The sequence below is a fragment of the Pongo abelii genome, chromosome 18 (genome assembly GCF_028885655.2).
Source record: "Pongo abelii isolate AG06213 chromosome 18, NHGRI_mPonAbe1-v2.0_pri, whole genome shotgun sequence".
Taxonomy (NCBI): Eukaryota; Metazoa; Chordata; class Mammalia; order Primates; family Hominidae; genus Pongo; species Pongo abelii.
The window spans coordinates 19,841,664-19,913,752 of NC_072003.2; positions in this window are offsets into that span (position 1 = coordinate 19,841,664).

Consider the following 72,089-nt stretch of genomic DNA (forward strand, 5'->3'; position numbering starts at 1 on the left):
GTATGATGATACTTAAGCTATAGTTGTCTAATATGAAGATTACTAAGTAGAAGTTATATAATATGCTTACCAGCAGATTTGTAATTGTAAACATATTTACCTACAGGTTGAGATGAAGGTCTGACACCAAGAAAATCTCAGTTTAAATAAAATAAGGGCATGCAATAATACTTTAAAAAATAAGTAAGTTATATTGAGAACAAGTTATGTTATTCAGTTTGAGTTGAATAGAAGATCAATGTCAGTAGACATATTTAGGTTTGTTGCCCAGAAAGCTAATGTAATCATAATGTAATCATCCATTAATAAACATATCTCCTCAAAAAAAAAAAAAAAAAAAGGATATTGTTCTCAGAAGGAGGTCATAGACACTGCCAGATGCCAAAAGGGTACATGGTACCAAAAAAAGGTTACGATCCAGCGTGGGGTTAATTCAGTGGGTAACGGACTGGGTCTAAGAAGAAACAGACTGAACCAAGGACAAGCTCACTGTTACCACTTTTTAGGAGGGAAATACTAACTTACCATCGGAAAGAATGGTGAATTCACTGGCTAACATTTGTGTGCAGAAATCCCCTGACAACCGCAGGATTCAATGTTCCTAAAAACGTATGCTCATTGGCAAGATCAAGGTCTCAGAGGAAATTTAGTGTTGAGCACTAAGTGATCTCACATCTGCTGGGTTCACAGCATGGACTCTGGAGCCAGACTCTCTCTGTTTGTATCCAAGCTCCACCAGTTAGGACCTGTGTGAATTTGGGTGAGTTATTTCCCCTCGATGCATCTCAGTTTCCTTGTCTGTAAAACAGGAACCAAAGAGCCTAGTTGTGGCCAGCAGAATAATGTCCCTTCAGAGATGTCTGTGTCCTAATTCCTGGAACCTATGAATATGTTAGATTCTACAGCAAAAGGGAATCAAGGCTGCAGATGGAATCAATGTTAACCTTAAAACCAGGAGGTTATGCAGGTAGAATCAACGTAATCAAAAGGGTCCTTAAGTGTGGAAGAGGGAGGAAGAAGAGAATCAGAGAGAGATTTAAAGATGTTATGCTAGTAGCTCTGAATATGGAGAAAGAGGCCACAAGCCAAGGAAGGCAGGTGGTCTCTAGAATTTGAAAGAGGCTAAGGTTCTCTCCAGAGCCTCCAGAAATAATGCAGCCCTGTCAACACCTTGATATTAACCAAGTGAGACCTCTTTGGGACTTCTGACCTCCAACACTGTGAGATAATAATTTGAATTGTTCCAAGCCACTAAGTTTGTGGCAATTTGTTACAGCAACAATAGGAAATGAATACACAGTTTTAAAGATTTTTGTGAGGATCAATAAATGCATTCATTTATGTAAAGCCCTTAGAACAGTTCCCGGCACATAATTGGTGTAATATACCATTAATTTTATAGAAACGGTGAATAATAATTAGAGAATTAATCACTTCCAAAATAAACTGGATCCACTCAAGTCAAAGCCTTGCTCTGTTTTGCAACCCTTAATGAATTCATGGATCTAGGCATTATCATACAGCAGATAGATAACATCACAAAGCAGGCTGGGCACAGTAGCTCATGCCTGTAGTCCCAGCAAATTAGGAGGCCAAGGCGGGAGGATCACTTGAGCCCAGGAGTTCCAGACCAGCCTAGGCAACACAGCGAGACCCCATCACTACAAATTAGTTTTAGTGCATGCCTGTGGTGCCAGCTACTCAGGAGGCTGAGGTAGGATGATTGCTTGAGCCTGCAAGGTCAAAGCTGCAGTGAGCCATGATCATGCCACCGCACTCCAGACTGGGAAACTGAGCAAGACCCCATCTCAAAAATTAAATAAATAAATAATAAAAATAATTTTAAAAAATACAAACAAAATGGGAGATATCCAGACGTCAGTTACCTCCTCATGGACAAACATAACAATCTACGAAGTGGTCTTGCTAAAAAAAAAAAAAAAGAAAAAATCAGACCTAAATCTGATAAAAATGTATAGATCCAACTTATCAACTTACAGAAATGTGGACGATGGGCCAGGCACGGTGGCTCACACTGTAATCCCAGCACTTTGGGAGGCTGAGGTGGGTGGATCGCGAGGTCAGAAGTTCAAAACCAGCCTGGATAAGAGACCAGCCTAGCCAATAAGGTGAAACCCTGTCTCTACTAAAAATACAAAAATTAGCGGGGCGTGGTGGTGGGTGCCTGTAATCCCAGCTACTTGGGAGGCTGAGGCAGCAGAATTGCTTGAACCCAGGAGGCAGCAGTTGCAGTGAGCCGAAGATCACACCATTGCACTCCAGCACGGGTGACAGAGCGAGACTCCAACTCAAACAAAAAAGAAAGAAAGAGAGAGGAAGGAAGGAAGGAAGGAGGGAGGGAGGGAGGGAAAGAAGGAAGGAAGGAAAGAAAGAAAGAAAGAAGAAGAACAGAAGGAAGGATGGAAAAGAAAGAAAGAAAGAAAGAAAAGTGGAAGATGAAGGAATGCACTAAAGGACACCACAGAGATGCAACTGGTAATGTCTAGACTGCGGGGGACTCCACAGCAGTGCTTCTCAAACTTAATTGTGCATACAAAACACCCAGGGACCTTGTGAAAATGTAGTTTCTAACCCAGAAGTTCTGGGATGGGGCCTGAGATGCTGCATTTCTACCGAGTTCCCAGGTGATGCTGATGATCCTGGTTCGCTGACCACATTTTGAATTACACAAGATGAATAACCTATTTTTCCAGCAATAAAAGAACTGAAGGGGAAACCTATAGATTAAAAGACACATGAGCCAATCACTATGTGTAGGACTTTAGTTGGATTCTGATTCAAAGAAATTATTTTAAAAATGTATTAGGCAGAGCTGGGAGTGGTGGCTTATGCCTGTAATCCCAGCACTTTGGGATGCCAAGGCAGGCGGCAGATCACTTGAGGCCAAGAGTTCGAGACCATCCTGACCATATGGCAAAACCTTGTCTTTACTAAAAATACAAAAACTAGACTAGCGAGGTGTGGTGACATGCACCTGTAATCCCAGCTACTGGGGAGGCTGAGGCACGAGAATGACTTGAACCCAGGGGACAGAGGTTGCAGTGAGCCGAGATTGTGCCACTGCACTTCAGCCTGGGTGACAGAGCTTACTGCAGCACTATTTACAATAGCAAAGACTTGGAACCAACCCAAATGCCCATCAATGATAGACTAGCTAAAGAAAATGTTGGCACATATACACTATGAAATACTATGCAGACATAAAAAAGAATGAGTTTGTGTGCTTTGCAGGGACACGGATGAAGCTGAAAACTGTCATTCTCAGCAAACTAACACAGGAACAGAAAACCAAACACACACCACATATTCTCACTCATAAGTGGGAGGTGAACAATGAAAACACATGGACACAGGGAGGGGAACATCACATACCGGGGCCTGTTGGGGGGTGGGGGGAAAGGGGAGGGAGAGCATTAGGACAAATATCTAACGCATGCTGGGCTTAAAACCTAGATGACGGGTTGATAGGTGCAGCAAACCACCATGGCACATGTATACCTACGTAACAAACCTGCACATTCTGCACATGTACCCGAGAACTTAAAGTAAAATAAAAATAAAAATAAAAAAGAAAGAAAAAATTGTATTAGGCAGTAAGTAATCTGAACAGTGACTAGATAGTTGATGTTCTAAGGAATTATTGTTAATGTTTTGGGTGCACTGATTGTGCCTATGTTTTTAAGAGTTTATCTTTTCAAGATACACATTGTAATATTTACAGATGAAATGTAAGTGACTGGAATTGGCTTCAAAATAATGCATGTGGGGAAAACAGGTAGAGGTATAAGCAAAACTGGGCATAGTTGGCCATTGTTGAAGCCAGGTAGTGAGTCCTGAGAATTCATTGTGCTATTCTTCTACTTTCATATACCTTTGGAATTTCCCATCATAAAATTATTTTTAAGAGATATTTTTTAAAATCTTCTCTGCTAGCTAATCCTTCTCTTGAACCACATTCTTCAAATGTTCTCCTGCGGCCCATAAGTTACAAAAAGCTCATAAGTTACAAAGAGTCTGTGACTTTTAACAGTCACAGACTTGAAATTTCATGTTTTTCATGCTGGCATTCCCTCTGGTTTCATTTTTGCAAGTCTCAGCAAAATACTTTGTGTACCCACCTAATTATCACAGTCCTTAAGGCACGTACCCCTTGACCCAATCTTCTGTCTGTTACCGGGATGTTTCCAGCACCTGAAATGCTTTTCTGCAGAACTGCTCATGGCTGATACTCCCTCCCCTTCTGTTAAATTGGCCCTGCTCAGAGGGGCCTCCTCTGACCACTCAATATAAGCAGACATCCCAGTGTCTCTCTCTGGCAATGCCTCAGGGCACTGTCAGCATCTGAGATGATCTTGTTCATTTATTCATCTGCTTTATTTTCTCCTTCTTCACACAACACTCCCTCATTCTCCCCTTTATAATGTATTCACCAGGAAGACAGGACCTTGCCTGTTCATTGCTGCAGACTCAGAATGTAACACGCTAGCAGGCACAACACAGAATGAGTGAGTAAATGAATGCTATAGCTGTGTGCATAGCTCCATAGACCTAGAAAACCAACTGCATTCTTGCTAAGAGGCATATACACATCCATATATCTGGATCACATGTTTGCAGTCTTTCTCATCAAATCATGGACCAATGGAGCTGCACATCCCAGGCCAATAGAGCTCTATAGCCCATTTCTTTCAAGAGAAGAGTAGCTCCCTATGAACTTTCATTGGACACCTGAGCTCTTGACTCACAATAATTGGTCACAAGAAGGTCTCTGTGCAAATCAGAAATGGTGAGACTCAAAATGTCTGTGGTCACAGATCCAAATGCACTACTCCATTATTTAGAAGGCCCTCAATACCCACCTAACTAACCCTATGCCAGGGTCTAATCAAAGAACTGGGTACTCCATTGAAAGTTGGGAGTTGGACTAGTCTATTGGAAAACAAGGGTTTTCAGATAGAGGCTTCACTCTGTATTTCAGCTTCATCAGCTATGGGCTGGAAAATGGTTATAGTGTCCTGGAGACTAATGAATCTGGGTTTGAATCTCTGCTTCTCCGTTATTAGCTGTGTGACCTTAGCTAAGTGATATCACTTCTATGATCCTCAGTGGCATTTATATAATGGGAATAGCAATAATGATATCTACCTTGTAGATTTGTTGTGAAAATTAAATGAGATGATAGAAACAAATATTTCATCTAGTGCCTGGCATAAAGCAAATGTAATAAAATTTATCTATTACTACGACTGCTGCTGCTACTGCTACCACTGTCTTCTGATCTTGGAAGAGTCACTTAATTCCTCCAATTTTCAGTAGACTCTTCTCTAAGAAGAAATAACAATGTCGTAGATCCACAGAAAGTCTGGTGCTTCTCTCCCTTATTTTCTTTAGTTCTCTGCTCAGATACCACTTTTGCAAGGAGACCTTCCCTGACCAGTGTCCCCCTCCCACATAAAATAGTCCACACTCTCTCCATCTCATTACTCCGCTTGGTTTTTCCTCCTAGGACATATCCGCCTGATTTGTACTTACCTGTTTAATTAATGTCTGTCTTGTCTTCCTTGTCAGAAAGTCAGCTGCAAGAGAGAAGAGGCTTTGTCCATTGTGTTCAATGCTTATTCCTGGGGCCCAGAACAATGTCCGGCATATAAAGACACTCAAAGAATATTTCTTGTAGAACAAATGAATGAATGAATGAATGAAATTAGGTAACTTGGGACCATAACTATCCAGTCCCTGAATTGCTGTTCAATAGATATTAGCTTCCTTCCTTCCCTCCTTCCTTCCTTCCTTCCATCCTTCCAAGGCCAGAAAAAAGAACAATAAGTGAGAGAGAAATGCCTATCAGCCTCTTTTTTCCCTGCTTCTCCTCCAAGCATCATGCAAACAATCAAAACAAAAATGCAGCAGCAGGTGCCAAGAAGTCAGGTGCATCCTTCATCCCCAGTCAGTCTTTCCTGGCTCTGAAATGTTTGCAGGAGCAACGTGCCCCTGAGGCTCACTGCTTTAAACGAGTCCAGGCAGGATTTAGACAGCTGCTCTGTAACCCTAATAAACGATGCCTGGCTAACTTTATGTAGGGGCACTGAGGGGTTAGGGTTGTACGGCTTTTGGGGTCTCTGAAGTAGAAAGTCAATGGGCTTGATGTATGGCCCCATTTATGGCACCTGAAACAGAGCATCCATTAACAGGTCGGCTACCATCAAACCTCTCCTAATATAACAATACAAGCCATCTCTGAGCCTTGAAAACCTCTTTACAAAGCCAATGGTCAAAGAGTAGAACCGTCTTTTTCAACAGCAATCAGTGAAGATGATCATGTCACTCTCCTGCAGACAACCCTCCCCTGGCTTCTGATCGCACTGGGAATGAAGTCCAAACTCCTCTCCCAGGATCTCACCAGGTCAGCACAGCCTGGCCTCACGTGTCTCTTCACCATCTCAGACCATTCTCCTGTCTTGCTCCACTCCAACTGCAGTCATCTCTGTGTTCCCAGGCACGTGGCACTACACCTGGCCAATTTTTTTTTTTCTTGGTGGAGACAGATTCTCACCATGCTGCTCAGGCTGATCTCAAATTCCTGGTCTCAAGCGATCCTCCTGCCTCAGCCTCCCAAAGTGCAAGGATTAAAGGCGTGAGCCACTGTGCCCAGCTGCGTTTCATTATTATTATTATTATTATTATTATTATTATTATTATTTGAGATGGAGTTTCACTCTTGTGGCCCATGCTGTGGTACAATCTCGGCTCACCACAACCTCCACCTCCCGAGTTCAAGTGATTCTCCTGCCTCAGCCTCCTGAGTAGCTGGGATTACAGGTATGCACCACCACGCCTGGCTATTTTTTTATTTTTAGTAGAGACAGGGTTTCTCCATGTTCGTCAGGCTGGTCTCGAACTTCCAACCTCAGGTGATCTGCCCACCTCTGCCTCCCAAATTGCTGAGATTATAGGCATGAGACGCCATGCCCAGCCTGCGTTTCATTTTTCTAAGACAAAAATATTCTGGAGATGGATAGTGGTGATGGTTGCCCAGCAATATGAATACACTTAATACCACTGAACTGTACACTTAAAAGCAGTTACAATGGTAAATATTATATTATTTGTGTTTTACCACAATAAAAATGTGTTTTAAAAAAGGAAGAAATTCTGAAACATGTTACAACATGGATGAAACTTAAAGATATTGTGCTGAGTGAAATAAGCCAGTCACAAAAAGACAAATATCATATGATTCCACTTATTTGAGGTATCTAGAGCAGCTGAATTCATAGAGAAAGAGAATAGAACAGTGGTTGCCCAGGGATGGGGAAATGGAGGGATGGGGAATTGGTGTTTAATAAGGACAGAGTTTCAGTTTGAGATGATGAGAAGGTTCTGAAGATGGATGGTGGTGATGGTTGCACAACAATGTGAATGTACTTAATGCCACTTAATTGTACACTTAAAATTGTACACTTAAAAATGGTTAAAATGGGCCTGGCGCGGTGGCTCACGCCTGTAATGCCAGCACTTTGGGAGGCTGAGGTGGACAGATCATGAGGTCAGGAGATTGTGACCATCCTGGCCAACATGCTGAAACCCCGTGTCTACTAAAAATACAAAAATTAGCCAGGCGTGGTGGCGCATGCCTGTAATCCAAGCTACTCAGGAGGCTGAGGCAGGAGAATCGCTTGAAACCAGGAGGCAGAGTTTGCAGTGAGTCAAGATGGCACCACTGCACTCCAGCCTGGCAACAGAGTGAGACTCCGTCTCAAAAAAAAAAAAAAAGGTTAAAATAGTAAGTTTTATATTACCCTATATTTTTATCATGATAAAAAAAAAAATCACACTATCCCAGGCTGGACACAGTGGCTCACGCCTGTAATCCCAGCACTTTGGGAGGTTTCGGAGGTCAAGGCAGGTGGGTCATTTAAGGCCAGGAGTTCAAGACCAGCCTGACCAACATAACAAAACCCCATCTCTACTAAAAATATTTTAAAAAGCTAGTCAGATGTGATGGTGCACACCTGTAGTCCTAGCTACTCAGGAGGATGAAGCACGAGAATTGCTTGAACCCTGGAGGCAGAGGTTACAGTGAGCTGAGATTGTACCACTGCACTCCAACCTGAACAACACAGCGAGAGACTCTGTCTCAAAAAAATTTTTTTAATCATGCTACCCAGCCCGGGCAACATAATGAGATCTGTCTCTACAGAAAAATAAAACAATTAGCTAAACGTATGCTACTCTCAGCTACTCAGGAGTTTGAAATGGGAGGATGGCTGGAGCATGGGAGGCAGAGGTGGCAGTGAGCCAAGTACCTCAGCACTCCAGCCTGGGTGACAGAGTGAGATCCTGCCTCAAAAATAAAAATCGCACTACAAAAACAATTTTAAGAGGAGGGGTGTAGAGTATTTTATCCTAAGGCATGAGATAAACTAGCTCATTGATCCATTTTCTTTCTTTGTCCTGGGCGATCTCTGAGCCTCACCTAGTAAGAGTCAATATTTATACCAGGCACCATTACAAACACCTTGCCAGTATTTCCTTCATTTAATCCCCTCTACCATCCTACAAGATGGGTAGCCTAATCATCTCCATTTAAAGGATGAGAAAACAGAGGCCCAGAGAGGTTTCGTGACTTAACCTACAAAGTCTGACTCCAGAGTCTACGCAATTTTCCAGACCACTTTTCCCACAAGACTTGACCTCATCCTTTGATATTCAAAACAGGCTCCTCAGATCTACATAAAATATTCTAAATTATCAGGAATGTAAAAGTCAGGTTAAGGAGAATAAACTTTTTTTTCTGTACTCACCCCATCTTTGTTGAAAAAGTGCTGTTACTGGCTTCAAGTCCTGCAGGCTACATTGCTTAATACAGGTGTACTAAGTTAAAGTTCAGCAAACTTCTGTAAAACTCCATAAAAATTAATATTTGAGGCTTTAGGGGCAGATGGTATATGTTGCAACTACTTGACTCTGCCGTTGTAGCACAGAAGCAGTCATAGACAAGAAGTAAATGAATGGCCTTGACTGTGTGCCAATAAAACTTTATTTACAACAACAGGCATTGGGTTTGGTGGCTCCTAAAAAGGTTAAACATAGAATTGCCATATGACCCAGCAACTCCACTCTTAGGCATGGGCTGAAAATAATTACAAATAGGAGTTCAAACAAAAACTTGTACACAAATGTTCACAGCAGCCCTATTTATAGTAGCTAAAAGGTGGAGACAATCCAAAGATCTATCAACTGAAAAATGGATGCACAAAATGTGGCATATGCATCCAATGGAATAGTATTCCACCATGAATAGGAAGTATGGACGCATACTGCCAGGTGGATAAACCTGGAGAACAATATGCTAAATGAAAGAAGCAGACACAAAAGGCAATGTAGGCCGGGCATGGTGGCTCACTCCTGTGATCCCAGCACTTTGGGAGGTTGAGTCGGGTGGATCACCTGAGGTCAGGAGTTCAAGACCAGCCTGACCAACATGGCAAAACCCCGCCTCTACTAAAAATACAAAAATTAGCTAGGTGTGGTGGCGCATGCCTGTAATCCCAGCTACTAGGGAGGCTAAGGCAGGAGAATCACTTAACCCAGGAGGCAGAGGTTGCAGTGAGCCAAGATCGCACCACTGCACTCCAGCCTGGGTGACGGAGCGAGACTCTGTCTCAAAAAATAAATAAATAAATAAACAAAAGACCACGCAATGCATGACTCCATTGATGTAAAATGTCCAGAATAGGCAAATCCACAGACACAAAAGGTAGCTTGGTGGTTGCCAAGGACTGAGGAGAAGAAAATTGAGAACAACTGCTCAACAGTTATGGGCTTTCTTTTTGGAGTGATGAAAATGTTCTGGAACTAAGTAGATGTGATGGGTACAGAATATTGGAAATGTGGCCAGGCATGGTGGTGCACACCTACAATCCCAGCATTTTGGGAGGCCGAAGCAGGTGGATTGCTTGAGCCCAGGAGTTCAAGACCAGCCTGGGCCACATGGTAAAACAGTGACTCTACAAAATACTCTACTAAAAGGTGGAAACAATCCACCTTTGTTCAAAATAAAATAAAATAAAATATAAATAAATAATACAAAAATTAGTTGGGAGTGGCGTCACATGCCTATAGTCCCAGCTACTCAGGAGGCTAAGGTGGGAGGATCACTTGAGCCCAGGATATCGAGGCTGTAGTGAGCCGAGATCACATTACTGCATTCCAATCTGGGTGACAGAGTGAAATTGTATCCAAAAAAAAAAAAAGTGAATGTCCTAAATGCCACTGAATTGTATGTTTTTAAATGGTTAACTTTATGTTGTGTGAATTTTCTCTCAATTTTAAAAAATGTTTTTAAAAAACAGGTGGCTGATTGTTTTTGGCACACAGGCCAAAGTTTGTTGCCCCCTATTGTAAGCCAAACAGCCAAGAAGGGGAGAAACAGAAGCATACTATGACCTATATGTAAAATATTCAAAGCCATTCATTTACCAGTGCTTGGGGAAGAAGCCCATATCGTATGCAGTCTTATACCTCCCTGAAATTAACATTAGGCACCACCCTTGGACCTGAGAAGACAGGAATGCTCCTAGGACTTGGTGCCCACACTGAAGCCTGAATCAGGGAGGAGAGGGCACTTCATTTACAGCACATGCTATAGCTTGAGGTGAGGTGGCACAGTCTCTCTGCAAAACCAAAACTAGTTTAATACGATCAGACTGCAGAAGGAGATGGAGTGAGGAGACATAAAGCCAGATGAGCAAATAAGGGTCATGGCATTAAGACATGATAAGAAATCTGGATTTTATCCTGAGCGCAATGGGAAGCCTATCAAGGTTTTTCAGCAAAGGAGTTGGAAAGCCAGACTTGCTTTTTAGAAACATGATTCTCAGTGTATCCAGATAATGGATTGGGAGAGAGAGATGCTAGAAACCAGGAGAGGTTTTGCGAAAAATCTTGAGTGGCTTACGGTGCACAAATAAAGCTTCAAGACAACTCAGGAAAGTTGGCCTAAGGCAAGAGGCTTGCTTGAACCCAGGAGTCTGAGGCAGCAGTGAGCCATGATTGTACCAATGCACTCCAGCCTGGATGTCAGAGCAAGACGCTGCCCCTAAAAAAAACTTTAAAAATTAAAAATTAAAAAAGTTGGCCTATTGAAGGTTTTCCACCTCTGACAGACTCCTCTTTCAAACAGGAGAATAAAGAAACTTATTTATTTTTCCAAAAAAAAAAAAATCCAATAAGGACCTCATAAGGGGTCCAGCTGCCCAGCTTAGGAGTTGAGCAGAGCAAAAATGACAGGGAAATAAAACATAAAATGAGAATCTATTTTGCACTTTTAACTGAGGCCAATAGAAAGAAAAGAGCTTGCAGTTTTCCATGAATAACAAGTGACGCAGGCAATAATGCTAATTATCATTATTACGTATGTTAATAATGATATTCAATTGAACTGCTTAAACAGAGGATGCCTTGGAGGGCAAAGATAGTCTAAGGAATTCCATTATCAAAATTTCATTTGCAGCCCATAGCCTCCTTAATATCACTAATTAATATTCTTTCGCTAAACAAATGCGGGTGGAGGAGGTTGGCAAAGTACAGAAGTACCACTTATCACAGGAAACGGTAGAGAATAAACAGGATAAAAGGACTGAGTTCACATTTGTGATTATTATCATAATAAAATGCTTCTGAGGAACGACTTGGCAAAACTTACCTGCACCATATGCCTGGCAGATTAGCAGCTTCAAAGCAATTGCAAAATTAAAACAAGTCTTAGGTTCAGTTGCTGAATTTAAACATTAGGAAAACACTTATTTTCCTCCAGTAACCAGCACATGGCAGGTTTTTGTATTCTGGGTTTTGGGGATTTGGTTTTGGTTTTGTTTTTTCATTAGCTTGGTTTTGATTGTATGTTTGCTTTACATGCTGGCATTTAACTCTGTAACCAGGTTTCCTCTGCCTCTTTCACAATCTGTTTTCAAATATACACCTGAGGGCAGTGGATTCCTGGTGCCGCTGAGGCAGTGACTCACAGGAGTTAAAAGCGTGAGCTCTAGAGTCTGTGGAATGTGTTCAACTTCTGATTCTGCTCTTTAACCAGCTATGGCCTTAATCGCTCCATGCTTCCATTTCCTCATCTATAAAATGGGTATGACAGGACCGTCTAACCTTGCAGAATTTTAAAGGATAATTGTGCTGAGACAGTTTAGCCTGGCACTTGACATACCTTTCAGTAAGTGGTAGTTATTATGGAATTATTATGCTGCATCCCTTCCCCTGCCCACAGGAGACATTGACAAATAACCCACACTAAATCAGATCCTACACCTAGACCACTGGCTTTCAATAAATGTGTTTTTTGTATATGAATGAATACATGATCCTGGCAACTATTCTGGTCACTTCAAATCCTCGCCGAGCTTTTGGAACCATCTTACTTTCACTAGTGTAAATGATAAGTGGGTGGTCCTGTGTGTCAATCATATAAGTTCCATGTCACAGAGAGAGAGAGAGAGAGAGAGAGAGTGGGAGAGAGAGAGAGATTAAATCTCTAGAAAGGGACAAAGATGGAACAGAGCCTCAGACCATTAACCTGGAGAGCAGGGGTCAGAGGGAAGGGAAAATGTCAATCATTTCTTAAGTGTGCTCTGGGAAGAAAGTTTAAAATATAGATAGTAAAGGACTCTTTGGGGCCTTAGGGCAACAGTAAATGTTGCCAATCATTACTAATAATAACCATTATAATAACCACCACCCATCATGTGTTTACTATGTGCCAGGTATTTCTTTGGCTTAGTGCTTTAAATACACTATCTCATTTAATCCTCATGACAGTACTATCAGGTCTAGATTTATGATATTCTCTATCTTATTTTAAGGAAATTGGAAGCCTAGAGATGATGAGTAATTTTCCCAGATTATCCGCCTGGGTGTCTGGTTCTAAAAACCCAAGTATTTAACCACTGTGCTATATCACCTCTCAAGTAAATAGAGACCTTTAGACAAACATCGTGAGCATATCACCTATATTAGTTTCCTAGGACTTCTATAAAAACAAAGACCACAAATTAGGTAACTTAAACAACAGAAATGTATTGTTTCACAGTTCTAGAGGCTAGGAGTCCGAGATCAAAGTGCTGGCAGGGTAGGTTCCTTGATTTTCTTTTATTTATTTTATTTTATTTTTTTTTTTTTGAGATGGAGACTCACTCTGCCACCCAGGCTGGAGTGCAATGGTGTGATCTCAGCTCACTGCAACCTCCACCTCCCAGGTTCAAGTGATTCTCCTGCCTCAGCCTCCCAAGTAGCTGGGATTACAGGTGCGCGCCACCATGCCAGGCTAATTTTGTATTTTTAGTAGAGACAGGGTTTCACCATGTTGGCCAGGCTGGTCTTGAGCTGACCTCAGGTGATCCGCCCGCCTTGGCCTCCCAAAGTGCTGAGATTACAGGCGCAAGCCACAGCACCCAGCCGGATAGGTTCCTTCTGTGGGCTGTGATAAAGAATCTGTCCCATGCCTCTCTCATAGCTTTGGTGGTTTGTTGGCAATTTGGGGCATTTCTTGGATTCTAGACCTCTGCCTTAATCTCCATGTGGAGTTCTTTTGTGTGAGTCTGTCTCCAAATTCCCTCTTTTAATGAAGACACCAATCATATTGAATTAGGGCCCCAGCCTACTCCAGTACAACCTCATCTTGACTAATTATATCCCCAAGAAACCTATTTTCAAATAAGGTCACATTCTGAGGTACTGGGGGATAGAATTTCAACATACAAATTTGGGGCAGATATAATTCAACCCATAACCTCACTCATAACCATTTGTCTCTGCTGATTATTCCTCCATCTTCCAACCCAGGGGCACAGGAGAGGGGGCAGGGAGGAGCCCAGGGTCTCCACACATGCACTTGCTGCAAGACGTAACTCTTCATTTCAAACCCCACAGTGCCACTTGTCCTACATGAGAAAGGAGAATTGAAAAGGGATACAGTGCAAAAGATGTCAAATCCAAGATAAATGTTTCCTCAGAGGCAATGACTTTCAGAGCTTTGGAGTCGTAAGTTTTTGAAAAATGGACACATGAGGAACAAAGGTTGAGCTTTGTGAAATCATTGATAACCCCGAAGACAACACCCAGCTTTCTCCCATGATTATAAATGGGGGTATTTGAAATGGAACTTCTATTGTGTGGCTTTCAAAGCCCACGATGGCCCAGGGGTAGTGAATCATTTCTAAGGTAAAGCACTTCCTCTGAACTCAGGGGAAGCAGAAGTAGGCAGATAAGAAATGGTAATGCAGGCGGCAGATTTATGAACAACCTGAAATGTGAACATTGCTTTTTTATATTCCATAAGATGGACCAGTCCTGTGGCCCATGTGGGAGTATAAGATTAAACACCAAAAATAAAATGTCTTAGCATTTCCCAAATTCATATAGGCAATGTCACATAGGCCCTTCCCCAGTAAACAATAGACATGATGTAAAATGCAGATTCCTTTGTCTGGCAATGAACATAAGCAAATGAACATTTGTTCATTCTTTCAACAATTGCTTCCTGAGTGACTGTCATATGCTGGGCTCTGTCCCAGGTGCTGAAAATAAATATCTCGAGTAGGGTTTACAGATTAGGTGGATGCCAAACTCTGAATAATTAAATCATAGCTCTACAAGGGAATTCAGGGCAGTCATTTATGCAGACAGAAGAATGGAAAGGGAGATAGAGGAAAGTGCATCTTGTGTATTTCTATCAGGTGTCATCTATTGAATTCCTCACAGCATCCTTTCAAGATGGTGTCTTTCCTGCAAACCAGTATTATTAATCTCATTGTTACCATTTTGTAGCAACGCGCAGTGACTGAATTTCTCCTCTTTTGGTCTAGCATATATACCACTAGGAACTATCATTTTGCTTTTGAGCTCCTCCTGTCTAGCTGAAGACAAAGTTATTCAAGGAAGAAGCTAGCTCCCTGCCTTGGAGAAACAGTCTTGAAGAAACCATAGATGTATGAAAAGACTATTTCCATTAACAAAGGGAATAAGATCAGGAAATATTTTTGATCTTATTATATGACCTAAGCATATATCCCAGAGAAATTTTTTTAAAACTACTCAAACAAATACTTGTACATGAATGATCCTGGTAGCTCTATTCCCAATAGCCAAAAGATGGAAAGAACTCAAATGTCCATAAATGGAAGACTGGATAAATACATTGTGGTATATAATACATACATATAATTAACTATTACTTAGCCATAAGAAACTAATATATGCTACAATGGGGATGAACCTCAAAAGTATTATAAGTGTAAGAAGACATAAAAGGTGTATAATTCCATGTATATGAAATATCCAGAATAGGTATATCCACAAATGAAGAAAGCAGGTTGGTAGTTGCCAGGGACTGGGGAAAGAGAAAAATGAAGAGTAACTGTTTAAGGGGTACAGGTTTTTATATGGGGGTGATGAAGGTATTTTGGAAAATGGCAGAGGTGGTCATACAACATTGTGAATGTACTAAATGCCACTAATTTGTTCACCTTAAAATGCTCAATTTTGTCAAGTGAGTTTAACCTCTATAACACGGGGTACTTCAAAAAATAGACCTTCAATAAATATTTGTAGAATGAATGAACAATAAACAAAGGAATGTATGTGGTCTTGGCAAACGGCTCATACTAAAAGGTGGTCTACGAAAAGAGACTTTGTAAGTGGAGATGGTGTTGACCAGCAGAGTCTAAAATGATTCTTAGTGGCCTTGGCTCAATTTTACTATTCTGTTCATGGAGAACAGGAATCAAACCCTAGGGTTCTATCCGGGAGGAAAAAAATCTTCCTGTCTTGGAATTTTCAGAACCTAGTGTCTTCCTACATAGCAAAAGACATTTCTGACTGCCAGGAGGGAGTAAAGCCAGTGGGAGTTAGTCCCATCTGCCTGCAGAGGCAGGAACATTATCTGTCTAAATTCTTCTTCATCAGAAAGTCTTATGGCCGGGGGCCCTTCCCAGCTCTCACTGTGACCTAGCCTTAGGACCACATTAAAGAGCATTACCATGCCACAGAGAGGGGGTTGGAGGGAGGAGACTGGCTGCCAGACTGAAACTAAATTAAAAATAAAGCTCCCCTTATTAAATTCATAATTATTGTGAAGCTGTGAAATCTTATTTTAAACCTCTGGCTCCTTTCTTTGTCCAGAGTACAGGCTGCCTGCTTCTGAATCCCTATTTTGCTTTATGGACAATTTCTTTTTAGTATTCTGAGCATTTAACCTTGAAAAATAGTGTTGTTTTGCTGCTGTATTTTCTGATTGTTAGTCTCCGGGCATCTCCATGGCATCTTTATAAATCTGCAGGAGCTGGTAAATATTTCTTGCCGACCAGCAGCTGAAATCTGAAAATACCAGCTCACTTTTTAGCTGTCAGGCAATTAATGTAATTCAAAGGAAATGAAAGGTGTGGGCAACTGGGACTGCTTTTAATAACAGGAGGGTTCCTGGCTCAGGCTTAGAAATGCAAGAAAGAAGAATCAATAAAAGACTAACAGAAAGGGTAGAAGAGGGCACAGAGTTCTCTAGAAACATTTTGTCAGCATCCTGGCAATGCTGCAAATCTGTGCCAAGAGAAACTGATAAATGCAGCTACTGATGATCGACTTGGAGATGAGTCAAACTTCGAGGCCTGGGTCAGGGCATCCATTGGCCTAAAGGGTGCCTTTGTGTAAAATGGGAAACAATACCCCATCTGGGTAGGTGAATTAGGAGAAAGTGCTCCCTGAGTATAGATGCAGCCCCACGCCAAAGCACACAGCTTGGTGTGCAGAATGCTACTGGATTTCAGCCTTCTTCCTCCAAATTTATTCTTATGGCCAGCAGCCTTCGTGCAGCGCACAAACTGAACAGCTGTTTGTAACATCCCTATCCAGATCAATTCCCTCTTCCCTGTTTCTTGGATAATATTGGTTTTCCATTCTTCCCTGCTAAGTCAGGAATCAACTACATTGGCTTTGGACCCCAAAGGTGATTTAAGTGTAATTGGATTCATAGGAGGAGTTAGACTATGGAGAAGGAGGAGGAGGAGCTCTCACATATGGCAATGCTATTTTGTTTCTCAAAGACAACAGGCTAGAAGAGGAAAAAGTATTTCCTTCTAGTGAGGTATAGACTGGTCATTAAAGAAATACAATTTTCCAAGCATGGGAATGATAATTCTATCAATATCTGCCACCTTTCATATACTTCTTTTTTTTAATATACATGGAGTCTCGCTGTTTCCCAGGCTGGAGTGCAGTGGCACAATCTTGGCTCACTGCAACCTCTGCCTCCTGAGTTCAAGTGATTCTCCTGCCTCAGCCTCCCAAGTAGCTGGGATTACAGGCGTGTGCCACCATACCTGGCTAATTTTTGTATTTTTAGTAGAGACGGGGTTTCGCCATGTTAGCCAGGTTGGTCTCAAACTTCTGACCTCGGGTGATCAACCTGCCTCAGCCTCCCAAAGTCCTGGGACTGAAGGCATGAGCCACCATGCCCAGCTCATATACTTCTTACATGGCATTCAAGGTTACACAATACATAGAGCACCAATCATATTCTACTTTATATAAATAATGTCTCTTCTGACTACATGAATTACAATGTCATTGCTGCCCCCAGAGTTGTGCAATATGGCAACCTTGAGTCCCATGGGCAGTGCACCGGGGAGGCCTACAGAGTATATTAGGGTACATGGACGAACCTACCTCCCAAGAAAAAGCAAGATTTCAAAACCCAGTTGATCAAAATACATACAAAATCATCAAATGTATTTTGATATATCAACAAATATTTAGCAAACAAAAAGTCCATCTATAATAATATTTTTAAATCAAATATCCAGGAGTAAATCTAGCAAAATACGTGCAAGACTGCTTCATGGAAAACTCTAAGATATTATTGATAAAAATGTTTAAACACCTAAGTAAATGAAGGGATAAACCAAGGTCCTGGATTGGGGGACTCTGACTCCATGCTGTAGTAGCACTGTAGTAATATTAATTGTCTGCAAACTGATCTACAGATTTAACACAATTCCAATCAAATTCCCAGCCTGTGCTGTTTGTTTGTTTTGGAAATTAAGAAGCCGATTTTTAAATTTATATGTACAGGCAGAGTCAAGACTAGCCAAGACACTCTTAGAGAATGACAAAGTAGAAGGAAACGCTCTACTAGGTATTAAGACTTATTACAATGATAGACATTAAGAAAGTGGTACTGGTGGCTGGGCATGGTGGCTCACGCCTGTAATCCCAGCACTTTGGGAAGCCGAGGCAGGCAGATCACCTGAGGCCAGGAGTTCGAGACCAGCCTGGCCAACATGGTGAGACCCTGTCTCTACTAAAAATGCAAAAACTAGCTGGCCGTGGTGGCGTGTGCCTGTAATCCCAGCTACTTGGGAGGCTGAAGCAGGGGAATCACTTGAACTCAAAAGGCAGAGATTGCAGTGAGCGGAGATCATGCCACTGAACTCTAACCTGGGCAACAGGGCGAGATTCTGACTCAAAAAAAAAAAGAAAGACAGGAAAGAAAAAGAAAGTGGTGTTGGCTTGAAAACAGACAAACAATGGAAGATAATTGAGTCCAGAAATAGACCTTTGCTTCTATGAACAAGTGATTTATGATAAAATGGCAGAACAGTGAAGAAATAAGTCTTTTCAATAAAATGGTGCTGGGTCAACTGGATAAAACATGGTAAGAAAACAAAACTTGAGCCCTTCTTCACATCATACCTAAAAACAAATCCCAAATGGTGTGTAGGTTTAGATGTAGAAGGTAAAATAAGCTTCCAGATGATAACATCAGAGTGTATCTATCTTCATTATTTTAAGGAGGAAAAGATTTCTTGGACAAGCCACAGAGAGTACTAATCATAAAGCAAACAACTGATAAACTTTTAATTTTAAAATTAAACTTTTAAAATTAAGAACATTTGCGTATTTTAAAAAAAAAACACTATTAGAAAAGTGAAAAGGGCCGGGCATGGTGACTCAATGCCTGTAATCCCAGCTACTTGGGAGGCTGAAGCAGGAGGATTGCCTGAGCCCAGGAGTTCAAGGTTGCAGTAAGCTGTAATCACACCACTGCGTTCTGGCCTAGACAACAAAGCAAGACCCCCTTCTCTTATTTAAAAAAAAAAAAGAAGTGAAAAGGTAAGCCTTATAGTGGGAAGAGATAATTGCAACATGTAAATGAAAAGGGACTCATACCAGAGTAGAAAATAATTTCTAAATCAAAACAAAAAACTATAGAAAAATGAAAAAAAGACTTGAACAGACAACAGATACTTCACAAAACAAGGATATCTAAATTGCCAATAGGCAGATAAAAAGGTCTTCAACCTCATTAGTCTTCGGCAAATGCAAAATAAAATCATTATCAGATGCCACTACATACCCACTAGAATGGCTAAAATTTTAAAAAGACTAACACTATCAAGCACTGAGAGCAATGTAGAGGAACTAGAACTCCCATTATGCTTCTAGTGGGAGTTTAAATTAACACAAGCACTTTAGAAAACTGTTTAGCAGCATCTACTACATTTGAACATATGCTAATTCTATGACTCAGAAATTTATACTCCAGATGTATATCCAACTATATTTACATATAGCCAAAAATTAAATATAAAATTTTTCATAGCAACACTTTAAGTAACAGTCAAAAAACTGGAAATAACATAAATATACAACAATAAAATGAATAAATAAATGGTAGTATAGCCATATGATGGAATACTACACAGCAATGAAAACTGACTATGGCTACATGCAAATACCAGGATGAATCTCATAACCATGTAAAAAATAAGCAAAGGCAAGTTGATTCATATTTCTTGATTCCATTTATATTGTTTTTAAAGTGGTAAAAACTAATATCTGTGTTAAAACTCAGCATAGAAGTTACTTTTTGAGAAAAGAGGACACTATGGCATTTTTGAGATGCTGGTTATGTAAGCATGTTCATATTGTGATAATATATTGAGCCATATCCTTACAGCTTGGGCACTTTTCTTTAAATAGATTATATTTTACTTAAGTGTTTTTTAAAAACATTTTTAAACCCATTTCAAAGGCCATATCTGGGAAGCCTTCCCAGAACATGCAGATAGATTTAATTACTCCCTCATTGATATCTTGGACTTATTTAGATTGTTATACTTCAAACAGTCTGTTATAATTTGTTTCCTTCCATGCAGTTCTTCCCTGTTACACATGAAATTCTTGAGTTAAGAGCAATATGGATATTTATTGGGATGTTTGGTTGCCATTGTTTGTTTGCATTGTTTTTTGCCCACAGCATCGTATGTTTTCCCATTCTAACAGAGCCCTAGTTTTTCTTTGAGAATTCATTCTTCTACATATAAGGTCTGTGTGATTTGAGTGAGGCTCCATTCCTAGTCACACAGGTAGAGGAGGTGACCCAGGTCCAAGACAATCATTGTGTATAACATGATATATTCATCTATTCTCACACTGCTACAAATGAATACCTGAGACTAGCTAATTTATAAAGAAAAGAAGTTTAATTGGCTCACAGTTCTGCAGGCTGTACAGGAAGCATAGCAGCTTCTGCTTCTTGGGAAGCCTCAGGAAACATTCAATCATGGCGGAAGGGGAAGGGGAAGCTGACATGTCTTATGTGGCTAGATATAGAGAAAAGATGGGAAGGTGCCACACAATTTTAAATGACCAGATCTCATAATAACTCACACACTCACTCTCATGAGAGAAGCACCAAGGAGATGGTGCTAAATCATTTATGAAAGACCATCCCCATGATTCAATCCCCTTCCACTTGGCCCCACCTCCAACATTGGGATTACAATTGAACATGAGATTTGGGTGGAGCACAGATCCAAACCATATCACATGACCTAAACTGATCTAATCAGACTGAAATTCATTCTGGATTAGAATCAATTTCAGGATTTTTATGGAAAATACCAAGCCACAGATGCTCATCTTTTACTGAGCATGAAACTGAAAAATGAGGTTTCAGGAGCTACAGTCAGACACCTTGAAACCATGAGAAAGAGTCTTCCTCAAAATGAAGCCAACACTGAGGAAAAGTCAGGATAGAAAGCCCCTGAAGAAACCCATGCTTGTTTGGTCAACTGTGTTTTACAAATGTGTGACGTGACCAGATGCAGTAGTTCACACCTGTAATCCCAGCACTTTGGGAGGCCAAGGCAGGCAGATCACTTGAGGCCAGGAGTTCAAGACCAGCCTGGCCAACATGGCAAAACTCCATCTCTACTAAAAATACAAAAATTAGCCAGATGTGGTGGTATGCACCTGTAGTCCCAGCTATTTGAGAGGCTGAGGTGGGAGGATTGCTTGAACCTGGGAGGTGGAGGTTGCAGTGAACTGAAACAATGCCACTGTACTCCAGCCTGGGTGACAGAGCAAGACTCTGTCTCAAAACAAAAACAAATGTGTGAGGCAACTTAGTAGAGAAAGGATTGTCTTTTCAAAAATGGTGCTGAATTGTGTAACTATTTGCAAAAAACAATAAAGAACTAAACCTCAACAAACACCTTATGTAAAAATTAAACTCTAAGTGGATTAAAGAGCTAAATGTAAAACCTAAATCTATAAAATTTCTAGAAGAAAACATAGAATAAAATCTTTATGACAATGATTTAGGCAAAGATTTATTAGTTAGAACATGAAAAGCATCATCCATAAAAGAGAGAATGGATAAGTTGGACTTCATCAACATTTTACACAACTTCTGCTCCTCAGAAGACACTGTTAACATATTAAAAGGCAAGCCACGTTTTAAAAATGCAAGCCACTGGGATAAAAGTATTGGCAAAATACATATCTGATAAAGGATTTACATCTGGAATATATTTTTAAAACTCTCAAAGCCCAATAATAAAACAATAATACAATTTTTATCTAATGTTATGTTACTTTATGTCTCTGGAGCTCTATGTTCATTTACATGTTTTAGATTTTTTTAACAAGTTCAACTTTTATTTTAGATTCAGGGGGTATATGTGCAAGTTTGTTACATGGGTATCTTGTTTAATGCTGAGGTTTAGGGTACAACGGATCCCATCACCAAGGTAGTAAGCATAGTACCCAACAGTTTTTCAACACTCACCTTCCTCCCTCCCCTACCCAGTAGTCCCCAGTGTTTATCGTTGCCATCTTTATGTCCATGACTACCCAATGTTTAGTTCTTACATATGAGTGAGAACATGTGGTATTTGGTCTTCTGTTCCTGCATTAATTTGCTTAGAGTAATGGCCTTCAGCCACATCCATGTTGTTGCAAAGGACATGATTTCATTCTTTTTTATGGCTCTGTAGGTTTTTTAAAAATAGGCCTCAGTTTCTAGTTATTGTTGTTTCTACTTGCTCAAACAACTTATGAGGGTTCTATCTAAGAATAACATTTTTGCCCTGTTAGATTTTTCCTGCTTTCTCTTGCGGGCATTTAGTGGTATAAATTTCCCTCTACACACTGCTTTAAATGTGTCCCAGAGATTCTGGCACATTGTGTCTTTGTTCTCATCGGTTTCAAAGAACATCTTTATTTCTGCCTTCATTTAGTTATTTACCCAGTAGTCATTCAGAGCAGGTTGTTCAGTTACCATGTAGTTGTGCGGTTCTGAGTGAGTTTCTTAATCCTAAGTTCTAATTTGATTGCACTGTGTCTGAGAGACAGTTTGTTGTGATTTCTGTTCTTTTACATTTGCTGAGGAGTGCTTTACTTCCAATTATGTGGTCAATTTTAGAATAAGTGGGATGTGATACTGAGAAGAATGTATATTCTGTTGATTTGGAGTGGAGAGTTCTGTAGATGTCTATTAGGTCTGCTTGGTGCAGAGCTGAGTTAAAGTCCTGGATATCCTTGTCAACCTTCTGTCTCGTTGATGTGTCTAATATTGACAGTGGGGTGTTAAAGTCTCCCATGACACCCTAATATAACAACTAAAAGAACTAGAGAAGCAAGAGCAAACAAATTCAAAAGCTAGCAGAAGGCAAGAAATAACTAAGATCAGAGCAGAACTGAAAGAGATAGAGACACAAAAAAACCCTTCAAAAAAAATCAATGATTCCAGGAGCTGGTTTTTTGAAAAGATCAACAAAATTGATAGACCACTAGCAAGACTAATAAAGAAGAAAAGAGAGAAGAATCAAATAGACACAATAAAAAATGATAAAGGGGATATCACCACTGATCCCACAGAAATACAAACTACCATTAGAGAATACTATAAACACCCCTAAGCAAATAAACTAGAAAATCTAGAAGAAATGGATAAATTCCTGGACACATACACCCTTCCAAGGCTAAACCAGGAAGAAGCTGAATATCTGAATAGACCAATAACAGGTTCTGAAATTGAGGCAATAATTAATAGCTTACCAACCAAAAAAAGTCCAGGACCAGACAGATTCACAGCCAATTTCTACCAGAGGTACAAAGAGGAACTGGTACCATTCCTTCTGAAACTATTCCACTCAATAGAAAAAGAGGGAATCCTCCCTAACTCATTTTATGAAGCCAGCATCATCCTGATACCAAAGCCTGGCAGAGACACAACAAAAAAAAAAAAAGAGAATTTTAGACCAATATCCCTGGTGAATATTGATGCGAAAATCCTCAATAAAATACTGGCAAACCAAATCCAGCAGCACATCAAAAAGCTTATCCACCATGATCAACTCAGCTTCATCCCTGGGATGCAAGACTGGTTCAACATACACGAATCAATAAACGTAATCCATCACATAAACAGAACCAACGACAAAAAACACATGATTATCTCAATAGATGCAGAAAAGGCCTTTGACAAAATTCAACAGCCCTTCATGCTAAAACCTCTCAATAAACTAGGTGTTGATGGGACATATCTCAAAATAATAAGAGCTATTTATGACAAACCCACAGCCAATATCATAATGAATGGGAAAAAACTGGAAGCATTCCCTTTGAAACCCAGCACAAGACAAGGATGTCCTCTCTCACCACTCCTATTCAACACAGTATTGGAAGTTCTGGCCAGGGCAATCAGGCAAGAGAAAGAAATAAAGGGTATTCAATTAGGAAAAGAGGAAGTCAAATTGACCCTGTTTGCAGATGACATGATTGTATATTTAAAAAACGCCATCGTCTCAGCCCAAAATCTCCTTAAGCTGATAAGCAACTTCAGCAAAATCTCAGGACACAAAATCAGTGTGCAAAAATCACAAGCATTCCTATACACCAAGAACAGAAAGAGAGCCAAATCATGAATGAACTCCCATTCACAATTGCTACAAAGAGAATAAAATACCTAGGAATCCAACTTACAACGGATGTGAAGGACCTCTTCAAGGAGAACTACAAACCACTGCTCAATGAAATAAGAGGACACAAACAAATGAAAGAATATTCCATGCTCATGGATAGGAAGAATCAATATTGTGAAAATGGCCATACTGCCCAAGGTAATTTATAGATTCAATGCCATCCCCACCAAGCTACAAATGACTTTCTTCATAGAAGTGGAAAAAACTACTTTAAAGTTCATATGGAACCAAAAAAGAGCCTTTAGAGCCAAGACAATCCTAAGCAAAAAGAACAAAGCTGAAGGCATCACACTACCTGACTTTATACTACAAGTTTATAGTAACCAAAACAGCATGGTACTGGTACCAAAACAGAGATATAGACCAATGGAACAGAACAGAGGCCTCGGAAATAACACCACACATCTATAACCATCTGATCTTTGACAAACCTGACAAAAACAAGAAATGGGGAAAGGATTCCCTATTTAATAAATGGTGCTGGGAAAACTGGCTAGCCATGTGTAGAAAGCTGAAACTGGATCCCTTCCTTACGCCTTATACAAAACTTAATTCGAGATGGATTAAAGACTTAAATGTTAGACTAAAACCATAAAAACCCTAGAAGAAAATCTAGGCAATACCATTCAGGACATAGGCATGGGCAAGGACTTTATGACTAAAACACAAAAGCAATGGCAACAAAAGCCAAAATAGACAAATGGGATCTAATTAAAGAGTTTCTGCACAGCAAAAGAAACTAGGATCAGAGTGAACAGGCAACCTACAGAATGGGAGAAAATTTTTGCAATCTACCCATCTGACAAAGGGCTAATATCCAGAATCTACAAAGAACTCACACAAATTTACAAGAAAAAACAAACAACCCCATCAAAAATTAGGCAAAAGATATGAACAGACACTTCTCAAAGGAAAACATTTATGCAGCCAATAGACACGTGAAAAAATGCTCATCATCACTGGCCATCAGAGAAATGCAAATCAAAACCACAATGAAATACCATCTCATGCCAGTTAAAATGGTGATCATTAAAAAGTCAGGAAACAACAGATGCTGGAGAGGATATGGAAAAATAGGAACGCTTTTACACTGTCGGTAGGAGTGCAAACTAGTTCAACCATTGTGGAAGACAGTGTGGCAATTCCTCAAGGATCTAGAACTAGAAATACCATTTGACCCAGCAATCTCATTACTGAGTATATACCCAAAGGATTATAAATCATACTGCTATAAAGACACATGCATATGTATGTTTATTGCGGCACTATTCACAATAGCAAAGACTTGGAACCAACCCAAGTGTCCACCAGTCTTGACTGAATTAAGAAAATGTGACACATATACACCATGGAATACTTTGCAGCCATAAAAAAGGATGAGTTCATGTCCTTTGCAGGATGAAGCTGGAAACCATCATTCTCAGCAAACTATCACAAAGACAGAAAACCAAACGCTGCATGTTCTCACTCATAGGTGGGAATCGGAGAATGAGAACACTTGGACGCAGGGCGAGGAACATCACACACCGGGGCCTGTCGGGGAGTGAGGGACTGGGGGAGGGATAGCATTAGGAGAAACACCTAATGTAAATGATGAGTTGATGGGTGCAGCAAACCAACATGGCACATATATACCTATGTATCAAACCTGCACATTGTGCACATGTACCCTAGAACTTAAAGTATAATAATAATTTTTAAAAAGAATAACATTTATCCTCAAAATAGGTAAGTACACAATTATTAAAATGGGAAAAGATTTGCATGGACACTTCCCCAAGGAGGACATACAGATAGCACATAAACACATAAGGATGACTGACATCATTAGTTATCAGGAAAATGTAACTTAAAAGTACCTTGAGATAGCACCGCACACCTATTAGAATAGCTAAAATAAACCTTAAAAGGTGAGTGAGACCAAGTACTGGTGAGAATAGGAAGTAACTTGTATTTTATTTTATTTTATTGTATTTTATTGTATTTTATTGTATGTTATTTTATTTTTTATTTTATTTTTAGTAGAGATGGGGTTTCACTGTGTTGACCAGGCTAGTCGCAAACTCCTGGCCACAGGTGATCCACCCACCTCTACCTCCCAAAGTGCTGGGATTACAGGGGTGAGCCACTGTGCCCAGCCCTGGTACAACCCATTTTGGAAAACAACCTGGTAGTTTCTTATAAAATTAAATACAGATTTACTGTATCACTAAGCAACTTCCCTACTAGGTGTTTACCAGAACAATGAAAACTTACATTCACACACACACAAATAAAAAACATATGCACAACTGTTTCTAGTAGTTTTATTCACAGTTGCCAAAAATGGTAACAAATCAAATGGCCTGCAATTGGTTAATAGGTTTTAAAAATCATTGTACATCTGTACAATGGGCTACTCAGTGATAAAAAGAAATGAGAGATGCGATTACACAGATGAATCCTACACAAAGGCAGGATAGTGAGTAACAGAGGCCAGACACATAATCTTATGAGTACATCTAGACTACTTAATTCCATTTAAAAGATATTCTGAAAAAGGCAAAACTGTAGGTACTGAAAAGAGATGAGTGGTTGTCAGGGGCTGAGGGTAGCAGGAGAAGTTGACTACAAAGGGACAAGAAAAAAATTAGGGAGGCGGGATTCTGGAAATGTTCTATATCCTGATTATGTTGGTGAGTACACGACTGCACATGTTTGTCAAAACTCACTAAACTGTGTACGAAAAGGGTACCATACCCAAGGTACATCTCAATAACCTTAACCAAAAAGGTAAACAAATAAAATATTTTACTTAAGCCCTGAACCCAGCTACACCTGAAGTGAAATTTACTCTTGGAGTTTTCAGCTGTATAAGCTAATATGTTCTCTCTTTCCTTAACCACTTGAGTTGGATTTTCTGTTGCTTGTCACTAAAAGAGTCCCAATTGTTACACGGGCTCTGTTTACCCAATGTTATAGCCCAGCATCTAGATTTAACGAGGATGAATGGTCTCCCTACAGTTTAAACTTCTCAGAAACCAGAGTTTGCAGTTAGGAATAGCAACGGTATGATATATGCACACGTTATCCCTCCTCTTCGGCCCATGATAGTCAATGATCACAACATCCTTCAGAGTAAATTCAGCTTCAGAGATCTTCTTATCAAGACAGTGTACTTTCTCTCATTACTACTTCACTGAAATCATTACTTCTCTCTTCCTGTAGCAGGTAGACTCTAAGATGTCGCCCAATCATCCTCTCCTCTTCACCTTCGTATCTTTGCATGGTTCCTTTTTTTTTGGTACGGACAGAACCTGTGACCTACTTCTAATCAATAGAATATGACAACGGTGATGGGTTGTCACTTCTATAATTAAGTTGTGTAAGATTGTAACTTCCGGCCAGGCACAGTGCCTCAAGCCTGTAATCCCAGCACTTTGGGAGGCCAAGGCGGGTGGATCACGAGGTCAGGAGATCGAGACCATCCTGGCTAACACGATGAAACCCTGTCTCTACTAAAAATACAAAAATAAAATTAGCTGGGCATGGTGATGGGCCCCTGTAGTCCCAGCTACTCGGGAGGCTGAGGCAGGAGAATGGCGTGAACCCAGGAGGTGGAGCTTGCGGTGAGCCGAGATCGCACCACTGCACTCCAGCCTGGGTGACAGAGGAAGACTCTGTCTCCCAAAAAAAAAAAAAAAAAAAAAAAGATTGTAACTTCCATCTTGCTGGCAGACTCTATTTTCTTCTTGGCTTGCATGATTTGATGCAGCAAGCTAACATACTAGAGAGGCCTCCGTGACAAGGAACTGAGGGTAGCCTCCAGCCAACAGCCAGCTAAGAACTGAGGGCCTCGGTACAACAACCCTTGAGGAACTGAACCCTACCAACAGCCATGGGAACTTGGAAGGGGGTTCATCCCCAGTAGAACCTTCAAATGAAACCTCAGCCAGGTTGACAACCTTAACTGCAGCCTTATCCAAAGACTCTTGACACAGAACACCTAACTAAATTGTGCCTACATTTTTGATCATGGAAATTGTGAGACAACAAATGTGTTCAGTGTTAAGCTGATAAGTTTGGGTGTGAATATCATGTAGCAATAGATAACTAATACACATCCCCATCATAAACAATTCCAAAAGATGTAGGTAACTATGCACCTCACAGAGAGAATGTTTCATGGCATTTTCTTGACTGTACACTTATCTGACAATGATTAAATCTCACTCTGCTAACCTCCCTGCAGCCTCTAAGTTTTGCCCTAATTAACTGTGGACTGATTTTCTCAAATGAAAGCAAGTCATCTTCAAGCACATTTTCTTTTCTTTCTGCTTATTTTTTGATACCCTAATAAAGCAAGCTTATCTTGGAAGCTAAGTGGATAATTCTCATCTTATAGATTAAAATTAATTGAGTTGCAGGGAGACATAAAACTTGTCCTTTTATTTGGATGTTCTGGCAAGTTGTACCAGGAATGCCATGGTAACCAAAACCACATTACAGAATTTTTTCTCTTAATCACACTGTTTAGGTAGAAAAATTTCCATCTCTATTTTCCCTCTTTTAAAAAATTATAAATAAAAAGAAACTGAGTTAGCTGGGATGGAAAAGTAAAGCTGGTTTTTGCCTAGTCATCCTCATTACTTCACATACCACAGCTCTTTCCTCTAGCTACTTCTTCACATTAAGCATTTGACAAATGGCTTCTGTTTCATGTGGAAGAGCATTTATTGCTCTGGTATTTCCCTTTAACACTTCACCTGGGGATATCATAGAGCAGAGATTTCCAATCACAACCCATGGGCCAAATCTGGCCCAGCATATTTTTTATAAATAAAATTGTATTAAAACACAGTCACACCCATTCATTTGCATGCTGTCTATGGCTGCTTTCACACTGCAATGGCAGAGTTGAGTGGTTAACAGACAGATGGCCAACAAAACCCAAAATAATTTACTATCAGGCCCTTTGCAGAAAGCATTTGCTGACCCTTATCATTAAAAAAAATTTGAGAAGCTTCAGAGAGGGAACATCCTTTGGCTACAGGGCATTGCAAGGAACATGAACAGGGATCAGGAGAAGTATGTTCTAGGTCTAGCCCTGTATAACCCTGTATTAGTCAGTTCTCTGTGCTTCGGTTTACCCATCAAAATTTCAGTAAGTGGACTAGATCAGGTTTCTTCTGGTTTTGAGTAATATATCAACTCAAACAACCTGGGATATTTTATTCATGTGAAGAGCCCAACTATTTTCATCTGAAATCTTATTATTTTGTTTTTCTTTTCTTGGTTTACCGTGCTAGAGAGCTTAAACATGATATTACCAACTTAAAGTCTAAATTCACCATGTCTTCAAAGAAAATGAGAACTAATTCCTATTTGATTGGGCTTTGAGACTAAATGAAACATTAACATTTAGTACAAATGAACCAGAAGAAAGAAGGGAGTTTGTGTAGAGTAACTTTAATGATCACAATCATCATCATCACATATATTGCACCTAAGATGTTCCAGGTACTGTTCTAAGTGCTTTAAATATTTTAGTTCCTTTATACTCTCACAAAAACCTTATGAAATAGGTACTATTATTAATAACATTTTACAGATAGGGAAGCTGAGGTACAGAGATGTTAAGTAACTTATCCAAGGTCAAGAAGCTGGTAAGTAGCAGAGCCGGGATTCAAACCCCATGCAGTCTGGCTCCAGAGTCCTTTCTATTAACTGACATCCCATATAAAAGAAAGAACATTCCTGGCCTTGACAACACGTCTTCAGCAAAAGCAAAAGAAAGAGAACAGTTTCTCCATCTGCCCCACCCCATCCAGTCTAAAACAGTATTCCTCAGGGCTATGGGGAGAAGAGCAGATGAGAAAGAAATGCAAGAGTTAGGAATTATGGCTGAACCATAAGCAACTTCCCTTAGATTGAAGTTTCTTGAGCTCAGCCTCCCATCTGCAAGGGACAGTTTTCACGTACCCGAGAGATGTGTGGCCTGCAGATGGTCTCAGTCAAGAGACTCCATCAGCTGTCTATCTAGCAATTGTCCATCTATGCCCAAAATTTTGCTCAGTCTGTCTGAACCAAATGTAGTCACAGTCCCTGGACATTTAAAGGGTAGAAGTGGGGGAGGAAGCCTCTGAACTGTATTTCTGGAAAGCTGAATGGAGACAGTTTGAGGGCACACTCTTCCAAGTTGGGCCACTGGTCTATGCAAGCCAGAACCTCAGCAAAAATGAGAATTTACTGACGAATACTGAGGAATACAAGAAACTCAAGTCCTGAGTTGAATTACAAGTTTTGGGGACTTTAGCGGCAGGAATGCATTCTTACAATATTCAGTGGGCATCTACTGTGTACTGAGCACTGTGTGAACACTGGAAATCCAGAGATGACTAATACTTTTATAATTCCCAAAATAGCAATGCTCCCTCACCCCTAAGCCTTTGCATAGCCTTGTCTCTCTTCCTGGAGTTCCTTCCCCTGACTCCTTCATCTGGCCAAATCCTCATAGTCATGACATTGCTGGGCCTTGCCTCCTCCAGGGGGGTTTCCTGACCCCCACTTTGACACTGGAATTGTGGACACTTTCTAGCCTTATGTTCTTTTGTGAGTTATCTTTTCTCCTTAGCTCAGGCTTTTCAGTGGTAAAATGGGAATCCTCACAGATGTATCTAAGGTCATTTAGAAGACTAAATGAAAGCATTATGTAAGGTTTTAGCTCAGTGCCTCATTCTTTAATTGCTCCAACATTGTCTTGAGATCTCCCTTCCAGACCAGGGGCTGTGTCTAATTCATTTCTGTATCCACAGATCCTATCACAGGGTCTGACGCTTAATACATGATTGATGAAGGAAGAGAGGGAGAGATGCTACTCTTGACTCAAAGTTTTCCCAGTATAAAGGGAAAGACAGATACATACACAAAGAATGAGAGCCCAATATGAAAAATGCTATAAAAGAAACATTAAAAAGAGACTCACAGAATCAAAGAAGAAAGGGCCATCGAGGCTGGTGATATTGAGAAGTACTTCGCAAAGGTAATAGCTGGTTGAGGAGTAAGAGCTTGCCAAGCATAGCAGCAGGTAGATTAGAGCATTCTAGGCAAGGAGAATTGTACACTTGATTCCCAAGCACAAGGATTAAATTCTTACAGGAATGGTAGGTTGGAATAAAAATAAGTGAAAGAGATAGAATAAGGAATATATATCCTTAACATAAAAAATGAGTTACAAGGACAAAGATAATGTATGTAAATGTATGACTATTTTACCTTTAGTAAATAACAGAGAAAAAAGTGGAGAACAAAAAGAGGCCATCAGTGATTTTTATATGTCTTAAATTAGCAGCAATCAGTACTATACAACCCATTTTCTATTTACTGCCTCAAGACGGCAGGAAATTTTTCAGGCTCTCCCTCTGCTTCATCTGCAATAAGAAGCTCACAAATTTGTTTTGCTTTGTTGCAAATAACATGTATGCTAAGAGGCATTTTTCCTCTCTATAACTGTACAGCCATCTAAATGGGTCTTTTCTGATTTTATGACTTGAATATGTTAACATGCACCCCTCAGGGTCCCCCTTGTATCCCAGAAACAGCACGCTTGTAAAACCTTATTCATGTGATATCCTTAATAGTTGCTGACATTTATTAAGTGTTTAAGATGTACCAGGCATGGTGCTAAGTGTCTTAGAACTCTTCCAGCCTGTAATCCCCGAGCCTCCCTGTGAAAATCCAAGCATCTTAAGAATGTCCCCTACTCTGGCATTTACCTTCAGATGACCGATGAGGAAAGTGAGGATCAGAAACATCAACTTATCCTAGGCCAGCCCACTAGCAAGTGATAGAGGCAGCATTTGAACTCAGGGCTGCCTGATTCCAGAGAAAGAGCCTTCAACCATAAAGCTATGCTGCCAATTCCACTTGGCCCAGGTGAGTAGCTCTGTCTCCAGTGTCCTCAATACTCAGATTCTAGAGCCTTAGCTGTCCAGGTGATAACTTCAGGCTGGTTAATACCTGGGGCACTCAGCACCTGTGACACAAAGAGTTCAGGAACCTCCTATAGACGGGGGTTTCAGTGCCAAAGCTCTCTCAGGCATCAGTTTGTTTTCCGCCTCCAAGGCTCATTGCAAAAATTTCTGCTCCTGCTTCACTACCCTCCTTACTCCTCTTTTCCACTCAAAACCTCCAATTTCCTCTTCTCCAATTACACCCAACAGAGGGGGCTTACATTTACCTAGAACCAAGATTCCTCTTCTTCCAAGAAAATGTTCAGTGCCTTTGTTATTTTACCACATGGACATTCATGTCTGCTGTGGCCTAAGAGAAGCAGAGTTGCAATAATCTCTGGGTGGTGTCATGTAGTTGACCCTCTTAATAACAGTATTTTTAAGCAGTTACTGTGTCTGAACTGTGCTTAGTGCTTTGTTAGCATTAGCACCTGGAACTCTCCCAACTACTATAGGCTGTAGGTATTCTTACAGCCCCATCTTACAGGTGAGGAAACTAAGGCAGAGTCATACAGCAAGCAAAAGGCAAGGAGTGAAAGGTAGCAGAGTAATTGGAGAATACGAATAAAACAATGCTATTCTCCCCGCAAGTCGGTGCTAAGCAGATAGCCTCTACTTGAGCAGGTCTTCAAAACTTGAGCCAGCCTTGGGGAAAGAGGCACTCTCGTTTATTGCTAGTGGAATCACAAAAGGCTACTATCACCATGGAGGATAATTTGGCGACTTCTATTACATATGCATGAAAAGTTGACCCAGAAATTCCATTTCTAGAAATTTATCCTAAATATATGTAAAAGTATATGCACGTGCCTCATGCAAGTACAAGTTTATTCCTTACAATGTGTTTGACCTAAGAAATAGTTGGAAAAAAATCCAATGTCCCTCTATAGCAGATGGTTAAATAAAGTATGGTACAACCTGCAACAGCTAGTATGGGGCTGGAAATAAAGAATGAGGGAGCTCTCTATGTGCTGATTTGGAATAATCTCCAGGATATATTGGAAAATAAGAAACAAAACCAAAAGACCCAAGGTTCAAAACTGTGTGAAATGAGTCAAAATTAGTATTTGCCGATATATAAAAAGAAAGCCTGAACAGGTACATGAAAATGATCATGATGTCAGCGATTACTTCTGGGGGCGGGGCACTGTAGGCCAAAAAAGAGAGAGAAAGAAGGAAGGGTTTTCGCTGTATTTTTTTTTTTTTTACTTTTTAATTTTTGAGCCATGTGAATGTATTATCTATATTCCAAAAATATAGACCAGGTGCAGTGGCTCATGCCTTGTAATCCCAGCACTTTAGGAGGCCAAGGCAGGAGGGTTGCTTCAGGCCAGGAGTTTGAGACCAGCCTGGAAAATAGAGCAAGACCCCATCTCTACAAAAAAAATTAAAAACTAGCCAGTCATGGTGGTATGTGTCTGTCGTCCTAGCCACTCAGGAGGCTGAGGTGGGAGGATTGCTTGAGCTCAAGAGTTCGAGGCTGCAGTAAGTGATAATTGCACCACTAAACTCCTGCCTGGATCATGAGCAAGACCCTGGCTCTTTTAAATAATGAATGAATGAATGAATGAATGAATGAATGAATGAATGAATGAATGAAAATGTGTTCACAAAAGGAAGTCATCCTGAGTTTCACCAATTAAAAAAAGGTATCCAGAGATCAGATACTTCTACATCAGATTTTATACCTCTCCCAATCACAACACCCATTCTTAAGTGGAAAATTAGAGCTAGATCCTCTAAAAAATTTTAGCAAAGGGAACATGGTTATATTCCTATTTTGTACATCAGATGCTTTTAAGTAGCTTTACAACCCCCTCCAAATGCTGATACTACTGAAATGTAAATGATTATGTTAATAGCAGCTGCATCTTAATAATTGATGATCTGTTTGCTTAACATTCAGTTATTACTTGATGTAAGAAGTCTCTAGTGCAAAATATTCTCTGCTAATAGCCCAAATAAAATTGATCACATGAGGTGAATGGTTTGTTTTTCACTTTTCCTATTCAAACACCACCATGTGTGCTGAGTTCTTTATCTGTAGATAAGAATATTTCAGAATATGTACCTGTGACAATGCTTTTGGCCCACAGATGAAAACTGTTAGGAAAATAATGCTTGCATCCTCAAATAAAATGGAAAAGCCTATCACCACTTAACTCATCAAAGTCTCAACCCTCAGGATTATTCACAGAATGGTCAAATCAGAAGTGAGAAAACACCATTTAGATAAGAAATATGGAGAGAAGTTTCCACAGGCATCCAAAGGGATGGTTTATGCATTCCGAGATGCTATCCAGGTGTTTCGGTCCTGAAGTTCTTCCCTGAACCTCTGTCTACCCATATACATCTGCGAGGCCACCCTTAGACCTGAGCAACAGGGGCTCCTGTCCTGGGCCACTCAGTCACCTGGGACCTGGACCTAGCCCTTACAAAACGCATTGATTACTCTAAACATCCACCCTAATTCCTAACACCATTCAGGCCCCAGAGAAGCACTGCCTCCCAGATCTTGACCTCTGTCCTCAAAACAAAAGGCAACCGTGCCCAAACACCTTGAAGGTTCGTGTGCAGTACTACAGCCTAAAGGAGAGATGGGCACTGCTCTGGGCACAAAAGCACTTAGGAAAGAAAGGGACAAATTAACTTGTCAAATATTTCCTCTCAAATAGAGTGGGTAATAGATTCTTGCAGAGCAGAGCATCATTTCCCCATAGTGCTGACTGCCTGTTTCTTGCTTCTCTTTGTGTTCTAATTTGTGGTTCTAGAATCAGTATGACATTTTTGACAGTTGCATATTATGGCCACAGAAAATGTTGCAGTAGAAACAATTCATGGCCAGGTGCGGTGGCTCACACCTGTAATCCCAGCAATTTGGGAGGCCGAGGCTGGAGGATCACTTGAGCCCAGGAGTTCAAGAACAGTTTGGGCAATATGGTGAAATTCCATCTCTACAAAAATGCAAAAATCAGCCAGGCGTGGTGATGCACACCTGTAGTCTCAGCTACTCAGGAGGCTAAGGCAGGAGGATTGATTGAGCTCAGGGGGTCAAGGCTGCAATGAGCCATGACTGTGCCACTGCACTTCAGCCTTGGCAACAGAATGATGCCTTGTTTCAAAAAAAAGTACTCTTAATTATGTATATTCATAAATCTGGCCATAATACTGACTGTCTCTTGAAACTGACAACTGAACAGACATAGAAAACTGGAATTATGAATAGTTTTTAAATAAAAATATGTAATAAGATCTAAATCAAATTTCAAAAATTAAATTTCAACTTTCTTTTTTTAATGTTTAATATTTAATTGTTAATACTAACATAATTTTCATTGTACCTTTTAATTGTAATAAATAATTTCAAATGCCTAAAGAAAAATAATGTTTTGAAAACATATATGAAAAATAACTTTAACTTTTCCATTTTATCTTTACTGTGATATACTTTCTTGGTGAAAATATATCCAAATAGTTTTAATCCAATAATGTTTTATTTTGTAATCACTAAATCATTGCTGTCGATAGAAGCAAATTGGTAGAACTCTTGATTATAAAAACATTATTGGCTGGGCACAGTGGCTCATGCCTGTAGTCTCAGCAACTTGGGAGGCCAAGGCGGGTGGATCACTTGAGGTCAGGAGTTTGAGACCAGCCTGGCCAACATGATGAAATGCCGTATCTACTCAAAATACAAAAACTAGCCAGGCATGGTGGCTTGCACCTGTAATTCCAGCTACTCGGGAGGCTGAGGCAGGAGAATCACTTGAACCCAAGAGGCAGAGGTTGCAGTGAGCCGAGATCATGCCAGCCTGGGCGACAGAGTGAGACTCAGTCTCAAAAACAACATTATTAGTGACTTTGATAAAATTAAATCCAGAGAAAGAAATTTTATGAAATATCTAATTTGTGAATTATATGTGTCTTTTTTTTTTTTTTACTCATCCAAACATTGCCAGCCAGTCCACCAATAGAATATTCAAAAATAATAGGGGTTTAATTGAGTGGTGTTTGATATTGTGTCAACTTCCAGTAACATAAAACCTTAGCTCTATTGTATGTTTTAATCTTATCATTATGGAGTTTTGCCAAGGTAAGAGGATATGACATATATTGGTTTATGCTTAAATGTGCAAACATACAGTACACAAGCCTCCATTTGTTTTTTTGTTGTTGTTGTTTGTTTCTTTGTTTGTTTGTTTGAGATAGGGTCTTGCTCTGTTATATAGGCTGGAGTGCAGTGGTGCGATTCGGCTCAGTGTAGCCTCAACCTCCCAGGCTCAAGAGATCTTCCCACCTCAACCTCCCAAGTAGCTGGGATCACAGGCATGTGCCACCACACCCAGCTAATTTTGTTTATTTTTTGTAGAGCCAAGGTCTCACTTTGTTGCCCAGGCTGGTCTTAAACTCCTGGGCTCAAGCAATCCCCCCACCTCAATCTCCCAAAATGCTGGGATTACAGGCATGAGCCACCGTGCCTGGACAGATTGTATGCTTTAAATGACTAAATTGCCGGGTATGTGAATTACATCACAATGCTGTAGGAAAAAAGAGAGACAGAGAAAGAAACAAACATCCGCAGGAGAAGTAAGGATAATCAAATGATTTTGTCTTCGTCGTAGGTGGGGGGCCGCCCAACTTTGTCCTTGGCCTGATTCCCCGCTGGCTCTCTGCCTCCTGATGTCAGAACCCCCCATCCTAGGAAGAGGGGAAAAAACTCCACTCGAACCTCACCACAATTTAACAGAGAACTAACCTGAAATATGTGTGTGAGCATTAAACCTAGCCCAGCACATCATCTCCCGCAGATTAAAAAGAGCCAGCAAAAATGAAATATTGTTCTCTAAGCTAATATGTAATCTTCATAGACACCATCTTATTAAAGTTTGAGAAGCCATGCCTTGAGGGTAAGCCCACCTATCGATTTATGGGCCTGGCTGGAGTTCCTGCTATTAGGTCTCTCATATTTGTTTTGCTCCCTGTCTTGATGCCAGCACTGTCTACCTCCACCTCCCCACTCCCAAAGCTGGCCTTCTGTAACTCTCTAAAATCTCCCTCCTTGCACTGGGGGTGGGGACCACTTTCCCTGCCAACGTTAGGCCTGTGTGTATTAATGGGGCTGTGTGCTTGGATTTGACGGAAGTGGCAGCTTAGACACATAAGCTCCTCATATACAGATGAAGAATCACAGATAAAAACTACTTTCAAATATGATTAGGCTCTAACAGAGACAGACAGAGGCCAGAGGGAACGCAGCTCTCAAAGAACAAGGAGCTACCGGCATCCGAAGCCCGGAATAGGAGATTAAGGCCTCTACAAGAACCCCTGGGATTTTCCTAGGGAAAATATTACAGTGATTCGCAGCATCCTCTGCTCCTCCTCTCTTTCCTCGGGACACCGTCTCCCTGTCCTGAAGCTTTGTGCTATTTCTTTCCATGGGCTGTCATTTGCCTCTGGGAACAGGACAGCTCTTCCCGCTGTGACTTCTCAACTCTTTAATCCAGGCCGTCTGTCACTGAAACGCACGTGGAAATCCAGCAGGGTTTTTATTTGCCATGCTTTCTTCTCACAGATGATAACATGTTTCTTTACTGACAGGCATGCTTGTTGCCTGTGTCCCCACTGTATCCCAACCCCATGATGACAGCTAAAACACGAGAACTATGTACCAGCCACTTCAAGCCCTTTCAAAATATTAGCTTAGTAAACCTTCATCATAATGATACGAGCTACAAACTGTCATTATCCCATTTTACAGATGGGGAAATTAAGCCACAGAGAGGGTAAGGAATTTGCCCAGTGCCACACAGCTAGGGAGTAGCAAAGTTGGGATTTAAACCCAGACATGCTGGCACTAGGAGGCCCAGTCCTTAACCATGAAGCCATAGAGTCTCTCAACAATGACTACGTCTCGTATGTCAACTACATGTTAGGCCCTGTTCTAAGAGATTTGTTGCGTTAACACATTGAATCCTCTCAAAAAGTTGATGAGGTAGATCTATTTATTATCCCCATTTTACAGATGAGGATACTGAGGCTCCCCCAGAAGAGCAGGAATTTTGCATTGTCTGCCTCTATTCTGTTTCTGGACTGATGCATAGCAGTTCCTTAAATACTAGAGTGAATGTCCCCCCATCAACCACTACCCTTTTCCCAGGAACTTCTCAGAACATTTATTTATAGCTAACCTATTTTGGGAAAACATTTGAGGCATGTAGGGTTCTAATTCTGGCTCTGTCACTTATGAGCTGTGTGACTTTGGGCAAGTCACTCAACCTCTCTGGGCCTCACTTTGCTCGGTTTAGACCAGGGATAATAATAAAGCCCACATCAAGGAGCTGGAGTGAGGATTCAATGAGACAGAGCAGGTAAGATGTTAAGCATCTGTGTGGCACAGAACAGGTATAAATGCTGGCTGCCTTTACTGTTACTACTGTCAGAGCTATTGTTCACCATTGCTACAGGCCAAAATGAGTTTTAAAGGGGTGAAAAAATACAATAAGGGGAAATAAGGGAACTAAGTTCTTGAAATTCTTTCTGAACTGGTGCTAGGGTTCCCATCCTCGTGGTTTCCCTACCTAACCAGCTGCCCCTTCTGTGTCTCCTAATGCCTTTCCCAATCCTAGGTCTTCTCTGTCTAAGGGATCTTATTCTCTCTTGTGATTTAATCAGCTATAGACCAATAACTCTCAACTCTCTCCAGGCTCGTACCTCCTACACCTGCCTACTCCATGTCACCGAGATGTCTAACAGGCATCTCACACAGGGCATGTATCCATCATAGTACAGTTGCTGAGGCTTCTTTCATAAACCAAGGCCTCTGAGGGTCTTCCCCCAACATGGCTGTCACCCACATATTATTCAGCCTCGAGACCTTGGAGTCATCTTCAACTCCTCTCTTTCCCTCCCATCCACATACAATTCAAACCCTGGGAGTTCCACCTTCCAAAGTATATGCCAGCTGCAACCACTCCTCACCTGTTCTGCTGACACCACACATTTCTTGCATCAGATGATTTTGGAAGTCCCCTTGCTGGTCTCCCTCCATCCACTGTGACCGGCCCATTGCCAACCTACTCCTGACACGGTAGCAGGCAGAATCATGTGAAAATAGAAAGCATCTTACCTCCTCTCCATTCCAAACACTGCCATGGTTTCCCACCACACTTAGGATAAAATCCTAGCTCCTCATCAGGACCTACAAAACCCAACATGCCCTGGGTCTGTCATCTCTGACCACTCTCCTCCTCTCTCCAGCAACCGAGATCTTCTTGCTGTCTCTGAAGCAAGCCACAGGGACTGCACTGTCCCCTCCCTCTGGCTGCAACACCCTTCCCCACGCTTTCTTCCTGGTGGCTTCATCTCATCATTCTTCTCTTTGCTCAATTGTACTTTATTGGGGAAGATGATTCTTACATGAATCAATTATTATTAGTATTAATATTATTTGAAACAAAGTCTTAGTCTGTCACCCAGGCTGGAGTACAGCGGCACAATCTCGGCTCACTGCAACCTCCACCACCTGGGCTTGAGCAGTCCTTCCGCCTCAGCCTCCTGAGTAGCTGGAACCACAGGTGTGCACCATCATGCCTACCTAATTTTTTTTATTTTTAGTAAAGACGGGGGTTTCACCATGTTGCCCAGGCTGGTCATGAATCAATTGTTACAATGGGGTTTGAAACATGATTTTTATTTTATTATTTTTTTTTTAGAGGCAGGGTCTCTCTCTGTTGCCCAAGCCAGAATGCAGTAGCATGATCACAGCTCACTGCAGCCTCAGCCTCCCCAGGCTCAAGCGATCCTCCCTCCTCAGCCTCCCAAATAGCTGGGACTATAGGTGTGTGCTACTATGCCTGGATAATATTTTTTAGTAGTAGTAGAGATGAGGGTCTCACTATGTTTCCTAGGCTGGTCTTGAACTTCTAGGATCAAGTGATCCATCCACTTCAATCTCCCAAAAGCACTGGGATTACAGGCATGAGCCACCACTACTGGCCATGATTTTTAATTCTACTGATCCTTTTACAAGGATTAGTTAGCTCCCTAACTAAGAGCTTTTCTCCTTCACTTCTCCCTTTCTCTTTAGACACACTATTGACTCATGGGTTTTTATTTCTCCAGTGTGTGATATTCAGTTACATCCTTTTTACCAATGCTCAAATTGCCCCTAATTTAACCTGACCATTCTATTTAAAAGAGCAGCCCCTAGGCTTCAACTCAGTCATTCAGCATTCCAGCACCCAGTTTAATTATTTTTCATGGAACACATCATCATTTCTGAAATGATATTATTCATTTACTTCTTTATTGTCTGTCTCTAGTCAAATAGGGTATAAGCTTCATGTGGCCAAAGATATTGTCAGTCTCACTCACTGCAACATTCCCAGAATCCAGAATCATGCCTGTTACAGAGCAGGAATTCAATAAATATGAAGCAAAATTAAGATGAAACCAGGAATAATGCCCCTAGATCAGGGACTGGCCAACTCCATCCCACAGCCCCAGTCTGGCCCGCCTCCTATTGTAATTTTTTTTTTTTTTTTTTGAGATGAAGTCTTGCTCTGTCACCCAGGCTGGGATGCAGTGGCATGATCTAAGCTCACTACAACCTCCAACTCCTGGATTCAAGTGATTCTCCTGCCTCAGCCTCCTGAGCAGTTGGGATTACAGGTGCATGCTACCACGCCTGGCTAATTTTTGTATTGTTAGTAGAGACAGGGTTTCACCATGTTGGCCAGGCTGGTCTCGAACTCCTGACCTCAACTGATCTGCCCTCCTCAGCCTCCCGAAGTGCTGGGATCACAGGCATGAGCCACTGCACCTGGCCTGTTGTAAATAAATTTTTATTGGAACAAAGCTCTGTCCATTCACTTAGGTATTTTTCCTGGCTGCTTTCACTGCCACAACCAACTTGAATAGTTCCGTGAGAGAATGTAAGGCCCAGTAAGCTAAAAATATTTACTATCTGGTCATTTCCAGAAAAAGCTTGCCAATTCCTGGTCTAGATCATTCCCAGTGCTAAACAGGGCTGACCTTTCAGGATCCTATTAGCATAGGGTCCCATTGGAGCCATTCAACAAGTCATTATTCATACATTTATTCAACAGATATTTATTGAGCACCTACTATGTGCTGGGCACTGTGCTAGGTGTTTTGGATATTTATAGGGATGAACAAAATTAGGCAGGCTGCCTGCCCTTATGGAGCTCAGCTTCTAGGGAGGGTAGGGGAGACTAATATAATAACCACATTAAAAATGAAAAATTTCAGGTGTGATAAGCCCTTACAAAAAGAACCTTATGTGGTGCTTTGAGAACATTTGATAGCAGTATTTTGCCCAAACTGGGATGGGGAGGACAGTCTAGGAAGACACCCTTCAGGATAGGACCCCCTAGTGAATACCAGAAGTGTGAGAAGGGGTTAGCTGGGTGAGGCAGAGAGTGATGTGCTCCAGGCAAGGATAGGACAGAGGGAGCACGGTGCACTCCATGCAGTGAAAGATGGCCAGCATGGCTGAACTGCAACAGGAAAGAGAAGAAAGTCCAAGATGACTCCAGGGAGGTGGCCAGGGCCACAGCCTGCAGGACCTTGAGAGCACCTAAGAGCAGGTGCATAATATCCTGCTCTCAGGGCAGATGATGCTTGAGTGGAGGCTCAAATGATGAGAAACAGCCATGCAAAGGAAGACCACAGAGAGGCGTGTTCCAGACAGAGGGAGAAGCCTGCATATTATGCACTAATTCCAGAGGGGAAATGTACCTTTGCAGTGGGGAGGTCTGGTGTTATGTCCCTCGCCAAGGGCTCAAACTTGGTATCACCAAGTGGGGAGCAAAGAAATACACGTTTCCTGGCATGATGCAATGTGAAAGATATGGCATCACCTTGCAGGATTCTTGCCAGAAATGTTTCACCCCAATCAAATCAAGCCTCTGAAACTAATCTTCAGGACAGAAGAAATACAGGGGAGAGAGGAACAAGTTCAACAACACCAAGAGGAAACTTCGGACAAATCCAAATGTGGGACATTCTACAAGACAGCTGGCTGAGATTTTTCAAAAGTCAGTGCCACATGCTTCAACTTTAAAAAGAAGGATTTTAAGCCAATTTCATTTAAAAGGGGAAGTAAGTTTGGTGTTATCCTGTGGACCAAATCTGGCCCACTACCTGTTTTTGTAAATAATGTTTTATTGGAATACAGCCATGTTCACTTGTTTACTTACTGTCCATGGCTGCTTTTGTATGAAAAGAGCAGAGTTAAGTGACTGCAACAGAGATGATATGGCCTGCAAAGCCAAAAATATTTGCTACCCGGCCCTTTCTAGAAAATGATTACCAAACTTTGTTATAGATTTAGACTAAAAACACCTAGTGACCAAATGCAGTGTGTAAGCCTTGATTATATCTGGGTTCGAGAAGAAAGCTATAAAAATATTTTTGGGCCAATGAGGAAAGCATGAATATGGACTATATATTAAATAATATTAGGCTCTATTGTTCATTTTCTTAGGTGTGAAATGGTATTATGATTATGTAGTAGAAGTTCCTGTTCTTAGACAATGCACACTATTATTTAAGAGTGAAGTACCATGTAATCTACTTTCAGGTGGTTATATACATACACATGCATGCACACATGGCAGGTGGCATCCTCAGTTACCCCTCAACTCATGTCAATATTTCCAAAATATGACAGGCACACTGCTGGCACTTCCTGGGCTATTTTTAGGTGGCAGAAGACAGGTTTTATTTTATTTTTATTTTTATTTTTTTCATTTACTGAAACCAAAGAAAACTTTAATATTAGGCTGGGCACGATGGCTCACACATGTAATCCCAGTACTTTGAGAGGCCAAAGCAGGCAGATCATTTGAGGTCAGGTGTTCGAGACTAGCCTGGACAACATGTTGAAACCCCGTCTCTACTAAAAATACAAAAAAAATAGCCAGGCATGGTGGCACACACCTGTAATCCCAGCACTTTAGGAGGCCGAGGCAGGCGGATCATGAGGTCAGGAGTTCAAGACCAGTCTGGCCAACATAGTGAAACCCCATCTCTACTAAAAACACAAAAAATTAGCCAGGTGTGGTGGTGTGGGACTGTAATCCCAGCTACTCAGGAGGCTGAGGCAGGAGAATCGCATGAACCCAGAAGGCAGAGGTTGTAGCGAGCCAAGATCACACCATTGCATTCCAGCCCAGGCAACAGTATAAGTGTAAGACTCCCTCTCAAAAAAAAAAAAAAAAAAAAAACCTTTAATATTAATTGCTAAAAGAGTAGATTTTAAATGTCTTCAACCCTCCAAAAATAAGTATGTGAGGTAATGAATTTGGTTTTTTTAACTTTTAAATAACTGTTAAATTGTAATAGGTTTGTTACATAGGTAAACTTGTATCATGGGGGCTTGACTATTTCATCACCCAGTACCTAGTACTCATTAGTTATTTCTCCTGATCCTCTCCCTCCTCCCACCCTCCACCCTCTGAAAGGGTGTGTTGTTCCCTTCTATGTGTCCATGTGTTCTCATCATTTAGCTCCCACGTATAAGTGAGAACATGCGACAGCTTTCATTTTAATAGTTATGTATTTATTCTTCTGATTACTTTCCATTTCTGATAAGTGATACTGGCTTCCCACTTATTGTAGGAATACAAGGTCTTCATTTCAAATAAATATATTTAAGTTTAAAGCAATATGAGCCAACTAAAAAGGAAATATGAAGCAGACACTATGATAAGGCAAGGCAACAACCAAGAAAGGCTGAATTTGGATAACCACTTTGCCTTCAAAGCATTGATCATAGTCCATGATTACTTTGTTTTTTGTTTTTGTTTTTGTTTTTTAGAGACAGGATCTCACTCTGTCACCCAGGCTGGAGTGCAGTGGCATAATCATAGTTCACTGCAGCCTCAACCTCATGGGCTCAAGCTATTTTCCCACCTCAGCCTCCCAAATAGCTGGAACTTCAGGGATATGCCACCACCATGCCTGGCTAATTTTTTCTGTTTGGTAGAGACGGGGTCTCTCTATGTTTCCCAGGCTGGTCTCAAACTCCTGGCCTTGAGCCATCCTCCCGTCTCCACCTCCCAAAGTGCTAGGATTACAAGCACGAGCCATCACACCCAGCCAAAGATTACCTTGTTTTAATAAACAAAAACAACACCTGTTTACTGTCCATTCTTCTCTCATTGGACTGCAAGCTAAACAGGCTCCTTGATGCTCTCATGTGATGTCACATACCAGCATAGTGCCCAGCACACAACAGGCAATCAATACATGTCTGAAAGCAGAGTGATGAAAGTACCATCCCCAACCAGAATCCCTACCATCTGACCAAGAAACAACTATTTGCAGGTAGGGTAAGCGTTACTCATTTCCGTCCAATCACGGCATACATAATGACAGTTGATTCCTGAAACACAAGATAATCCTAATAACTATGCACATTTTAACATTTCTAAATAAAAGCTCAAGCTGGCTGGGTAGGGCAGCTCATGCCTGTAATCCTAGCATTTTGGGAGGCTGATCGCTTGAGCTCAGGAGTTCAAGACCAGCCTGGGCAACATGGCGAAGCTTCATCTTTATTAAAAATACAAAAAACTTAGCAGGATATGGTGGCACATGCCTGTAGTACCAGCTACTCAGGAGGGTGAGGTGGGAGGATGGCTTGAGCCTGGGAGGCTGAGGTTGTGATGAGTTGAGATTGCACCACTGCACTCTAGCCTGGGTGACGGAGCTAGACCCTATCTCCAAAAAAAAAAAAAAAAAAGAAAGAATCAATCTGACAAATTACTAAATAAGACATATGAGGACTCTGTGAGACTTTCTACATAGAGACATTTGCAGATCCAAAAAAAGCATTTTGTCTAAGGCTACCTGACTGCATTTCTGAATGAGAGGTTACCATTCCTGCATTTTTCTTTCAGGACATATAATCTCTGCATATATAAAGGACCCATCCCTGCCCAGTGCTCCTGGGGCAGCCAAGATTCCAGGGGGGAGCTAAGACACATCGACTGCTGACTTCGAGGTCAAACTCTCCCAGGTAAATGCCGACCGCTAGGAAAGAAGGTACTGCCGGTGGATTTCATTTTTTTCTGGTATCATCATGAGCCTAGAGATCCAGATTGCTTCCAACACTCCATTCTTTTACATTTAGTTTTCTCTTCTATTTTCTTTACCAATGCAAACTTTTGAAGAAGATATTGCTTTGGGGAGGTTTATAACAGCTGCAAAGATCTCCATTAACCATCCTTTATCAGTGAGATAAAGACCAGCTGTTTCACTAATTGCCCTTAACTGCTTGGGCTTGGTTATTAATGAATGCCCTAGCCTTGAGTTCAAACAGCTTAATTAGCTAAAGTTAAGTGTTCCCAATAAATTTACTAACCTATGATAAGCTTTCCTTTAATAGGAATTGTGCAGTTCTTAATTAAATAGAATAATTTACAACTCCACGTCTATTATAAGTAATGGTTGCCCAGTTACCATGTTACCTAATTAGGTGATAGTGAAGTTCCTCCAAAGGGGAATGGAGGGTACAGTTGAACATGCCCTTGGACAAACCAATCTGTTAGCAACTCATCAGTAGCGGAGCTATGGGCAGCCTCTGGCACTGGCATCTGGGTTGGAATGTCCTCTCTGCCACACAGAAGGGTCCAGCTGCCTCATCTGTAAAATGGAAACTAACTCCCTGAGGGGCCTCTCGGGAGTAGATTGGATAGCATTTGCAATCATTTAAATGAAGAATAAAAAGACAAGTTAATACCCCCATTTAATACCTCTAGGGGCTAGGCCTAGTATATCATGCCTGTAATCCCAGCACTTTGGAAGGCTGAGGCAGGAGGATCACTCGAAGCCAGGAGTTTGAGCCTGCAAAACATAGTGAAACCACATGTCTAGAAAAAAGAGAATTATCTAGCAGTGGTGGCACACACCTGCAGTCCTAGCTACTCGGGAGGCTGAGGCAGGAGGATTGCTTGATACCATGAGATCAAGGTTGCAGTGAGCTGTGGTTGCACCACTGCACTCCGGCCTGGGGACAGAGAGAGGCCCTGCCTCTTATACACACACACACACACACACACACACTCTCTCTCTCTCTCTCTCACTCACACACAACTCTAGGGTCACATTTCTTTTATTTTATCTTATTTTTTTAGAGACAGGATCTTGCTCTGTCACTCAGGCTGAAGTGCAGTGGCATGATCTCAGCTCACTGCAGCCTCAACCTCCCAGACTCAAGCCATCCTCCACCTCAACCCCTCAAGTAGCTGGGACTACAGGCGTGCGCCACCACGCCCAGCTAATTTTTTGTATTTTCTTAGAGACGGGGTTTTGCCATGTTGCCCAGGCTGGTCTCGAACTCCTGAGCTCAGGCAATTCACCCACCTCAGCCTCCTGAAGTGCTGGGATACAGGTGTGATCCACCACGCCCAGCGGGTCACATTTATATAGGCAAAATTATTCCAAGAGGAGATTAGTCTGGATAACACACACAAAAACAAACTGCTCCAGCATAATCTGGAGAAGGCATCCAGCAAACCCAGATCGGGGAACTTTCTACAGGATACCTGGCCAGCGCACCTCAACCGTCAAAGCCATAAAATGTAGGCTGGGCATGGTGGCTCATGCCTGTAATCCCAGCACTTTGGGAGGCCAAAGCAGGCAGATCACCTGAGGTCAGGAGTTCGAGACTAGCCTGGCCAACATGGCGAAACCCTGTCCCTACTAAAAAATATATAAAAATTAGCCAGGCATAGTGATGTATGCCTGTAATCCCAGCTACTCAGGAAGCTGAGGCAGAATTGCTTAAACCCGGGAGGCAGAGGTTGCAGTGAGCCAAGATCACACCACTACACTCTAGCCTGGGTGACAGAGCAAGACACCATCTCAAAAAAAAAAAAAAAGCCATAAAAAATAATGAAAAACTATCACAGACCAGAGATGACTGAGGATTCATGTCAACAAAATGCAGTGTGGCACCCTGGATTGGATCCTAAAACAGAAACAGAACATGAATGGAAAAGCGAAAGCCATATAAACTCTGGAGGTTAGTTACAGGCAAGGCACCAGTGCCCATCTCTGAGTTTAGACAAAAGTACCATGATGATGTAAGGTGATAGCAGAGGGGGAACCTGTGGTGGGGGTCGGGTGAGGATTTAGCAATCAGGTTAAGCAGGTCATACTTTGAATTTTGCCATGGTTGAGGATTACATTTAATCCAGGCAGAGTGATTTCAACAGTTCATCTGAAAGGATATCAGCTATTAATTAGGTTGGTTATTATTATCTGTCTAATGGATAAAACCTTATTAGACCTAGAAGAATAAAAAATTATTTGCTCAGAGTCACATCACTGGCCACGTGCAGTGGCTCACATCTGTAATCCCAGCACTTTGGGAGGCTCAGATAGGAGGATCACCTGAGCCCATGAATTCAAGACCAGCCTGGTCGACATGGACCCAGTCACTACAAAAAATACCAAAAAAAAAAAAATAGCCAGGTGTGTTGGTGCATGCCTGTGGTCCCACTTGCTCAAGAGGCTGAGGTGGGAGGATCAATTGAGCCCAGGAGGTTGAGATTGCAGTGAGCTGTGATCGCACCACTGCACTCCAGCCTGGGAGACAGAGTGAGACCCTGTCTCAAAAAAAAAATTAATAAACAAATAAAATCACATCACTACTATAAGTATCATTTGCATATCATAATAAATTCCACCATCACATATTTGGGCAGAACCTTGAACATTTTCAAAAAAGCTTTTGCATCATCCAGTGAAATTACCACACAAGCTGTATTAGTCCATTTTCATACTGCTATAAAGAATGGCCCGAGACTGTGTAATTTATAAAGGAAAGAGGTTTAATTGACTCACAGTTCAGCATGGCTGGGGAGGCCTCAGGAAACTTACAATCATGACGGAAAGCAAAAAGGAAGCAAGGCACCTTCTTCACAAGGTGGCAGAAAGGAGAAATCCTGAGTGAAGGGGGGAAAAGAGCCTTTTATAAAGCCATCAGATCTCGTGAGAACTCACTCACTATCATGAGAACAGCAAGGAGGAAACCACCCCCATGATTCAATTACCTCCACCTGGTCTCTCCTTTGATATGTGGGGATTATGGGGATTGCAATTCAAGATGAGATTTGATTTAGCTGGGGACACAAAGCCTAACCATATTACAAGACCTGGAACAACAATAAGATGGAATGTTGATCTCCATTTATCTGATGAAGCCCAGGTAATTTGGGTTTCTTTCTTCTTCTCTTTTGGCTTAATCCATTCTCCCTCCACATCAGACCACCCTTCCTCTTTCTGTTAATCCTCATTGACAATTTAGAATACACCCTTCCAAATTTGTCTCTATATTCATAAATCACACACAAATATATGTATTCACACACAGTATACAATACATAGGCATTTGTCATTTTATGCACGCTTCCGTAGCTCCCATTTCCTCATTCTGCAATATGTCATGGAAATCCCTCCAAGGCATCTGGTATTGCTCTAATTCATCGTTTTTTAATAGCTGCAGAAAATTCCATGGTGTGGATGTCCTGTAATTTATTCAATCATTAATGGGCATTCACTCGTTTCTCCCTCTTTGGCTACTACAAACAGTGCTGCAATAAACATCCTTTCTACAAACGTCCTTATGTACCATGGCCTTTATGTCTATGAGATAGAGTCCCAGGATGGGGATTATGGGGTCAAAGAGTATATGTATTTCTCTTTAACTATTTTTAAAAGAGCAAAGCAAGAGAACAGGGTAGTAGATACCTCTAGAGAAGGGCAGAGAAGGCAGAGAAAGTGGACTAGAGAGAAGCTTGCAGGTGGCTTCAACAGTATTGGTGATGACTGCATTCTTAGGTTGGAAGTGGGTTCATTTTATCATTATTCTATATAATTTATGTGTATGTTATTACCTATATTATTTGCTACATATCCAGTCCTATATAATTTCCAAAAATCTGTATATTTTATTTTAATAAATGTGGCCAAAACACAGCTGAAATAATTCTCATTCCCATCAACAATATAGGTGAGATTGGTCTTTTCCATTTTTTTCCCAGCCTGAGAGGGATATCTCACTGTTACTTTAATTTACATATCTCTGACACTGGTGAGTTTGAACATCTTTAATAAATGTATCATTCATTTCAATGAAATAAGTGACATTTTAAATCATCTACAAAACCTTTCCCATTAAGTAAAAAGGGGAAGGCTGATCTTCACTCCTTTTCATCTTACCCCTCTAAAAGATAAAGCTCAGAGTTTTTAAATGCCACAATAAGAAAAACTCAACATGAATTGGTTCTCTTTTATCTGAAGTTCAAGATGCCATGACGTCAAGATGCATGATTACATGTGCTCTCCTCAGGGAAATCCCCAACTGGAACCTCAAATCCCCTAAAACTCTGGGCACAAATGTTTCTTTCCTATGGGAATCAATGAGACTAGGAGGTCATGGCCATTGGCAAGGTGAGTGTGTCTTTTTCAGAATGAGAGACTACCTGGATGCATTGTGGGAGAACATGCAACCTTGCCCCTATCTAGCCTGGCTGGTCTCCTACCCTCCCTTTTTTTCTTCCCTCCCTTACAGGTCCTTACTCTGACCTGTAAGCTGACATTTTGACAAAGCTGGAATCAGGCTCAACTCCTGTTTCTGCTCCTTCCTTTTCTCACTTTACAGCACACCACAGACATATCTTTGGAAAAATAGCCAGAGATCTAATTTGTTTTTAATAGCCACATAACATCACATAGTATAGCTATATCAAATTTTATCCAGTCATTTGCTGTTGATGGACATTCAGGTCGCTTCCAATATGCTCTGGTTTACATTTTTGCAAACAGCGTGGTAATATATTTTCTTGTATGTGCACCTTTTATCATTCTAGATCAGATCCTTCCCCCTTCAACTATACATATTTAACATTTTCACCATACCTTCTTCGATACCAAATGTATCGACTTTTTTTTAGTTGGTTGGTGGGTTGAGTTCCTTTGGACCAAATTTAAGGGGTTGAGAATGAAAAAGGGAACTTCATTGTAGTGCTAGGTTCCTTATCTATCTTCTACAAAACAATTACTTGTAATTTTATAGCTAGAACATAATTTGTATAGTTTCCCCTCCTTCTGATCAACTGATTTAGTTGTTCTTTTTCTTCCATTCTGAAATTAGCTATTACAGAGCCATAATATAATTTTTTAAATTTCAAATTCTCTTTGAACAATTGATTTCTTGCTGCTATTTGTAGGCAAGAAGTTGAATCTGATATGAACCCAGCCAGAAATTAATTTACAGTATTAGAGAAGGATTATGACATATATAAATGAGTACAATTTTAAAAAGGTAAATATCACAGTGTAAATACAAACTCATGGGATTCAGAGATAAGGGAGATCTCATTTTAGACAGAGAGATAAAAAGGCAACTGGAAAGACTTGGCTTTGGAGTTAGGCCTTGGGACACTGGTCCAATTTTGACATATGGAAATAGATGGAAGGAAAAGAATTAGAAAAGAATGGAGGAGCAATGTATCCTTATGTGATACTATGATTTATAATAAGAAATATATATGTCTTTATCTCCAGTTCCTGGCAGATAGTGCCTAAATCCCTTGCAATTTCCTGGACAATAGAGATGTTAGGAGCATCTTTTGTTCTAATATTTGGTCTTTAACCCTGGTTCCTGCCACAGAGCTCCTAATCCCTTGGAATTTCCTGACTGATGGCAGCATCCCTTGTTCTAATATGGGAACTCTCAATGGGGCTTCTGGGTGGGGGTTGGTCACCAGAAAGACCAAGCCAAGAATAGAAGCTTGGAACTTTCATCCCCACTCCCATCCTCTGAGAAGGGAAGAGAGGCTGGAAATTGACTTAATAATCAATCATGCCTATGTGATAAAGCCTCCATAAAAATCAAGGGGTTTGAGGAGCTTCTAGGTTTCTGAACACATGGAGGATGTCTTACCCATAGAGGATGTATTAGTTCATTTTTACACTGCTAATAAAGACATACCCAAAACTGGGTAATTTATAAAGGAAAGAGGTTTAGTTGATTCACAATTCCACATGGCTGGGGAGGCATCACAGTCATGGCAGAAGGCAAAGGAAGAGCAAAGGCACATCTTACATGGCGGCAGGCAAGAGAGCAGGTGCGGGGGAACTCTGTTTTATAAAACCATCAGATCTCATGAGACTTATTCCCTATCACAAAAACAGCATGGGAAAAACCTGCCCCCATGATTCAATTACCTCCCACTAGGTCCCTCCCATGACACATGGGGATTACGGGAGCTACAATTCATGATGAGATTTGGGTGGGGACACAACCACACTATATCAGAAGACATGGAATCTCCACAGCCCCTCTCCCCATACCTTGCCCTGTGCGTCATCTTTTTCATCTGGCTGTTCATCTGTATCCTTTGTAATATCCCTTACAATAAATGGGTAAACATTAAGTATGGTGATTTCCTGAGTTCTGTGAGCCACTCTAGCAAATCATTAGGGAGAGGGTGGTGGGAACCCCTAATTTATAGCCAGTTGGTCAGTTCCAGAGGCCCAGACTTGCTATTGGCATCTGAGGTGGGAGCAGACTTGTGGGACTGAGTCCTTATCTTGTGGGATCTGACTCCAGGTATATAGTGTCATAATTGAACTGAATTAGAGGATACCCAGTTGGTACCCATGGGAGTACTGACATGTAAGGAAAACCCCACCCATATGGTCACAGAAGTACATTGAGTTGAGTAAGTGTAGTAGGAAAAAACAGTCAATTTCCTTTTTTTTTTTCCTATTACACACTTTCTTTTTTAAATTTCTGGCCAGGAATAAAATCAAATAACCCAGAATTACAAATATTCACTGATTATGGGTGACTGCTGTTGAAATGCATGCAGGGTTGGACATACTCCATGAATACATTACAAATGCATTCATGTCTTCATTTTCTGAGATATCAGTCATTTCATAATGACAGGGAGATAAAATAAGGCATGACTCTGCTGGGTGTGGTGGCTCATACCTGTAATCCCAGCACTTTGGGAGGCTGAGGCAGGAGCATCACTTGAGTCCGAGAGTTCAAGACCAGCCTTAGCAACATGGTGAAACCCTGTCTCTACAAAAACACAAAAATTAGTCGGGTGTGGTGGCGCACGCCTGTAGTCTCAACTACTCTGGAGGCTGTGGTGGGAGAATCACTTGAGCTCGGGAGGTGGAGGTTGCAGTGAGCCAAGGTTGCACCACTGCACTCCAGCCTGGGTGACAAAGTGAGACTCTATGTCAAACAATAATAATAATAATATTAATAATAATAATAAGGCATGACTCATTTTCTTGGTCTAGCTAGATTACAGCATTACACAAAAGTAAAATTAGTGGCAATATTAAAAGAATCAAGAAAAAAGCTAAAACTTGTTTCAATGAACTACATTCATTCAATAAATACTAGACATTTTATGTACAAGAGGCAACATGATGAGAGAGACAGCAAAACCACCATGCAGAATGAGGTTTATAGCCCAATGGGGAATGTGGGAAAGCTTACAGGGCAATAAAATTAAAGTTAGTCACCACATCCCAGTCTTCATTTCTTACCATTATTATCCAGGAACCGTGGCTCCTTGGAGAAATGGCTGTTTGTGGTCTGGGACAGAGAAAATACAAGACAAGCCTGCAGCATCTTGTAGTGACGAAAATTAAAGACATGCTTTAAAAAAACGAGGAGACAGGCCGGGCACAGTGGCTCACGCCTGTCATCCAGCACTTTAGGAGGCCGAGGCGGGTGGATCACTCGAGATCAGGAGTTCAAGACCAGCCTAGTCTCTTTAGTAGAGATGGTGAAACCCTGTCTCTACTAAAAATACAAAAATTAGGTGGGTGTGGTGGCAGACACCTGTAATCTCAGCTACTCTGGAGACTGAGGCAGGAGAATCGCTTGAACCTGGGAGGCAGAGTTTGCAGTGAGCCGAGATCGCACCACTGCACTCCAGCCTGGGTGACAGAGCAAGACTCTGTCTCAAACAAACAAACAAACAAAAAAAAAAAAAAGGAAGAGACAGCTTATCACAGGAATGCAAGGCCCAAAACTCACTATGATTAAAGCTGGAACAATTTGAGCAACAAAATAAATAACACAGTATAAGATTAAAACCCAAAATGTAAAATAAATGATTGATTGAATAAATAAATGTACTGGGGTAAAAGAGGCAAGTCTTCCTAACAGAAGAACTCCAAATAATATCTGTAGACACCCCACACTTACCAATTCCACTACTTTTGAGTGTAAGCAGGTCTTAGTAACTGGCTTCCAATAAATATGGAGTATAGCTTGAGTCTAGAAAAGGGAAATAGGAACAGGTGCGGTGGCTCATGCCTGTAATCCCAGCACTTTGGGAGGCTGAGGCAGAGGACAGCTTGAAGCCAGGAGTTTCAGACCAGCTTGGGCAACATAGCAAGACCTTGTCTCTACAAAAAGTAAAAATAAAAAAATTAGCTGGGCATCCTAGTGCGCACCTATAGTCCTAACTACTGAAGAGGCTGAGCAGAGAGGATTGCTTGAGCCCAGAAGGTCAAGGCTGCAGCCCAGAAAGGCTTCCAGCCAAGGCCTTCCTGGCTCTTTTTTGTTTGGGATGATAGGCCAGGGAAGGTAAAAATAACTGGATAATGTTTCTAGAATCATACCACTGCACTCCAGGCTGGGTGACAGAGTGAGACCATGTCAAAGAAAAGAAAAGGAAAAGAAAGAGAGAAGGAGAGAGAGAGAGAGAAAGAGAGGGAGACAAAGAGAGAGAGGGAGAGAGGGAGAGAGAGAGGGAAAGAAGAAAGAAAAGAAAGAAAGAAAGAGAAAGAAGAAAGAAAGAAAGAGAAAGAAGAAAGAAAGAAAGAAGAAAGAAAGAGAGAGAGGGAGAGAGAGAAGGAAAGAAGAAAGAGAAAGAAAGAAAGAAAGAAAGTGGGAGGGAGGGAGGGAAGAGGGAAGGAAGGAAGGAAGGAAGGAAGTGAACAGTGGAGAGGCCTGGCAGACACTGCTTTAACTCCACAATCAAAGTCAGCATCAGTGATAGGCCATGTTGATAGCATGCACTTCTGTGCAATTCCTCCTAAAAATCCATTATTCCAGTCTAAATCACGAGGAAAAACTTTATACAACCCATACTGAGCAACATTCAACAAAATACCTGACCAGTCCTCCTCAGAATGGTCAAGTGCATGAAAAACGATGAAAGACTGAAAGGCTGTCACAGACCAGAGGAGGCTAAGGAGACCTACGACTAAATGCAATGGAATCTCCTGCACAGGGTCCCAGAACAGAAAAGGAGCATTCGTGGAAAAACTAGAAAAATAAGGTCTGGAGTTTTGTATAAAAAAAAAAAACATAAAAAATAAAGTTGAGTAGGTGCTATTTTTAAAAAGTACAAGGTGCAATGTCTCCACTAAAAATACAAATAATAAAAGTAAATTGACTTTTATTTTTTATATTTATTGTGTTTTTAATCAGAAAATGAGCTTTGTACTATATACACATTAAGGCTGGGCGCAGTGGCTCACACCTGTAATCCCAGCACTTTGGGAGGCCAAGGCAGGCAGATCGCTTGAGATCAGGAGCTCAAGATCAGCCTGGACAACATGACAAAACCCTGTCTCTACTAAAAATACAAAAATTAGCTGGGCGTGGTGGCATGGTGGCATGGTGGCATGGTGGTGGTGGTGCACTGCAGCCTGGATAACAGAGCAAGACTGTCTCACAACAGAAAAGGACCAGTTAAACAATACAGGAAGATACAGAGAAAAACTTAACCCTTCCCCCACCCACCACTATTCTCCAGCCAGTCCTCTTCCAGACAAGAAGTTTGTGTTGTTTTCTACAATCTTTTTGTGTTTATATGAGAAATACAGAATATATATAGGGGCTTTTCCTCTTTTTTTCCTGTTTTAACTACAAAAGTATAATTTTACTACTCATCGTTCTGCAACTGGCTTCTTTCATGCAAAAATAGATTTTAACACTGTATCATAAATATCTTCCCAGGACAATGTATATAAATTGAACCTGCTCTTTAAATCAGCTTTGCTGGGATACAATTTATACAGAATAAAATGCACCCATTTGAAGCATACACTTATTATGTATGCACAGATGTGTAGACCTGGATAACCACCAGCACATAACTTATTATTTTTAAAATCAAGGTCATCAATCATCTTGCCAAATCCAGTGAAATTTCCCGGCTCTTCTTTCTTTGGGGTAGGAAGCCAGGGAAGGTAGAAATAACTGGATAATGTTGGAGAATGACCACTGCAAGACTTTGCTCCTCACATCCCAGGTGCATATTCCTAGAAAATTCTGATTCCCCAGGAAAATTCTCCATGCTTGGCATAGTGCTGGAGCCATGTGACTTTGGAAAGGTCTGAGGGAGGCATTTAGGCAGAGACTCAGCTGGGGAGATCATTGGGGGGCCCTGCACCAACAGAGAGGCACCCAGAGCTGAGGAGGAATGGCAGCGGGGCCTGCTGAGTTAAGCAGAGGCCAGAGACATCACCTTCTGGAGGCTCCCTCTACCACTGCTCCATGGGCAAGCCAGCTAGATGCCCAGAAACAAGACAAAAGTGCTACACTGCCCGGGATTTACTTTTAAAGATGCCAAGGAGGGGGCTGGGCATGGTGGTTCATGCCTGTAATCCCAGCACTCTGGGAGGTCAAGGCAGGCAGATCACTTGAGGTCAGGAGTTCAAGACCAGCCTGGCCAACATAGTGAAACCCTATCTCTACTAAAAATACTGAAATTAGCCAGGCATGATGGTGCACACCTGTAGTCCCAGCTACTCAGGAGCCTGAGGCATGAGAATTGCTTGAACCCGGGACGCAGATGTTGCAGTGAGCCAAGATTGTGCCACTGCACTCCAACCTGGGCAACAGAGCGAGACCTTGTCCAATTAATCAATCAATAAAATAAAATAAAAATAAAGATGCCAAGGAGAAAGTGTGAACCACAGACTTCCTCCTAAGCTCTCCCTTGAACCTAGGCACCATCTTCAGAAGCAAGACAGACAGGGAAGGAATAGCCCCACAAGAGAGTTGAATGTTTAAACCAGCTGAATATTTACCTGAAAAAAAGACTGTTTTATGGGAGGGTAAAATGGGGCCACTCAAAACTTTAAGAGACCAAGACATCTCTAATTGGCAAGTTTAGCTATTTTCCTTGTTCCTTGACAGGACAGGGACTTCTCAGGAAATTTGATTTGGTTAGATCAGCACTTTGCAATAGAATTATAATGTAAGCCACATATATACTTTCAAATTTTCTAGTTGCCACATTTAAAAAACCAAAAGGTGGCCAGTGGCTCATGTCTGTAATTCCAGCACTTTGGGAGGCCAGGGTGGGTGGATCACTTGAGGTCAGGAGTTCCAGACAAGCCTGGCCAACATGGCGAAAACCTGTCTCTACTAAAAATACAAAAATTAGCTGGGCATGGTGGTGCGCACCTGTAATCCCAGCTACTCGGGAGGCTAAGGCAGGAGAATCACTTAAACCCGGGAGGCGGAGGTTGCATTGAGCTGAGATTGTGCCATTGCACTCCAGCCTGGGCGACAGAGTGAGACCCGTCTCGAAATAAATAAATAAATAAATTAATTAATTAATTAATAAAATAGCAAAAACTATAGGACCCAGCAATCCTGCTCCTAGATATATACCCAAGAGAAATCAACACACATGTCCACTTAAACTTGTACATGCATGTTTACATCAGGATTATTCCTCGGAGCCAAAAAGAGAAAACAAACCAAATGTTCATCAACAAAATGTAGCATTTAATAGAGTATTATTCAGCAGTCAAAAAGAACAAAGTACCTATATATGCTACAACAGAGACGAACCTTGAAAACATTATGCTAAGTGAGAGAAGACAAATGCCAAAAACCAAATATTACAGTACATGATTCCATTTCTGTGAAGTGTTCAGAATAGGCAAATCCATGAAGACAAAGATTAGTGTTTGCTTAAGGCTGGAAGGGTTGGAGAATAATTAGAACTGAGAAGAGTATGGGGCTTTTTTGGGAGATGATAAAAATGTTCTGAAATCGATTGCAGAGATAATCACACAACTCTTTGAATATACTAAAAATGATCAAATTGTACATTTTCAATGTTACGTGAATATCTCAATGGAGCTGTAATTTTAAAAAGCAAAAAGATACATACAGCATTAATTTATAATGTTTTAAGTCAATGTATTCAAAACGTTATTTCAACATAGTATCAAGAATTTAAAATTATTTTTGAGATAGTTACATTCTTTTCTTAAAATCTAGTGTGCATTTTACATTTGCAACACATCTCCATACAGATGCTAAATTTTCATTGGAAATACTTACTATATAGTTAGATTTCATAAAATTTACCATTGAAAGAGTAAATTCATACGCACAAGTTGTTCCAAAAATATTTTAAGTCTTCCAACAGCTGAATTGAGTAGCATTAGTGAGGTAATTTATAGATATAGCTGTAGATATAAATGGGTAAATATAGTTATTCAGCACAGATACATACTCAGAGTATGGTATGTTAAAATTTAACTCCTACTGTGAAAGTGGAGGTCATTACGTTAAGTGAAATAAGCCAGGCAGAGAAAGACAAATATCACATGTTCTTACTCATATCTGGGAGCTGAAAAGTTGATCTCATGGAGGTAGAGAGTAGAATGATACCCAAGGCTGGGAAGAGTGTGCGGGTGGGGGTAATGAAGAGAGGCTGGTTAATGGGGACAGACATACAGTTAGATGGAAAAAATCAGTACTGAAGTTCAACAGCATGGCAGGGTGACTGTAGTTAACAACAATGTATTCTATACTTCAAAATGGCTGGAAGAGAGGATTTGAGATGTTCCCAAAACATAGGAATGATAAATGCTCAAGATAATGGATATCCTAAATACCCTGATTTGGTCATTACACATGTGAGACATGTAACAAAATATCACATGTGTCCCATAAATATGTAAAAATATTATGTATCCATTTAAAAATTAATCTCTACTATATACACCAAAAACAAAACTAAATTCCTCATATGGCCTCAAAATCCTAAAACATCTGCCCTCACCTCGCTCTCTAATCTCACATCATATCACTCTCCTTTTCTTCCACAATGCTCTAGCCACACTGGTCTTTCTACTCCTCATTCACTCCTGCCCCAGGGCCTTTGCACTTGCTATTCCCTCTTCCCAGAACACTTTCCACCAAGATCTTCTCATACTTGGCTCCTTCCCATCATTCTGGTCTCTGCTCAGGAGTCACCATCCTCAGAGAGTTCCCTGTCTTGTTCAGTGTGGTCTCCATCCATCACTCTGTAAACCATTATCCTCTTTTTTTGTTGCATGTATCACCACTTGAGTTTATTGGATTGTCTCCTTGTGGTTACATTTTTGGCAAGAATATTGCACAGGCATTGTATGAGGAAGCATATGATGATCAGCTTGATTACTCAGCTAAGGTGATGCCCACACATTTCTCCACTCTGGCGGTGCCTTACTATGAAATAATAAGTTATCTGTGGGGAAATATTTCAAGACTGGTACCATACCCTTCCCAGCAATATTCCATATTCCATCTTACTCTATCACCCAGGCTGGGGTGCAGTGGCATAATCATAGCTCACTGCAGCCTCAAACTCCTGGGCTTAAAAGATTCTTTTGCCTCAGCCCCCAAGGACATGGGACTATAGGTACACACCATCATGCCCAGCTAATTCTTTTTTTTTTAAATTTTTTGTAGAGACAAGCTCAGGCTGGTCTCGAACTCCTGGCCTCCAATAATCCTCCTGCCTCAGCCTCCCAAAGCGCTGGGATTACAGGCATAAGCCACTGCAACCAACAAGAGTTTGAGTTTCCAAGTCTAATTCTGTTTACATTTATTAGTTGACATTCTTTAGTAAATAAGCTCATTCCCTTCTCTCTCCCTTGTCTTTTTTTTTTAATATCAGAATAAATTCAGGGATTCCATGTGTTATTTTCCATTTCTGTCATTATTAATATCCACGCTTAGATTATCCCAGATTTGGAAAGCCCAGTCTGAATATTTTGACCCTGATTTTGAAGTTGGACTCCCTTCAAGCTGGCTCCTACATCATTGCGACATGCCCCTGTCATTTTTTCTTACCACTCCATACATTCTGATGAGAAAAAAAATTTTAGGTGTACCTTGTACTTTTCCTGCCCCAGCCCTGGAATCAGCCATTTCTCCCATGGCTAACTTTTAATGCACAATGGTATTTAAGAACCAAGATTTGTCACGCCTGTAATCCCAGCACTTTGGGAGGCCGAGGCAGGCGGATCATGAGGTCAAGAGATCAAGACAATCCTGGCCAACACGGTGAAACCCCATCTCTACTAAAAATACAAAAATCATCTGGGCACGGTGGTGGGCACCTGTAGTCCCAGCTACTTGGGAGGCTGAGGCAAGAGAATCACTTGAACCCAGAAAGCAGAGGTTGCAGTGAGCCGAGATCACGCCACTGCACTCCAGCCTGGCAACAGAGTGAAACTACATCTCAAAAAAAAAAAAAAAAAAAAAAAAGAACCAAGATCTGGGCATTAGGCATGCCCGTTCCTACTGGTATGCCATGCATCTAGAAAACAAATGCACTCGTAACAAACAGGGCATGGGAAGTCTGGTCCAGGCAACTGTGACATCAACAGAATTCAATATTGAAATTAAGTCTTATTCTCCGAGTGGAGAAGACATTTGTTGGTTTTAGTTGCCCAGCATCGAATCATTCTTCTGGTAACAGCACCCCTTTTTTCCTTTTGGGGAATTACCTCTCCCTTCTGTGAAGAGACATGGCGAACTGTAAATTAAGGTATCCTGACCCTCTCCCCATATCCAAAAGGGAGGCACTATTTTTCTAAATCAGACAGGTGCCTGATTTAGGGATGGAGTGAGACAGGTATGAGGATAAGGGGGTTTGACCACATATCCAGAATTGACAAAGCCAAGTGCCCTTCAAGGTGAAACTGAACGCCCCTTTCCAAAGTCTGTTGGCTTTTCATTTGGCACAAGGCTTTATCTCACACAGCTAAAACTTCCTTGTCTTTGTAGAAAAATTCTAACACAACAGAGCCTATCTTGAATTTCTTTCCCCAGGATTGGTTGTTTCATTCATCCTTTCCACTTCATAGAATTCAGTTGTTTTGACAAATGTCTAGATAGCTAGCAATATATTTTCATCTCCTTCGAAATCCTCACAACAGATATGCTGCTTGTAAATCTGCGATGGGTTTTTTTCTGAGGAAAATCTTCTAAAACTTTCCTCATCTTGTGTCAATCCCTGCAGGGTTTCTTTATTTGCCTGCTTGCTTGTTTAGTGGGGAGAAAAAAAAAGGCTGAAATCCTAATTTTCACACCTTCAAAATGCATAAGCTCTATCTTCCATTTTTCTTTCTTTGAATTTTTTCCCTCTTTAAGTCCTTGTTTTCCTTCTTCTCCAGCACGTGGGTGTTAGGCAAAATGGCAGATATAGGTGAAAAGATGGAAGAGAGGGAAGAGAAGGGAAGAGAAGGGAAGGGAAGGGAAGGGAAGGGAAGGGGAGGGAAGGGGAGGGGAGGGGAGGGGAGGGGAGGGAAGGGAAGGGAAGGATGGAGGAAAGGAGAAAGGGGAGGAGGGCAGGAGAAAGGGAGGGAGGGAGAGAAAAATCAAAGAAAAATTCTTACACTCCCCAATGCTTCATAATGTAAGAACACAATAAAATATTTTGCATCTTTCAATGCCTGGGTTTTCTGAGTCACCCAACACTCTGCCATTGGACTTGTTTATATCAAAAGGAGTTAATCGTCATGTAGTGCCATTGTTCTGGGGGAGAAGAAGACACAGAGAGGCAAAAATGATGAATGCCACTTGTCTCTCTAAAAGAGTAACGGTGTATTTGAACTCAATATGAGCTTTGGGAATAAACGTGATAAACGTGGTTATTTCAGGGTTACAGCAGAGACCAACGAGCAAAGTCTAAGGGCTTCTTTGCCTGCCCTGCCCTTATAAATCTGAACTTATAGGACAAGATGGGTGGAAGTTGAGTCTCAGGTGATGAGTTCAGCTATGTATGGAAAGAAATAAAACAGCATAGGGAGGAGATGTTCTGTAAAAGTTATAATTGGTTTTTCTGAAGATTGGAGCAATAGATGTCCAATCAAGGGCGTTGCTTAATTTCCTACTCACTAAAGGCACTTTTAGCTCATCAAACATTTACTGAGGGTCAGTGCTATCTGGGAAGGCAAACATAATGCAGCTCTCAAGTTTTTGCTCATAAACAAGCAAGGGAAATGGCAACCTATCCCCTCACCAATGTAATAGTTTACGTTTGTGTTGTGCAATGTTTATAACCAATGCTATGCTCTAAACTCTTCTAGGTGCACAGCCAAGTTTGGGTCCTTGTGCAAATGTTATTGTTTGGGTTTGTTTGTTTGTTTGTTTCTACAGCTGCGGGTACTTACTGGCTAGTGATTGTTGTATGACTTCCGTTGAGTTGCACGGGTCATGTGAGACTGCTGGAGGTGGCGTCTAGTTGAGACAAGTAAATACAAGTGTAGCAAAACATCAAGAGAGCCGCCAGAAAAGACCATGTTTCCTACATTCTTGCTACTAAATGTGATACCTGCAGCATGGGTGTGACCTGGGAGGTTGAGGAAAATGCAGAATCAATCTCCAGTCCTGCCTCAGGCCCAGTGAATCAGAATCTGCACTTTAGCAAGGTCCTTGCATGTAAAAAGAGAGGCAGTATCTTCCAGTATAGAAACCCTTTCTCATATGGATGTATAAGAGATCTTCGTGAGGGCATTAAGCAGCCCAATTGACATCCAAGGCTCAGCCAAATGATTTGTAGATAAAATGTAATATTTGTATTACGTTAATATATAATAATATAATTTACATTTATAATGTATTTTGTATAATATTATATATAATAATATAAAAAATAATATATATAAAATATAACCTCTTCTAGTGCCATGCTACGGTTTCTAACATGGGAGAGAACAGGCGCACGTTCAGATAGCTGAGAGTTACAGTTTACCCAACGCTCCCCTTATATCATCCCCTTTGAGACTTGCCACAGCCCTATGAGGCAAGTGATACAGGCTCTAGTGCCACATCCATTTTACAGGTGGAGAAACTGAGGTTCTCAGAGGTGAAGAACTGGCCCAAAGTCACATGACTCTAATGAGATCCCACTGGGACTTGAACACTGATTGCCTGGCCCAGGAAAAGAGAATTCTTCTACAGCTGACTCTGAACCAGTGTAATAAAGACCAGGCTGGTTGTCTGACTGAAAAGAAATGGGGTTGGGAGGACAAGGTGGGAGGATCACTTGAGGCCAGGAGTTCAAGACCAATCTGGGCAATATGATGAGACCCCATCTCTACAAAAAATTAAAATACAAAAAATAGCCAGGCATGATGGCTCGCCTGGAGTCCCAGCTACATGCAAGATTGAGGTAGGAGGATTGCTTGAGCCCAGGAATTAGAGGGTGCAGTGAGGTAGGATTGCACCACTGTGCTCCGGCCTGGACAACAGGGCAAGACCACATCTCTGGAGGGGAAAAAAAAAGGAAAAGAAATGTTATAGCAGCACAGTGACCTATGCTGGTAAGAAAGCAGGATTTCTCTAATGGGGAGCTGGACAAAGTAGATAAGCTGACATAATGCAGGAAGCTTCAGATACCAGATCCTGAGCGTGGAGCTCCATGAGGAATCCACCTTCACATTCATCACCTTCCTAGGTCCCCGGGGGGTGAGACGAAGTCATCAGACCATCCCATTGAGGCCTAGAAACCATCCAGGATAATGCACCTCCCTCAAATCTAGGACAGGTGCCTTCTTTTGACAATAATGGCCTTTTCTTTCCTCAGCAGGGTGACTGAACCCTTTCTTCATCTCCAGGAGGGACTGAAAAAAAAAAAACAGATTTAGGGCTTCTTGCTGATATAAACCAACTTGACGGAAAACCCATTGTTCAGCCTTGTTTACTCAGCCACCTGCTAACCTGATTGTGGTCACTTAGGGAGAAGTTCCCCACAGAGAAACTGAAGAGTTTGCTTAAAGTAATCAACAGAGACCTTGGGGGCTCCTGCAGACTTCAGAAGCACAGTTTCAGCAACTGTGCCCGGGAACCTTTTTCCTCTGGGCCTAATCACTCCTCCTGACATCATCTATAAAACCGCGGAGTCTGATGGGCTTCAGTAAAAGGGTCCATGTGGATTGTGTCATCTGGGGCAAGACTGGAGGACTCAGGGCACTGTGTAGGTAGGTCACCATTTTGTGGTGACTTGAACACTGACTGCAAGTGTAATGTAGCTTCACCCTTTTCTCACCTTCCTCCTGGGGCCACTAACTTCATGGGGAAGGCCAGGGAAGGAGAGCAAGAAGCAGAATTCCTGGGTTGATGCCCAATTAACTCGATATGTCACTACCTTATTTCGGCCTATCCTCAGGGCAAATTAGAAAGCAAAAGTCCCAAGGGACATCTTGGTGTCGATTACCTGACATCCAAGCATTGACAAGCTATGTTCAATGCATTATGCTACTACTACTACTAATAATAGGCCAGGCACAGTGGCTCATGCCTGTAATCCCAGCACTTTGGGAGGCCGAGGTGGGTGGATCACCTGAGGTCAGAGGTTCGAAACCAGCCTGGCCAACATGGCGAAACCCTGTTTCTACTAAAAATACAGATTAGCCGGACGTGGTGGCACATGCCTGTAATCCCAGCTACTCAGGAGGTTGAGGCAGGAGAATCACTTGAACCTGGGAGGTGGAGTTTGCAGTGAACCAAAATTGTGCCATTGCACTCCAGCCTGGGCAACAAGAGTGAAACTCTGTCTCAAAAATAATAATAATAATAATAAATATAATTTAAGAGCCCTGCTGGGCTTGCAGAATTAAGCTTGGCCAGTGTCTTTCTCATACACAGAAGCAGACAATTTTGCATCATTCCATTCCTCCCGTTCACTCCAAGATCAATTATGTCCTATGCTCATGTTTCAGAAACCAGCGGTATCAGCAAAGCAGAAACCACTCTAGATATTTCAAACAAAGGAGTTAGGTATAAGGTTTGGAGATGGATGGAAGAGCAATTGGAAAAGTGGGTGGGTCTGAGGAGCAAAAAGAAGACGTGATAACCATAGATCAAAAACTGCTAATGGGCTGAGTGCTGTGGCTCATGCCTATAATCCCAGCACTTTGGGGGGCCAAGGAAGGATCGCTTGAGCCCAGGAGTTCAAGACCAGCCTGGGCAACATGGGGCAAACCGTTTCTATAAAAATAATAAGAATAATATAAAAATAAAAATAAAAATAATAAATTTTTAAAAGCTGCTAATGTTCCTCGGCTGGAACCGATGAGCCTCCATCTAACATTGTGCCATTGAAGACACTGCTGATAAATCAGCTCTGAATTTATCAGAGGGGCCACCTCCACCAGGGCTAGTTCTGCTAAGTGCCGCCTCTGCCTGGAATACTGGAATCTGGAATCATCCCACCTCTGTTCCTGCTATAACTACAGAAATTTCCCTCAAATATCCAGAAAGGATCACAGCTGGGATTCAAGCCCAGTATTGTGATTCTAGAACTCACATTCTTAATCACTACAATAGGACAAACAAACAAAAGATTTTAATGTAAGTATAACTGATAGCTTCAAAGAGCTAAGAGCAGATAATGTATTCTATAAATAAGACCAATCTGACATGGAAAAGAACCACACCTAGTTGCAACAGGGTGCAATTTCAAAGTGAGAACAGAGTATTCTAAAAAGTTCCCGAGAGAGAGAAAAAAAAAAACTCACTAAGGGATGAAATATCAGATTGGTATCATATTTCTCGTTGGTAACACTGGATGCTAGAAGGCCACACAGGCGTTTTCAACTCAGAGACTTTCTGAAAGAGCGTACTTTGTTGTTGTTGTTGTTGTTGTTGTTGTTGTTGTTGTTTTGGTTTGGTTTGGTTTGGTTTGGTTTTGGTTTTGGTTTTGAGATGGAGTCTTGCTCTGTCATCCAGGCTGGAGTGCAGTGACGCGATCTCAGCTCACTGCAGCCTCCGCCTCCCAGGTTCAAGCGATTTTCCTGCCTCAGCCTCCCGAATAGCTGGGAGTACAGGCATGCACCTCCGTGCCCAGCTATTTTTTGTATTTTTAGTTGAGACGGGGTTTTGCCATGTTGGCCAGGCTGATCTCAAACTCCTGACCTCAGGTAATCTGCCAGCCTCAGCCTCCCAAAGTGCTGGGATTACAGACGTGAGTCACCGCACCTGGCCAGAAAGAGTATACTTTGAAAAAACAGACAAAATCTAAAATTTTTTTCAGTAATATTCTGAGAGGGGAGTAGGGAAGGTGGGAAAGGGTTGAAACTACCTGTTGTGTACTATATTCATTGTTTGGGTGATGGGTTTGATAGAAGCTAAAACTCCAGCATTATGTAATATGCCCACATAATAAACCTGCACATGTACCCCCTGAATCTACAATAAAAATAAATAAGTACATAAATAACATTCTGAAACTAAAGTTCCAGATCATTTCAACGTAGGAAATAGCAGCAGATGGCTAAGGTAGAGAAGTGAAAACATGCTGCCTGTTCTTTTGCTCCGGATGAAATCCTAATTAACTCTATACTTTGAAAGAATAGTATGTTTCATAATGTGTTTAAAATGTCAAAGATAATTGCCAAAGAGACAGAACTAGCATGCATTACTTCCAAACCACTGAAGAAAAAAAATGCAGCAAGAAAAACATAACCAATGTAATGGGGAAAAAAAAGCAGGAAAGAAAAAGAACAAATTTTAAAACAGGGTAAATGAACATTTCTCAAAAGAAAGACATACAAATGGACAACAGGGATGTGAAAAAAATATTCAGTGTCACTAATCACAAGGGAAATGCAAAGCAAAATCATTACGAGATATTTCACCCCAGTTAAAAAGGCTATTATCAATGAGACAAAAAATAACATGCTGGTGAGAATGTGGAGAAAGGGGAACACTAGTGCATTGCTGGTGGGAATGTCAATTAGTACAGCCATTATGGAAAACAGTACAGAGATTTCTCAGAAAACTAAAAATAGATCTACCATATAATCCAGCAATTCCATGCTGGGTATATATCCAAAAAAAGGAAATCAATATGTAGAAAAGATACCTGCACACCCATGTTTATTGTAGCACTAATCATAATAGCCAGCATATGGAATCAAACTAAGTGTTCATCAATCGATGAAAAAAGAAAATGTAGTATATGCCGGGCGCGGTGGCTCATGCCTGTAATCCCAGCACTTTGGGAGGCCGAAGTGTGCAGATCACCTGAGGTCAGGAGTTCAAGATCAGCCTGACCAACATGGAGAAACCCCGTCTGTACTAAAAATACAAAATTAGCCGGGCATGATGGTTCATGCCTGTAATCCCAGCTACTCAGGAGGCTGGGGCAAGAGAATCACTTCAACCTGGGAGGTGGAGTTTGCAGTAAGCTGAGGTTGCACCATTGCACTCCAGCCTGGGCAGCAAGAGCGAAACTCTGTCTCAAAAAAAAAAAAAGAAAAGAAAACAAAATATAATATAATATATATACACAATGGAATATCAGTTATCCATAAAAGGGAATGAAATTGTGTCATTTGCAGTAACACCAATGAAAGTGGAGGACGTTAAGTGAAATAAGCCAGGCATAGAAAGATAAATATTGCATGTTCTCACTAATATGTAGGACCTTAAAAAGTTGATCTCATAAAAGTAGAGTAGAAGTATGGTTACCAGAGGGTGGGGGGTGAGTGAGGGATGAAGAGAGATTGGTTAATGGGCACAAAAATACAGTTAGATAGAAGGAAAAGTTCTAGAGTTCAACAGCACAGTAGGGTGACTATAGTTAACAATAATTTATTGTATATACCCAAATAGCCAGAAGAGAATATTTGAAATGCTCCCAACACAAAGAAATGATAAATGTTTGAGGTGATTAATATCCTAATTGCCCTGATTTGATAAGTACACATTGTATGTACATATCAAAATATCACATGTACCTCATACATGTGATATTTTGCATAATTGATGCATAATAATGTATAATTATTATGCATCAATTTTTAAAACATGATAAATTGGAATTTGAAATATCAGGAGTAAATTCAAACTTATTGATAGGCACAATAAACATAAATGGGTTAAATTTCTCTAATAAAAGACAATGCCTTTCAGTTTGGAGTGCTTCTTTTAAAAAAATCCAGTTAAATACTGGAGACAAGACTATGCAATACAATAAACAACAAATAAAACAAGACAACATAGAAACATTGAAAACAAAAATGTATATCACAAAAATTCTAACAAAAAGAAAGCAGCAGATGCAAAAGAAAAGTGAAAACAAATTTCCCTATAATCATTATCTGGTTATCACTCCAGAGAAGTAGGCATAAAATTGGTTAGTGGGAGTTGGCAAGATAAGTCAGTTAAGTATTTAAGAGACTCATTTTTAAATTTGATATGGTGGTGGTGGTGGTGAGTCTGTGGATGCTGGAACATGTCCATGACCAGATCTAGACAGTAGCAACAGCCATCAATGTCTGCCACTAATCTCCTGTGGATTTTAGATCTAACATAAAGATTGCATATGGCTCATTCTGCAGGGATGACCAGAAGCGACAAGCTAAAGGTCCTCACCCTGAAAGTGGATGCATCTCTGTCTTCTGAGAAACTTAGATCACAGGACATGAGCCATAGATAGGCATAAAACCTGGAGGTATAAAACTTTCAGGCCTTCGCTTACACTGTTTTCTCTGCTTAGATGACCTCCCACTGCACTCATTTCCACCTGTCAAAATCCTCCTTATCCTTTAAGACCACCTTTTTCATGAAGCTGAATTTTACCCCACCACCAGAGAGGTTTCCCACAGTACTCATTTTGTGTCTCTCTCCAGACATTCACTGTACTCTATATTATAGATTGCTTTATATTTCTGTGTATCTCTTTATGTAAGCTCTTTAAAGATGCATTAGTCAGCTACTGCCACATAACAAACACTAATATTTCAGTTGTTTACAATGATAAACACTTCTGAAAATTCTCAGCAATCAGTAGGATGACTGCAATTTAACTGACCTAGGCAGGGATCAGATGGGCAGGTCTACTTCATGCTGTGGGAAACCTGCACTTAGCTTTAGGCTGTGTGTTAAATTCAGGTCTGCCTCACATATCTTTGCTGTGACTCTCAGACTGAAGGAGCAATCGCTGTGCAGAGTGTGTTCTTCTCATAGTGGATCAGGAGAACACAAGAACATGAACCACAGCACAAAAAGCACATGTGAGGCATCTGTTTGCATCATATTTGATTCACGTTCCTTGGCCACAAGTCACATGGGCAAACCCAAAACCATAGGGTGGTGATATACTTTGGATATTTGTCCCCACCCAAATCTCATGTCAAATTGCAATCCCCAGTGCTGAAGGTGGGACCTGGTGGAGTTAGTTTGGGTCATGGGGGCAGATCCCTCATGATTTGGTGCTGTCTTCATGATAGTGAGTGAGTTTTCATGAGATCTGGTCATTTAAAAATGTGACGGCCGGGCACGGTGGCTCATGCCTGTAATCCCAGCACTTTGGGAGGCCGAGGCAGGTGGATCACAAGGTCAGGAGATCGAGACCAGCCTGACCAACATGGTGAAACCCCATCTCTACTAAAAATACAAAATTAGCTGGGCGTGGCAGCATGCACCTGTAATCCCAGCTACTCGGGAGGCTAAGGCAGGAGAATTTCTTGAACCCAGAAAGCAGAGGTTGCAGTGAGCCAAGATCGCACTACTGCACTCCAGCCTGGTGCTGGAGCGAGACTCTGTCTCAAAAAAAAAAAAAAGTGTGTGGCATCTTACCCACACTCTCTCTCTCGCTCCTGCTTTTGCCATGTGATGTGCCTGCTCCCTCTTCACTTCTGCCATAAGTAAAAGCTCCCTGTGCCTTCCCCAGAAGCCAACCAGATGCCAGCTCCATGCTTGTACAGCCTGCAGAGCTGTGAGTCAATTAAACCTCTTTTCTTTATAAATTATCCAGTCTCTGTTATTTCTTTTTTTTTTTTTTTTTGAGATGGAGTCTTGCTCTGTCGCCCAGGCTAGAGTGCAGTGGCGTAGTCTCGGTTCACTGCAAGCTCTGCCTCCTGGGTTCACACCATTCTCCTGCCTCAGCCTCCCAAGTAGCTGGGACTACAGGCGCCCGCCACCGTGACTGGCTAATTTTTTGTATTTTTAGTAGAGACAGGGTTTCACCCTGTTAGCCAGGATGATCTCGATCTCCTGACCTCATGATCCACCTGCCTCAGCCTCGCAAAGTGCTGGGATTGCAGGCGTGAGCCATCATGCCTGGCCTCTGGTATTTCTTTGTAGCAATGCAAGAACACCCTAATATGGGTGGGGAAATATGCTCTGTCCATCTGGTACACTGAAAGCTCATATGGTAGAAAAATTGTGATCACTAACCAATCTAACCAGGCTAGGTGGCTTAAGCCTGTAACCCCAGCACTTTGGTAGCCTGAGGCAGGAAGATTGCTTGAGCCCAGCAGTTTGAGACCAGTCTTTGCAACACAGCGAGACCTTGTCTCTACAGAGAAAAAAAAAAGTGTAAGTTAGCCAGGCATGGTGGCACATGCCATGATCCCAGCTACTCAGGAGGCTGAGATAGGAGGATCACTTGAGTCCAGAATGTTGAGGCTGCAGTGAGCCATGATCGCACCACTGCACTCCAGCCTGGGCAACAAAGTGAGACTCTGTCTCAAAAATAATAATAATAACAATAACCCAATCTACCATAAAAGACAGAAAACAAGCCATATCACTTTCATCTCTCTATTCCTACCATTTAGTACCATGACCAGCATAGAATAAACATCAAGCAATAATTGTTAAAATGAATTGATTATTCATGGCATGGAGTAACATGAGACATACACGTAATGCAGTGGTTAAGAACTTGGATGTCAGAATCACAAAGACCTGAGTTCAATGTAAAATGACAAAGCCTCTTTGAAGAGTTCGGCAGTTTCTTACAAAGTTTAACATGAGCTTACCGTAAAACCCAGCAATTCCACTTCTAGGAAACTACCCAGATGAAATGAAAACATCCGACCATACAGAAGCCTACACATGAATGTGCATAGCAGAATTCTTTATATCAGCGAAGAAATAGAAATAATCCAAATGCTCATCAACTGATAAAATGAATAAATAAAATGGGGTATACCCAAACATTGGAATAATATTCAGGAATAAAAAGGAATGAACTATGTTGTTGTCGTTGTTATTGTTGTTGTTTTCATTGAGGTGGAGTCTTACTCTGTCACCCAGGCTGGAGTGCAGTGGCATAATCTTGGCTCACGGTAACCTCTGCCTCCTGGGTTCAAGTGATTCTCCTGCCTCAGCCCCCTGAGTAGCTGGGATTACAGGTGTGTTCCCCACGCGTGGCTACTTTTTGAATTTTTAGTAGAGACAGGGTTTTCCCATGTTGTCAGGCTGGTCTTGAACTCCTGACCTCAAGTGATCCACTCACCTCAGCCTCCCAAAGTGCTGGGATTACAGGTGTGAACCGCCACGCCCGGCCAGGAATGAACTGTTAATATACACAACAACATAGTTATCTCACCATAAGCAAAAGAAGCCAAATGAAAAGACTACATATTGTGTGATTCTATTTATATGAAATGTCCAGAATAGGTAAATTTATAGAGACACACAGGCCCAGGCACAGTTGTCACCTGAAGCTACAGATGGGAATGAGGATTGACTGCAAATCAGCACCAGGGGTCATTTTGGACACCATGGAAAGGTTCTAAGACTGTATTGTAATGATAATTACACAACTTTTAAAATTTACTAAAAATCTTAGCTGAGCATGGTAGCCCATGCCTGTAGTCTTAACTACTCAGGACGCTGAGGTAGGAGGATTGCTTAAGCCCAGGAGTTCAAGACTACAGTGAGCTACGGTTATGCCTCTGCCCTCTAGCCTGGCCAACAGAGCAAGACCCGGTCTGTTTACAAAATAAAATAAGTGGGCCAGGTGCGGTGGCTCACACCTGTAATCCCAGCACTTTGGGAAGCCGAGACTGGCAGATCACCTGAGGTCAGGAGTTTGAGACCAGCCTGACCAACATGGAGAAACTCTGTCTCTACTAAAAATACAAAAATTAGCTGGGCGTGATGGTGCATGCCTGTAATCCCAGCTACTTGGGAGGCTGAGGCAGGAGAATCACTTGAACCCGGCAGGCGGAGGTTGCGGTGAGCCAAGATCATGCCATTGCACTCCAGCCTGGGCAACAAGAATGAAACTCCATCTCAAAAAAATAAAATAAAATAAAATAAAATAAAACAAAATAAAATAAGTGGCTCACGCCTGTTATCCCAGCACTTTGGGAGGCCGAGGTGGGCGGGTCACCTGAGGTCTCCTGACCAGTCTGAGACCAGCCTGGCCAACATGGTGAAACCGCATCTCTACTAAAAATACAAACATTAGCCAGGCAAGGTGGCATGTGCCTATAGTCCCAGCTACTCGGGAGGCTGAAGCAGGAGAATCACTTGAACCCGGGAGGCAGAGGTTGCAGGGAGCTGAGACTGCACCGCTGCAGTCCAGCCTGGGCGACAGAATGAGACTCCACCTCAAATAAATAAATAAATAAAATGAAACGAAATAAATTTACTAAAAATCATTGACATGCACATCCAAATGGG